Genomic DNA, 72,089 nt, shown 5'->3' with positions numbered 1-72,089 from the left:
AACTTGTCACCGTCCGCTATCTCTAATAGAAGCATGGAGCCTGCACACAGCTCTGCCCTACTGTCATAACACAGGATGCACGATCCTCTGGTATTTGCAGAGCTGCAAAAGAACTGCAACAGCAGCGCACGTGAGCTTTCTTGGGAGACAGACTGCTGTGGGACATAGGGCAAACCAATTGGTGCTGCAGCTGCAGGCAATGGAGTGTCTCTTTTGACCCCAAGAAATGAGCACTGATTGGTAGGACTGCATCACAACGTAGGTTTGGAATGACGAGTAGTGGCTGCTGAACTTTCTTGCGTCTGTGGGCCAAGCTCACCCCAGCCCTCAGCCCAGGGGCACCAGAATGAGAGCTGCACTGAGAGCTGAGAAGTGAGTATTGATCACATTGTGGAAGCTTGCAGTGCCATTTTGCTACTGGTGAATGAGAAATCATTTTGGAGTTGGAAAATCCACAGTGGGTGTCAAGTATGCAAGTATGCATCCAAGTATGCAGGGCCATTAATTATCTCCTGAGACTCAATAATGTGCAGGGCATAATGGTGGATTTGCATCAATGAGGTTCCTGAACTGCAGTGGGGCAATAAATGACATCCACGGCACTATTTTGGTACCAGCCCACCTTGCCACAGAGTACATCAACAGCAAGGGTTACTTTTCTGCGGTTATGAAAGCATTAGTGGATCACCAGGGATGCTTCATCAGCATCAATGTTGGCTGGTCAGGGACGGTGCATGACATTCGTATCTTAAGAACATCAGACTGTGCAGAAAGCTGCAAGCAGGGGCATTCTTTTCCGATTGGCAGATTACTATTGGGAATGTTGAAATGCCAATGGTGATTCTGAGACACAGCTTACCCCTTACGCCCCTGGCTGATGAAGCCATACAATGGCCATCTCGACAACACCAAGAAAAGATTCAATTAGTAGCTCAGCAGGTACAGAATGACTGTTGAATTTGAACAGCCAGACACAAGGGCTATTAGTCGAGCTAAGCGCAGCGCTATACAACTCAGGGAGGCATTGAAGGAGCACTGTAACAGTCAGCCACAATAATGCAATGTGGTGGACTGAGCTCCACCTGGCCCTTAAGTTTTGGGGGCTGCTAGGAGATTTATGGTGCTTGGTGTACATTTATAACAACATGGTTAATTCACCTATTAATTTTGCAGTGCTTGCTGTACCCTTTATAATTATTATTACACTGTTTGTCACTGATCCCATGAGGCCTGTTGCCTGTTCAAGTAGTGTGTGCTTTCAGTTGCACTAGGCATTCTGTATTATATGTTGTGATATAATAAAGACACATTATAGTCTCAAAAATAGATTTCATTGCATACCAAATCCAGGGAATAGAAACTACATGCAGTTAAGAAACAAATAAAAAAATAATTCTGAAATAAATTGAAGGAACAGAACTAAACAAAGGGAGAAACATTCATGTCCATTTCAGTCTACTTTGGCTACACATACAGCAACTCTGGCTCTTGCAGGTCAACGTATGTAAAGCTGTGATTGTCCTTACTGTCTTCCAGAGTCGAATGGCCCCTGTTGCCATGTGGAATGTTTTGGGGAAGAGTGTGGGGAGGTGCAAAAATGGAGCTCGCCGTTGACTGCAAATGGAGGCTAGTTTGGGGTTGTTGAACCTGTAGGTGCAGAAGAGTCTGCAACATCTGTGTTTGCTCCCGGAGAAACCTGAGTATGTCCTGGTGCATCTCCCTCTCCTTTCCTGCTGGGACTCCTGTCCATCCTTTCCTTCTCCATACAGTCTGAAATATTCACGCTCCAGGCCTTCTCTTCACAATCTAATGCAGCACTGGCTTGCAGGATCTTGCTGTAATCCCGAGTCATCTTCTTTCTCCACCATATCTGGCTCAGGCATTCTGCAGGTGTGGAGTATGGGGGACCTCTATGAGGCACAACAGCAATAGCTACAGAGAAAACACACAGCGTTATCACCATAAGTATAGTTTCAATAGAAAGTGAAAGTTAAGTTTCAGCACTCCCTTCCCTTGCTTCCTGAAAGTTTTAAACATGGCATGCTTACTGACACTTCAGCTTCAGAGTGCTTGTGCACAGCACCGGTTTCCAGTCACAGTCAGAGGTAGGTGGGTGTGTGTGTGTGTGTGTGTGTGTGGAGGGAGTGGGGGGTGAGGAGTAGGAGGGGGAATGAGGAGAGAATTATTTGGTTGTATGAAACAATATGAGTATAGAGCAATGGCACTGAATATGGGAACCATTTTCCACAGGTGGTGGTGATGTTAGCTGATCTCTCACTCCGGAGGCTAACAAAGGCATAGAGAGCTCAGCTACTGCGGCTGGCGTCCTGAAGCCACCTGTGCCCGTAGGCCACCGCCCTGTTAACTGCAAAGGTGCATGCCGAAGTTATTGCAGAGTGACATGGGAAAGTGTCCTGCCATAGAGGAAGAAATCAGGCAGCTATCTCTAGAAAGCTTTGGGAGAGGACTGCAGTGTACCTCCACCAGAGTTTTATCAAGATCTCTCCGGAGAATTCCAGGCACATTCCTGTGTACATAAACAAACTGCTCCACATGTCCCCCCTCCCCCGCCATCATTCCCTACAAGAGAGTGAAAAGCAGTTAACATCTCTATCACTCTTTGGTTCACTGATACCTCTTCTCATACGAGCAAATTAATTAAAAGTTGATGGCTGCTATGGTTGGGGTCAGGTGCCATCAGTCCATTTAAACACTGTAATGGGAAACACATTCACACACTTACCCGAAGTTCCTTCCCCCTGCATTGGGCTCACTTGTGCTCAAAGGCCTGGACTGAGGTGGAGTCTCAAACAGGTCCTGGCTCACAGCATGGCTGGATCCCTAGTCACATGCCCCCCATCCTACTCCTCCCCCTCCTTCTTCTCCTCCTCACTGTTCATGGCAGGGATCTGTGTGTAGGTTCCTCAGGGGTACCCGCAGTACTGCAGCGTGTTTGGTGTTGCACTACGTATGGAACATGGCACATTGTAAAAGTGGCAGGTCTGCGGCTCAGCACTGGATTGACTCCTTGGTCTTTGCTTGCATATGACGCAGCTGCTGATCACCGTTGTGCCCCTTCACCTGGATCCCCCATGCAATCTGCTTGTAGATGTTGATGTCTCTACAACTGCTTTGCAGCTGTGCTTGCACAGCCTCTTCTCTACCCAGGCCTAAGTGATCCAATACTTCCTGTCAACTCCAGGCAGGAGTCTGCCTGAAGCCTGCATTGAGCACAACTGCCCGACTGACAAAGGAGAGCTGCTAGATATACTCACCAAGGAGGGCAATCAGGAAAAGGCATTTCAAAAATTTGCAGTGGAGCTCACAATTATGATCAAAGCAGTCAGTGTTAGGCATTATGGAACAGCTGCTGGAGGACTGTTAGGGTTGACATAGGTCATTTAGTGTCTACGTTTGCCATGAGTCGACCTCAGTACATTGACCATGACTCAACAATGTGTGGGGAGGTGGTGTAATTGCCTCATCATATCAGGGTCTTACATTGGCAGGAGACAAATTTAAGCATAGACACGTGCACAACTAGGTTGATACAAGGCAGGTTACGTCGACTTAACTTTGTAGTGTACACATGAAATCAGTGGCCATGTTTGAAAATATTATCTTTAGTTGTTGAGGGTTTTTATAATGCAGATTTAATATTCACAATAGTTCATGTAACAGTTTATGTGAGAAAAAAAAAAACCAACCCTCAGCTGATGGGCTCTTTGCAAACTTTTCATTTCTCCTATCACTGGGCTTTATTTGTGCGGTGTGATTGGTCACTCAAGTCTCATGGCTTTGTTTCTCTTCCCAATTGATTGATCAGCTTTTAAAACAGAACAATGAGTGAATATTAGAGAAACAGCAGATCCTTTCATTCATGCCTGGATACCCTTCTACTCATTTAACTAGGGGTACAATCATCACTATACAAATATTCGTGAGAACAAAATGTGTGATCATGAGAATATTCAAACACAACAATGTTCACAAATATTCTTCAGGCAGTATTTCTATCCTGATAGATGCCATCAAGGTGAGATTAGGATCTTGCTTCAGTCAGCCAATCAAACAATCTAAAGACATGATCTGAAAAATATTTTAGACAATCTTTCTGAAAAATGGTGCAATTTATTGTTATTTGTCTGCTTGTCTATTGCACTGTTTTAAGATCAAAGAAGAAAGGTTAATATTAAAATGTACTACTTACTATACCCAAACAGATAAACTCTCATTTCACTTCTCTAGTTTTGAAAGAAGAAAGAAAACTCTTTATCAACAAGCAGGTAGTTTTAAGCCCATTACAATTCAGAGAACAAGAACAGCTTTATCTACATTTGAAGTAGCCACCTTCAGGTAACTGATATAATTTATGGACGGCTGTAGCTCTAGAAGTGTCTATGACAGCCACAGAATTCCATTATTGTAATGAAGTTAACTATGGGTATTTAAAATGTCACTACATAATCTAAAACTGAATAAAACCCCATAATTCCTATTATAAGTATTTACACATTTTGAGATGAAGTGACTATACAATGGGAATTCTAAAAGTAATTATTTCCCATACATTTATATTCAAGGCCAAACAGCTGGTACCTGCTGGTTTGCTTTCTCGACAGAGAATTACTTGAAAGTTTTTGCATTCTCTCCCAGGGGTGAAATACAATAGGAGTCCATGCAGAACATCAATTTTCTTTGCTTTTGTAATGTTTACAACTTCCCTGTAGTATTTATCAAGAAATATACAACTCCCTATAGTTAGACTCATGAAGGCTAACAGTAGGAATTCTTGCTGTTGATGGAGCTATTGATCATACAAACATTAAAATTATGTCTTCTGTAGTAAATGCCAATGAAAGAGAGGTACATTAATCAGGAAATCAATATGCTTGTCAATAGAAAGGCTAAGTTTGACAATGTAATGCAGTTGGCAGAGCTAGTGGATGGTGGACCAGGAGGTATGAAACCCAGGTAGTGACCTATTTGTTTGACTTCTGGCTGTGTTATAGTACTGTAAAAAGAAACAGAATGTGGAGAGAAAAAAACCCAGGAAGCTAAGGAGTTAGTGTTTCATTTGTTCCACAAGAGCAATCTCTGGATTATTGCTGCAGTGACCTTTAGTTGAGCAATTTAAAAAAAAAATGCCATGAACTTCTGGCTTGTGTTTCCTAATACAACTTTGTTAATTGCCCTGAATGAAGGGGAACTGATGGTGGAAACAAGAAATCTAAAGTATTTGCATGCTTTTAAAAAATTTTACTTCCACTTTTATTTTTTCATCTTTAAAAAACCCCTCCAGATATTATACATTTATTTTTTTGGTAAGCTAGCTACAGATGGTTTGTATTTTGTAATGTGCTTTCAAGTGTTGAATTGTTTATGTATGTAGAAGGCAAGTGCATGCTTGAGTTTTTGCATTGTTTGTGACTTGATTGAAATATCTGGCACCTGTATCTAAATATACAGGTGGTGTTTCTTAAAAAAACAAAACAAAACAAAAAAAAAATACTTCTTATGTATTGCAAGGTTAAATAGTGGAGTCTATCTGTCTGAATCCTTTCTGGAGAAAGTTAGATTCTATTTCAATTATACATAGGGAAATGTAGACTTTGTTTTGTTTCAAAAGCTGTTTTTGCTAGCTGCTATGATGTCTATGAATTTGCAATACTAAGCATAAGGATCTCTCTCTCTCTTTCACTTGCACACAACACTCCACATTTTCCAGAGAATAATTTCTAATGCCTCAGAGGCATTCTGGTATGGGATATTTTCAGTAGGAAGTGATGTGGAAATTCTGGAACTCTCGTTCCACTAGCACATCTGCACACACTTATAATAAAAATAAATACAGTTAGCATGTATATGTCACAGCTTGCCAATATTTTTTTTTTAAATCATGACAGAGTTGAATGACATCAAGGAGGAGTTGTCACTTCATCCTGCACCTCCACTAAATGAACTGATAAAATAAGACCAAAAGCTGACTAGAATTAAGAACTAGCAGCTGGTGTGACTGCTTCTGCCCATCCAATTCCAGATCAATCACTAATCTTCTACTAGAAGATTGTTCATTCTTTGTGGGAGGAGGGAAGGGGGAGGAGAAAAAGACTGCTCATTGATTAGTTATCTAGCATTAGCTACTATATATGTGAGAAAGGCATATATGTACATGTGCCACATGAAGCATCTGCTGTGCATACCACATGTCATGTGTCTGAAGAGAAAGGGACATTAAAGAAAAAAATCTTCAGACCAATTAAGACATGTATAATCAAATCATGCGAATTAATGGAAGAATGCACTATGTACATTACGGGCAGCTTAATATTTTTCATTTTTAAATATGCTGAGGTGGTGCAATACTTCTGTCCAATACAGACATATAGTAGCATCAGTTTAAAAGTATGTCAAATACACTTAACAAGTTACTTATTTTTTAAATATATCTTGTTAAAGTGTGAGAGACTCCAGCAAGGAACAATTTTTAATTGTTTAAGGGTTTTGTTTCTAAATGGAAACTGAGCAGCAAAATGGCAACAGTGAAAAGAGTTCTTGCTAATGCTGCTCTACATTTAAAAAGTGTGGATCAATTTTTCATTAATTATGCGCATAAGCTTTAATTACACACACAGTTGTATTTGTAAGTGGACACTTCACAAATCTGACTGCCCATTTTATGCAGGTCCCCACTTGCTTGCATGCATTTGTGATTTTGTATGCACAAATAGATAGTTAGTCAAAATAAAAAAATATAGAGAGTCCAATTCCAGACACCCTTTCAGATGTCCTTTGAAAACTTGGTCCTTTATGTTCAATTCATAATGCCCATTTCAGTTAAATAGGCAGTTTGAACTAAACACAGAGATTTGATATTATACAAATGGCTATGAGATACTCCTATATAGGATGAATCCAGTACATTGTTGGAAACTGATGTGTGGTAACGGGGCACGGATTTCACAAAGCCTATAAGTCTGCAATGCTTCTTAAAATGATAAGATAATAATTCCAGTGATGTGCTATCCTATCAACAAAGTGATGAAGCCATTTTCTTCTTCTCTCTAAATCAATTAAAAGAGACATAGTTTTTCACTCACTATTCTGATTTTATCTCCTTCCCGGTCTCTGTTCTCTCTGTGCGTTATAGCATGGTGCTAAACATTAATGAAGCAATAATTGGTGAAAGCTCAGGCAGCTATTTTTAGGGCAATTTTGTTCAATTATTTATGAGCTTATAAAAACATCCGTAAGTACCAAAAATACATTGCTTTAATGTTATGATACTCACAAATTATTTTGGAGAGAAGTCTGGAGAGGATTCAGACAATCCCACTAAAACAATAACTTCAAAGTCAAACACTTGATTCAGCAATAAACTATGACCTTGTAAAAGAAATAACATTTGGCGAGTTTTCTCTTTTGGGTGCAAATAGTCTTCAGCACAAAAGAGATTGACCTTGTAGCCTGATTTGATTAGCAAGTCATGCTGGTGATCTCCACTGTTCTGCTGGAATACAAAACACCATTCAATGGCACAAGAAATGTATCTTTTAACAAAGATTAATGTTGACCATTGTGATGACTGCTCTTCAGTTTTATTTACTTTTCAGCACTGGAACATGGGGACATGAAGCTGTTCTAAGCCTCACTGTTCCATTCTTCCTGATCAAGTGCCTCCACTTTTACTTTTGGTCGCTTTCCTCGGTTTTAAAATACTTTTTCACTCATAACATGGAAGATGCTATCATTTCGTACACCTCTGGAAGATGAGAGACAATGAGTAATGTGACTGGAAACCAGTTGCAAACTATGGATCGTATTATAAATCAATGCTCATGTCAGTCATTTCCTGGGGGCATCTCAGGCTTCCCCCAAGCCACTTCCGAAGCTACCCACTGGCTTGTTAATCTGTACTTGGGTATTTGAACATTGCTAATCACATTCTTGCCCCATAAGAGAAGGTGACTCATCATACTCCAGCATAAAAGTTATTTTAATGTCTATCTCAGGAATTTATAGAGTAGCATTCACAACAGTATCTAGGTACTGAGAAATATACATTGATATGTTGGAAGCCAGTTCAGAGATTGACAGTCTGAGAACTTTCCTCTTTTAATAATTATTAGGTTATTATAAGTCTACTGGGCCCCTCTCACTGTGGTATTTGGGCACATTATAAGGATTAAGTTGAGACTTTCAGGTTCACAGTGAGACCAAGCACTCTCCTGCAGTGCAGCTTTAACTGTCAGCTTGGAAACCAGGATTTCATCTGTTGCGAAGGGTTGGTCGAGAGATGAGTCCTACCACTCTTTTTGTACAAATTGCCAAGTTAACACAAATCATATTTGCACAGAAAGCAAATTTCAGAGATGCAGACCTTCTACTAAGAAATCATTGCCACCAATATCCAATGACTTCACTAAAGCATTTGCCTTAAAGAAAAAAGCCATCCTTGATCTTTGTAGACTATTAGCTATATAGTTGCCACAATGAAGTAGTCAGTATTTACCAACACATACCACACCAGAATGACCATAATTTTGAGCAGGAGTAAACATAATACCCACTCTTTCAAAGTCAGTGGGAGTTAGAAACTGAATTATTATTTGTGCCTTTAAGAGTCTCTGTTCATGGTGTTTTACCAACTACAACCTGAAGAAGGCAAAATTGCAAGCAACACTGCTATCACAATCTCATTGCACGTATAGAAGCCACCTGGAGGAACAGACAATGTTGCTTACAGTGCAAAGCAGACAAATGGGGTGTATAGCAGCTGACGTCATTAGTGGAATGGAAGGGAATGGGGACAGTGTAAATAAGACAAGGGCAGATAAGTAGAGAGAGACAGAGTTATGCAGGCCTACAAGGAAGAGATGCTTGATTTAGTGGAGATGGGGGAGCCACTGGAATTTTTTTGTAAAACTGATGGTATGATTAAATCAATGGGTGATGATATTGACAGCAGTATTTTATGTGGATGAGAAGGAGCAATGTAGGTGTCAGGTAGGACAGAGAAAAGGTGCTTACAATAATAAAAATAGGGAGTGAATTATGTGACTCATCTTGAAGTCTTGATACAGTTCTTCTCAGGCAAACTCACATAAACAGTGAATAAGATTCAGAATTTCATCCCAGGACAGCAAATAATACATTTGTTACTTTTTCTGGTATACTATTTATTATTTTTGATTATTAATTACTTTCACTACTGTACAGCCTAGGAGCCCCAGTTACGGACCAGGACCCCATTGTGCTAGGTGCTGTGCAAATATACAACAAAGAAGGTCCCCTGCCCCAAAGAGCTTTCAATCCAAATATAAAAAAAGACAACAGATGGATACAGAGTGATGGGGGAGTACAAGAAAACAAGGAGAGATTACTGGTTGTCATGACATACAGTGGTCTCAGCACATCAGCAGCCTAACCATTATGAAGTTTTTTGTTAGCATCATGGAAAAAGAAGTTTTAAAGAGGGATTTGAATTACTTTTGTTTTTATACTTAATGATCAAGTCTGAAGACACCTGTAAAACTAAAGTTTCTGATTCAGACAAGTTCTTTTATCAATACAATCTTATGTCAATGGAAAGGAAATTTTAATTTCTGACAGTTTCTGGACTCACTTTTTTCCTAGTCAAAAGATGTCTGTTTCTTAGTGATAGATGCTACCAAATGTATAATAGCAGCGATTTTTAACTAGTGGCTTGATAATTATTCAAAGAGGAGAAAGAAAATAAGGACCAAAGTCTGCTAATATAGAGAAATAGATTTTTCTTCCTGCATCTTCATTCTTGAAAGCTTTTAGAGTTCACAGCGGTCCCCTTTCACAAATTAGGCAGTTTGTCACATTGCAGTATCGTTGACACTATGTATAGTAATTACTTGCATAGCATCCACAACTTACAGAAGAAAATCTTGACTGCTAACAATTGTAATTTCTATTTATTTTTTTCTTATGAAATAGGTTTAAAATCAGTGTAAACCACAGAAATATTCAAATTACTCTAATCACTGAATGTCTGTCAACAGTGAGCTGGAATGCATGTCAACATATGGCACCTCTCCTGTTATTTGCCCATGGAAAGATTTGGGTCATGACATTATTTTACATATTTTTTGGTTACAGATTGAATTATCACAAGAAAGAGGGGTTTGCTGGGTGGATTTTTTTTCTTTTCTTTTTTTCTTGAATTGTGTTAAGTGGTTGGGCTGAAACTCACATGTACAAACCCTTTCACACCATTTGCCAAGGAACATATTTCTTATATTTGTGGCTGCATTATGCAAATGTGGCAAAGCATTTTTTAAATATATATTTGTAGTTCTACCAGTGGACAACAGATAATTTTTAACAATAAGTCATTTACCCTCTGATCTAAAATCCATTGAAGTTAATCGGATTCTTTCTGTTGACTTCTGTTATTAAATAATTGTTCTATGTAGTACTAAGACTGGAGGTCCATTTTGCTAGATAGGCTGTCCAAACACATGGAAGAGACAGAACTGCACCAAGGTTTACAATCTAAATAGAGAAGACAGAGTGAGGGAGAAAAGAAAAAAACGGTGGAACTGAGGCACAGAGGAAATTAAAAAGAGCATTTTCAAAAGTGCCCAAGTAATTTAGGAGCCTAAATCATATTTTCAAATGTGACTTAGACACTAGGAGTCCCTTTTTTAAAATGAGACTTGAACATTCCTGAAAATGTTACCCTACAATTTGAGCTGGAGGTGCAATTTCCAGCTCCAGGAGAAATACCCTTGCTGGTTCTGATTGGGTGTTAAAAATAGAAGCAAGGCTGCTGCAGCGTGAGTTGGGGGAGGAGCTAGGCTCCCTGAGCACATATATAGTGTACATACCTTGTTCTTGGGGCAGCTAGACCCTCCTCTCGCCGCTCACACAACTGTGGTTACACATCTATTTTTAGCATGCTATTTTGATGAGACCTAGCACAGGTATGAGTCCCCGAGTGGCCAGCTCCAGCATAGACATATCCTAAGTGATTTGCCCAAGGTTACACAGGAAGTCTACAGCAAATGTAATAAGTGAAACTAGGTCTCTTTAGTTCCCTGCCTTAACTACAGGATCAACCTTCCTCTTTAATAGCTAGGGGGTTCAGGTATTAGAACGCAGGAACTAAATTGGACAACTCTTCACTGTTGAAGTTGAAGGCTTTCAGGTTCTCTTTTCATATTAATATGAAATATATTAAATATGTGTGGAGAGTATCATGATCAATGTGAGGCACAATTTTACCTCACCTGCAAATATGCCATTGTGTACAAGAGGGGTTACATTTTAATTTTTTATGGTCATGGCGCACATTAATTTTCATAGCTATTAACATGTTTATTTATTTCTAAGCCCAGTAGGGTCCATCCAATATCCGTGTATCATATATATCATCCGTGAACATCCGTAATATCAATGGATGTCATATATTACCATAAATTACTACAAATAAAGATTTCTAGATTGCTTTTATTTACCTATTTCAGTGCATTTGCCTACCAATCAATTTGAGTAATATTTGACTGAGCCCTGAAGTACTTTTCATGCAACCATCCTTCTACTTACAGCTGGTTTTTTTACATTCAGGGCTCTACAGTTTTCTCCAAGTTTAACCTGCGGCAGAAGTGTCTGCAGATTCTATGTGCATCATTAAGTAGAAATACCAATAACTCTATACTCAAGAATGTTTTCGGTTTCATTTAGCTGAATGCTATTTAGACTTTTACTAGCAAATACCTTTATAAATTGCTAGTGTGAGTGCTTATTGTTTGTGCGATGATACCATCATTCATAAATGACCCCTTTCAAAGACAATTTAGATTTGAGGAATGGGATAATCAACACTGTGCAATTCACCATTTCATACTTACTGGGACACCACCCAGGACTGTCTTCCATACTATTTTAAAAACAGAGTTGGTAATGGTAATAATTTTTGTATTACATTTTGGTATTTCATTAAAATCCAGCATCGAAGATCTCCAGAGAGAACTATCTATTGGAGATGAACCTGACCTAAGATGTTCAGATCTGAAGCCAAACTTTCCCAAGGTTGTTTGAATAAATGATTCTGGTTCAAAGCATTATCTACATAGGTCCGAGATGTGAAATTTAGATCTTTATTAAAATCAGAACCTTCCCAAACTTTGATGTGGGGGAACCTGGGTTGCACGATGCACGCAGTGATTCCAGTTTGAACCCTTCTTTGCAGTGCATGTACTGTTCTGGACCCTTAAAATTCTACTAACTGTTTCTAAAGAAATCAACAGAAGTGATCTCCTTAAGTGATAGGTAACCCCCTTTGGGACAAGAAGAAATGTAAGGCTCCCCGTCTGTACCTCTCTTTGAAATGGACAGAGACTGGCTCATCCAAATTCTAATGGCCAACCTGAAAGATAGCCAAATAATTAAACGTGATCAATTTTGTGATCAAATAAGTGAAGTTTTGGCTGTTTCAATACCAAAGCTATTACCTGTGAATAACTGACTTAGTTTTCACTGAGTTTTGTCTCATCACCATTCAGCATCATATCTGCAGCCTGACAGGGAAAGAAAACACAAGAGGAAAAGGAGAACAGGAGATAAAGGGATACTAGAGAGTAGAAAGACACTATTGCTTCTCTGTGACACAGACTCTCTTTTCCCAACAGATGCCCTCCCTCCAGATCCATGAATCGTGTTTAGCAGATGGATTAGCTGAGGCAGAAGTATAGTAGTTCTATCTATAATCAGTCAAAACAAGTAGCTGAGTTTGTTCTTAATTAGCTAACTAGATGACACTTTTATGGTAAAATTGAGGATTCCCCAATAATTATTGCACAGAACAAATATCATGTTAAACAATTTTTTTCCATACCAGATGCTAGCATGCTAGATCCACTTCTCTTACTTTGCCCACATTGACTCCAAGTAACTAACAGATTCTAACCAGCTTGCAGAGACTGCACTAGCATTTAATGACTTAACAAGCCATGGACATTAGCAGGATTCAAATGAGAATTAGACATTTATGGATAAGAGTTACATAAAATAGGATAAAGTGTAAGAGAGATCTAAACACATGCTTCAGATAATAAACTGGCCACTAGCTGCCTGGATTTGGAAGAAATTTTCCTTAAGGGCAGGTTATTCCATGATTGTCCACCATTGGTTTTTTAGCACCTCTCTTTGAAGCAACTGGCTGTGGCCACTGTCAGAGACAGAACACCAGACTACCTCTGATCCTGCCTGGGAATTTGTATGATTCTAATCTAAATCCGTCCTTAGTTAAATTTGGGAAGGTGGAAGAATGACACCCTCCCCCATCCCAGAAGATGCTTCCATTAAGTTATGTTTAGGCTTGTACTGGAGAGGCCTCAATTGGCCAGAAAGGAACTTTAGGCCTAGTTCGGACTAAGAGTTGCTTCAACAAGGTTTTCTTAAAATGGGAGCGGGGTCACCATGGAAGCTTTTCTTTTTTTGCTTCAGGCTGGTGAGTCCCTCAGAGCCTGCCAATGAGATCCATACCTTGCATAATTTTCATTCAGGCCAGGGGAGGTGTGTTCAAACTGTATTCATATGCAAATTATAGACCCCCCCCCCCCCCAATCAGAAACAAATACTGCCTTCCATGTACATAACTATTTTGCATCTTTGCAGAAAAGAGGACACCAATAACATTTTACAGTCATTACTACTAGAACTGATGGCCCCCAGTTCAGAACATTTTAATCTAGGTTCCGGTGATGTTGTAGATCATCTCCAATGTAGTGAATGTTCAGATCTGAAATTCACATTCAAGCCTATTTGTAATTGCTCTTTGTTGATATTCACACGAATACTTTCCTTAATTTTTTAACTTACGTTTTGCCCCTTACACCTTCATTCAACCACTCCGTCTCAATCAGCCAGATGTAGTTGCTGCAAAGGGCATCTTTCTTCAGCTGCTTCCATGGAGAAAAGATCAGCAAAAAAAAAAAAGATTTTAATAGGGCAGAAGCTTTTTTCCCCACTAAATATGGCTGTATACCTGGAGCATTTCTAGCAAAAGCTTGCCGTCAAAGACAAACAGAGATTGCAATTTAAGTCAGACAGGGCTTCTCAACTTAGTGCAAATGTTTCTGTTTTCCGTAAGTGCTGTTTCAGATGAATGGCCTACTCAAAATGTGCCCATGGGCAACTAGTGATTCTCAAAAGAATCAAAGGTTCAGTTTGGCGCAGCATCCAAATATTTGTAGGATTACGTGAAGACTGCCCAAGCCCTTTTATGCTGAAAATTACATGGTCCAATTTCACATGAGATTTCACAAATTTTCTAGTTTTACCAGGGATGAAAGTAACATAAGATCAACCTTCATGTTACACGGGTATAACTGGGGTTGAAATCTGACACACGGATTTTAAATTTATTTCCACTGCATCATCTTGACTAGGTTTTTTTTTTTTTTAATTTCCCAACTCTTGCTCCTTAAAATCATATCTTTTTGTACTAGGGAACCTATCTACAAAGGCAAGTAACTCATGGTCACAAAAAGGAAGCTTCCTCCTGCTACTGGAGCTGTGCAAGCCTCATTAGTTTCACTTCAAAGAAACTTCTTCCCCTGTCACTGTTCCTTCTGTAGTTCTCCTCAGTTCACACCTTTTAAGGTTCAAGTGAACACTGAACACAAAGCAAAACAATACATATTGCTTGCCATCTTTTCCCTGATCTGTGGTCTGTGTGGTTAGAACCAGCCAACCAAACACCTACCACACAATTTTCCATGCTTTAAACCAGTAAATCAACCAAAATCCTGTTGAAATTCAGCTCCCTTTGATCAAAGGTTCACAAATTTGAGACAGTCATTCAGAGAACCTGATCTCTGAGCTCTGCTCAAAAATTCTGCATAGCTCTGCCTACTACCAAACTACTTTTTAGTAGGGCTGACCAGCGGGACAATTCCACTGAGGCCCTGAGCTCATGTGAACCCAGAAACATCTGTAATGTCTCTGTAAATAAAGTGAAATGGGAGGGGGCCTAAGTAAACATGATGTATTGGGGCCTCAAATTTCTCTCAAAGACCAACTTGTTATTCTACCTACTTGGAATTAACTAAACTTTTCCTCTTCCAGTTTAGAACTGGATAAACGGAGAAATGAGTCCATGTATATTATGGGAGCATAAAGGAGCTTGTTTGCTGGAGTCTAATTCTCTGATGAACAGCTCACTGCAGTTCTAACCCTTAGCTTTCCTCAACATGTTCCTATAAAGCAATATTTAATTCTACCAAATGCTCCTGATATAAGTGCTGAAAAATATTTGTGGTCTTGCCTTTGCTTTTTCCTCTTTGAGTTCTGCTCTCCAGATCTTTTATGGCAGCTTTTTAAACCATGAGCTCTAAAAGAACTTCTAACACATCTAAATATACCTTCTAAATAAAAAAAATCTTATAAATTTTTCTAAGGTTTTCCAAAGAGCTGCTGCTCACCTCAGATTTCTCTCTTTTACCCAAACATGGAGAGAAACTACTGCGTACAATTTATCTTATATTTCCTCAGTTCTTCTCATGATTAATTATAAGGATTTAACATCCTTTAGCCCCTCTGTTACTCTCTGTCCTCCACCCCCGCTTATAGACATGTACAAATTCCCATATGCCATATCTGATGTGAATCTGAGAGATTCCTATGGTAGTGTCTCCATTCAACTTTGCAATATTCATATGCAAATATTTCTCAAAACAAATGGGTAACACATAAATTCTGCTTTTTCACATCTTATTTATTTTAAAAGCCACATTTTCCTAATGTTTTAGTATATTAAGATAAACTTATGTGCAAATTGAGTGACAATATTAATACATATTACTCTCCGGTCAATTCTATCTGATGATTTACTTGCAAAAAATGACAACTAAATTATCAATGGAAGATCTGCTTTGCTGAACATCTGCTAGTGATTCAGCTATCAAATTAGCAACATTGTCATAGATTTGGCTCAATATTATCATTGCTAGCAATTTTATAACTAAATTTTAAAAGGGCAATTACTTCACAGCTGTTGATTGATATTAAACTAACACCATCCTTGTACAGTTTAAATACTGCAAGCGCTGCACCTGTTTCTCTTGTGAATTATTAATGTAATTGTCTATTACTGTTACCTTTATATTATTTTTTTCTTAGCCCAATGTAAGAGATGACAGAGAAGCATCCCAACTCCTATGTCTTTATATCTTGGAGATTGAAATTAAAGTTTACTTTTCTTAATAGTTTTGGGCCAAAGATGAAGGATTGGACTGATTTTGAAATTAAAAAACCTTCCTTTTGCTCCTCTGTTCCTCCCACAATATAAGATACTCTATGACATATCTGTCAGTGTCCTACCTGAATTTGCACACATTTTTTTAGTAGCAGATGGCTTCCTGCAGGCTACTGTCTCTGTCATAGTCCATTGGAGTTCTGGTCCAATATGTGCTGTCTTACTAAACACAAAACCTATAGTTCGTAAGCTAACCTACAGAATAATGTGTAGTACATGGTGTTGGACAGAACATAGCCATCTCTAATTAAACTGTAATCATTGAAATTCTAATGTCAGAGGATTAACTCAGATTAAAGCAGACATGAAGAATGAATATGATAGAGAAGATAAATAGCATGTTCGTATTTGCCACTCATTATAAAAACCACATGGGACAGAAACTGAAAGGCAACAGGATTAATTTATACACAAAATACTTTTTACGTTACACATAACTAGCTTGTAGAACTCAATACCCAGGAGATATGAGGCCAAGATCTTGCTGGATTCAAGGATTGGATGTTTATATAGATAGAAGCTGGACAAAAACACAGGATAGAATCAAAAGATATAAGGAAAATAAGCACTTATGTTCCTGGGTATAAGACAACTGTTTAGGGTTAGGGAGAACATTCGTCTGTAGGGAATTGTCTGTTATGGAGTATCTTGCACCTTCCTCTATAGCATTTGTTATTGGCCACTGTCAGACAGGATACAGGAGTAGATGGACAACGGCTTGAGCTAGTAAGGCTGTTCTCACTGTGTACTCCTAATTAAAGTTGCATTACTGTGACCTACTGGTTTCAGTTTACTTCAGTTTACTTTCAAATCACAGCATTTTATCCCTTCAGCATTCATGCTACATATTTTCAAGCCAACATTTTTGGCAAGTATAGTTTATAAATAGTAAACCATTCCCTAGTAATATCATAAATAATTCACTTTAAAAAAAAAAAAAAAAAAAAAAGGGTTGGGATTGTAAAGGTGCCTGTAAAGACAAAAGACCAGTTCTGGTGAGTATATTCTTTACAGGAAGAACCCCTTTATCTTTCAGTCAGGGCTTTTTAACTTTTCCAATGTACTGAAATATATTAAATAGATACTGCCTTTGTGACTAATTTGCATTATCAGGCTGTTGCTTTGGTACTGAAATGACTTTAGTTCTATTTTCTAGTTCAGAAAATTACACACGTTTCAACAATAAAAATACAGTAATCTCTATACTTCCTAGTATTAGGCTAAAATTCATATGAGGTTATGCAGGGGTTTAATTTTATTAAATAACTCTGTACCTTAGGTTGAATAAAGGTGTCACAATTAATTATATTTTGACCTATTAGCAAGTGACTTAATTAAATTGTTGCTTAAAAAATTGGTATTGTTCCAACATGTTACCTAATCAAGACCACAGGTACTACTAATTTGTTCAAATAGCACTGTACATTTTTCTCATTAATTAGGTTGTTCGTATTATCTTAATCTGTACCAATGAAAGTGGTGGATGTGTCAGTCTCTCTGGCTGTTCATGCAAGAGCCCTATAATCTAGTGACTTTTTCTACTAATGGATAGGTGCATTTCAAATCTCAAGAGTAGCCAAGTTAATTCCACTGTAAAACAGCCAGTGTTGTAAATTTGACTTTTACTGCATTCTAATTCTCAGTACCAATTAGCACATTTTATGACTCCATTTGGAAAGGCTCCAAGTTTACATCCATATCACTGTTCTTCATAATTACTTTATTTAAACAGGCGTAGACCCTTGCTACTTTAAGGTGATCTGCTATCAAGTTCTGGAAATATTGCATATATATATTACAGAGTCAACACTACATATTTTTAATTAGTGGCTCTGGCTTTGTAACATCAAGTTCCTGAATACAAGAATCATTTGGTGCAAGATATACATGATATCATTCAAATTAGACAAGAGGGGCAAAGGCTTCATACTCTGGTTTGAATGGCATAGCTACAAGACTCTACAGGAGAATTTTGGACACAAAATTAAAAAGCCTTAGGGTCAACAGGTTTACCTCAGGGTTGAATGTGACCGTTAGCTTTTAGTGGACAGAAATTCTGAGGAGTTTCCTCAATGCTTCCCTCCACCCTGGCTTTGTAACTTGCAATCAAGTGCAATCAACATCCCCATAACATCAATATCCTCTTTCTGTCTAAGTGCCATGTTGTGTGGAAGGAGGAGTGGAAAGTACTCTGTTGTACTGAGTCTTGACTGAGAGATACATGCTGCCTACTGCATTAAGCTTAAGGAAATCACTGCTGATTCCCACAAAACCATATACTCTTTGGGGCATCTTTCAGCCCCAGCGGGTGTGTCAAAACTGCAGCTGGGAGGTGTGATTCCCAGCCTGGGTAGACAGACTTGCATGAGCTCAGCTCAAGCTAGTACACTCAACATAGCAGTGTGGATGTTGCCGCACACGTGGCAGCTTGCTAACTGCCTGATGGTGGACACAGCAGCTCGCCGAGGTCACAGCCAGTGCCACAATGCGCTCTTGAGCTCGGGCTGAGCTAACATTGAGTCTGCCTGCCTGAGCTGGAATCCCATCATCCAGATGCAATGTAGACATATCCAGAGTTAAAGGGGTTTAGTAAAGCAATGGCAGTAGAGTGATCGAGCTCTGAATGCTGAACAAGTGTTGGAACAGGAAGGCCTGCCACAAAGAGAAGACATCAGTCAATTTTCAGAGTAGAGTGCTGCCCACTCAAAAGCAGATGGCCTGGTTAAAGACAAAGGCCTCCTCCCAGAAGATCAATCAGGTAAAGAAAGGGAGCCAAGCCTGTGGGGAAGGGAAACAGTGGCTGGGCAAAAAAAAAATGAAACCAAAAATAGGCAAAGGACAGCTGCTTTGGGGTTTCAGGGCTAGCATGAAAGTTTCTGAGGTTCAAAGAACCAATGGGAATTTTTTTTTACGAACACTGAAGATTTGTAGCTGTCTAACAATTCAATGCTAGGTGATTTTGGCCTGTTTCAGATTGCATATTGGAAGACTTGCTTAATCTCTTAATAGATCTTAATGGATATATTTTGGTGAACTGAAATGATCCAAACAAACTTTAAACATAAGTTATCTTCCATGCAATCAAACGTTTCTTTGTGTTTTTAATTTTAAAAAAATATAAAGCGACTTTGTTGTACACAAATTCTAGTCTTATTTTCTTCCTTACAAAATATGTACTTATGCCCGTTTGTGACTACATTTTATTGACAAAAAGATCTATACACAGGACAAACACTTGTATATGATCTGTAGATGTTTATAGGAGAGCATCAGAATTTAGAGTTAAAAAACCTGGGGGAGGGGCAAAGGGACAAAACATGAACAGAAACAGAAGTAAAGTGGTCACCATTAAAATCTTTTAAAATATGTATTGTCAATTATTTTTATTCCTAGTTTTACTAAGAAATTCCAAGAATAGAATGGTAATGTTAATTAATTACTTTCAAATGAAAATTATGAAAATTCCAAAAGCAACCAATATTCAAAATTATCAGCACTAGCAGAACATCAGTTTGATTTTGTTCTCCACAAAACATGAAATCAAGGTAAATAACACTATTATTTTAAACCAAATAACAATAAAACTAACAGTTAGGAAAATCATAACTAGGCTACATGAATTATTCAAGCCTGGATAGCATTTAAAAATGCAGAAGAAAAAAATGAACTCAGAGATCATCTAATGGCAACAGTTACACGTGCTTCCTAAAAAGTGCATTGTATATTTGTAATCTGATGACTGAATAAAATTTGCAGTGAAAGTGAGCTAAGTGCATCTTCAGACTTCATTCTGCTTATTAAGAGACAGTGATTCAAATGGACACTTATAGAACCTTCCCCCACCTAAAACTTAAACCCAGTTATTTCACATTTGTCATTATTCAAAGTTTAAGCCTAATGCCAATATTTTCCTGATTGGTGTTGTGACCATTTGCAATAAACAAACAATCTGTAAATAACAGGATGATAATTAATGAACTCTCGGGACATATACAGTAATCTTTGTGCATTTAAACTCCTTGCCAACTGAAATAATTTGGACAAATATAATGTGTCTGTTTTGCATAGCAATGCGTTTAATTAGGTGAACTCTAAAGGATGGGCTGATCTGATTTGGTTTTAATGTTTTTGGACACTCATTTTGAACTACTATAGTTTAAAAAGTCAGAAAACTGTTTAGTGTGCTACACGCAGCTACATAATTCAACCTAAACACGAGTCCAATTTTGTAACACTATAAGTATGCAACATATCCTTCATCATATATGCCAGACCTGTCTTTATTTTAAATAGATAAGACAAATTTCTTGAAATACAAACTACGGTACACTTAATATTTTCTGCCAGGTAAATGGGAAAGTATAAAAAGTAGAAAAAAATCAGGTCAACTGTAATTTTTCGGTTGAAGGAGATGTAATGTAAAATTGGTGAGGCAGCCTTGGGAAAAGCTATGGGGGGATTTAGGAACTAGGCCACTGACAAGGCACATGTACGTCCTTTAGATGGTAAAAGGGTCAGGTAGCATATAAAGTGGGTATAAAAAGATCAAACGGTAAAAAGCAATTAACCCCCTGGCACTGGGAATTGGGATTTCCTGACACCCACTGCTAATGCTGGCCTTAAGGGGTTATAAGATCAAATAATAATAAGCCAAGTCCTGAAATAAAGACTGATCATTTTAGGCAGTGAGGGAAAGAATTTCAAGTACACACTGGGCTGCAGGACTAATATGTTGAAGGGGAGAAAGAAAGATCCTTTACAGGTAAAATAAGAAGAAAAATTGTAACCACGATTTCCCAAATTTCTGCTCTCTTTTTATATATTCCTACTAACCAAGCTTTCCTTTCATTTGATAATAGTGTTTTCCTGTCCCTTAATTCTTTTCTTCTTTGAGGCAGAACAAGATTTATCCCTCCTTTTTCAGAACAAGCCCTTGCAGAGTCTGAACACTGCCTTTATATGCCAGGAGTCGCCTATTTATAGTGGCTCTCAAAATTTTGAAGTTCCTTTACTTTTGTGCCACACAAAAATCTCAGGAAAGGGGAAAGTACCTTAAATCAAGCAGCAACCTCCAGCTAAAGTAACCAACGTGCCTTAGATTTGGTATGGACTATAGAAGCCACTTTGATATCTCTACAAGCCTAATAATGGAATAATGTTTAGAGTAGTAAGCGGTCTTTCCAAGAGCAAATTACCTAAAATAGCACATATTTGTTCCATGCTATTCTATTATTTTTCCATCTTTCTTCTTCTTCTTTTTTTTTTAATGTCTTTCCCAGCTAGCATTGTTGTATTTGTCTACAGTCAGGGTTCGGCTTCAGAGTTGAATTACTGCTTTGGATCCAGCCCTATACAAGCATCATGTATTTCATTATTCTCCCTGGGCATTTTACAGTTTACACTCGCATAGTAACATCAGTACTAAAATGTGAAAAACAAAAACAAAACCCAGAAACCCTTCTCTGTGGATTTTGTTTTTTTTCCTAACTAATTCTCACTCCAACAGAGGAGTTTATGAGATCATTTCATGTGAAAGTGGCTGAAATATGAATATCCAAAGGCTTTAAAAGACTATTTATTTCTCAGTAAGTCATAGGTTATCGCTTCCTAAAACAGAAAGGTAACCAGTCCACTAAAAAGTTGTAAAGTGATTTGACCAAACTGTGTTCTATGATCTTCAATTTAGGTGTAGCAGAAAATCACCCCAGGATAGTAACACTGAGCAATACTGCCCATGTTGCTGAATTTCAGATTTTCCACACTGAAAAAGAAATATTCCTGCACTGATATGGTTTCATGCCATTTGTTGGTTCCTAGAATTGAGATTGGATGTGGTATGAAACATAGTGCAAATTTAGGGGATTTAGTGGCTGTTACACAAATGCTGATATCAGCATATCACCTCCGCTGGTGTCATTCCTCTATTCAAATGAATGAAACTACACAGATTTATACCAGCTGAAGACCTAACCCATTGGGTCCAAATATAAAGAGATTTGCATAATTTTGTACAACTTAATTTGTCACCATCTGAAAAGCTATGAGAAGAATAACCCTGTGCTTAAACTTTATACTTTTGTTTAAAGTTTTCTCTATAAATAATGCACAGGTCTTTTTCCTTTTGTAAATATCAATATTCACAAATGTTATTTTTTTAAAGTAATGTAGATATCTAACAGAAATTAAGAAAGAAATCCAACTCCATTGATTAAGAGTTAAATTGTGAGTCCAAGAGCCAGAGATGCCATAGGGCTGTCGATGCATGGTAGCAGTATTCTGCAATGGCAGACACAAAGCCTCAGAAGGCTCTGACGCAGCTCAACTGGAGCAACTACTGCACCTTTAAAACGATGCAGAATGCAGTCTGCTAGCACTAGCTTCCAAATGTGAATGAGTACAAAATGGTGCATGTGCCTCAGCTATGTCCCCAGTTATGTCCCCTTTGCATTGTTGAGTACTATTGGCCCTATTAGCCAGACCACATTAGACCATAAGAACGGCCATACTGGGTCAGACCATTGGTCCATCTAGCCCAGTATCTTGTCTTCCAACAGTGACCAATGCCAGGTGCTTCAGAGGGAATGAACAGAACAGGCAATCATCAAGGGATCCATTCTCAGCTTCTGGAAAATAGCAATCCCTGCCCTTCCTGGCTAATAGCCATTGATGGATCTGTCCTCCATGAACTTATCTAGTTCTTTTTTTTAACCCTGTTATAGTATTGGCCTTCACAACATCATCTGGCAAGAAGTTCCACAGGTTGACTGTGCGTTGTGAGAAGAAATAATTCCTTTTGTTTATTTTAAAGCTGCTGCCTATTAATTTCATTTGGTGACCCCATGATATGTGCTACTGTCCACTAAATAGGGCATCACAGTAGAGAAATTAAATGTAGGGGATGCCATGCAGTAGCTACTGGAAAGGCCTAAAGCAATTGTCCACTAGAGCTGGCTAGGAATTTTTTTGAATACATTTTTTTTTCCAGTCAGAAATGCTAATTTCTGAAGTTTTTCAGAGAAGTATATGGGTTTTGATGAAATTTTCATCATGAAGGTTTCTCAGGTCCAAAACAGAATTTCTGTGGCGGAGGGAGAATGAGACAGAGACCCACCCCAGAACAGCCTGGGGTTAGGACTCACACCTGGGATGTTGGAGAACCAGGATCAAGTTCCTGCTCTGAGTCAGGTGAGTGCCCTAACTACGGGGCCATACAGTTGGTCTGTCTCTCTGGTCCAATTAATATTTCATTATTTATACAAAGTGGAACAGCTCCATCAAGAGAGAGATTGACAGACTGACTCTATGATCCAATGGTTAGGGAACTTGCATGGAATGTTGGAGACTGAGGTTCATGGCCCTCTTATGAATCAGGCAGAGAGTCACCTGCATCCAAGGTGAGTATCCTAACAACTGGGCAATTCTAGGGTTGGTCTCATGTTTTTTTCACGCAAAAGGTCTCATTTTCATTCTTATGCAGAATGAAAACAAATTTCCAAACCTCCACATTTCTCCCAAAACAGAAATCTTGTTTTCTGGCCAGTCCTGTTTTCTACCCTCTTCATATTATTATGGTGTAAGGCCTGATCCAATGCTCATTGAATTCAATGGAAAGATTCTCATAAACTTCAAGAAAAGCTCTCTAAGTATTGTCAAAGAGGAGACGAATCACTGAAAAATCCCAGTGGGGGTAAGGGCAATAGACAGAATAAAGGAACTGCAGAAAGACCTGATATAAAAGGAAGAAACAGAGAAAAAAGAACAGGGACACTAAAGGATCTTGCAGTGATATAGTATTACGTGAGTGACAATCTGAAAATGATACAAGACTCCTATCACATGTAAATATGAAATTGCTGCTCTGCAAAAACAGTGTTGCTGCAAACACACTATCCGTATAAGACATGCAGTCTGAAACAAGCATGGTTTATAATGAGTGGGGGATAGAGGTCAACACACAGCCATGTGCTTTAAAAAACAAACCCCAAAACACTGGCAAGGAAACAGTTTTAGCCTGAAAATATAACCAACATTGTTGCTGAATAATGTAGGATTTGTTCCCCGTAGACCAAGAGGATAACAGTGATGCAGTCTGCTCTTACTCGACAGGTGTCAGAGGGAAGGAGGATACACACACACAGAAGGAATTGTTCATAAAAGAAGCTACTTGAAAAATAACCAGATGTTAGTTTTGGGGAATAGGGAGAGGGACATCTCATTCTCAGTAACACTGGTGTAACTGAGGGCAGAATTTGGCTCAGAAAGTACAGATGAGTAAACCACTGACAGTTCAGCAGAGGAAGAGGTGAGACGAGCGGGAAGGATCTAAGTATTATTTTCTTCTTCTCATCAATACTGTTGTATGGATTTAGAAAGGCAGTAAATGAAGAATGTCTGCTCATCATAGAAGTCACATGCCTGGTAAACCAGAGTCCTCTGGCACAGCAGAGCAGCTCACACACTGATACAGAGTGGAAGAGCACTAAAAAGTAACAGCTTGAGCCAATACCAGAAAACAATTATTAACTATTAATTCATCCATTTTTATTGAGCCACTCCCTAGAGGCTAGATCCCTCTCCTGTAGAAAAACCCATGGGGAGGGACCAGAAAACAGGAAATCTTTATGAATTTTTTTCAGAGTATTTCTATTGGGGAACTAAGATTTTCCCCATAACCCAAAGGATGAGCAGTAGACTCAGCTCCTAGACCCGTGAAGATCCTTTGTCTCTCTACTGGCCTCTCCGATTCCTAGGCAGCAATGGCATACTCTGGTGGCCACAGTCTCGTGAGCTCACTTTGAAGAGGAATTCCGCTGGATGAAGGGACCCTGGGATTATGCATGTACTGGTACCTATACCTGGTCCAGGTTAATTCCCTCTTGCTCCTTCTCCGGTGCGGGACCCAAGGAAAGAGGGATGGTTCTGTAGAACCCCTCCCCGCTCATGCCCACAGAAGCAAAAAGAGCCACATATGCATGGATGGCAATGATTGGACCTAGGATCTTAAATATCCCTAAATTCTGATGTCCTGCTCAGAGCTCAGTGTAACAACATAAGCTTTCTTTCATTGATCTCTTCAAAAAGGCCCTTGTAGCAGGCTAGGTTCAGCTTTAGTCACACAATCTTTTAGCCAGAAACCAAAAATCGCCTGTATCTCATTGTCCGATAAAAAACACACACTTCATGTAAAAGTAATTTGAAGCACCACTAATATATATGAGTCTGTGGTAACAGAATACCAGCTCTGACAACATCGGCTCCACTTTTAATGTATGTTAGTGAGTCAAAGGGGTATATCCTCCTTGTCTTTTAATCAAGACTGAAGATTGAAAGATAGCATATCAGCTTTTATCTCATGGGGTATGGCCAAGCCTAGAACACACTACAGAACATTCCTACAAGTAAAACTGCCAAAGACATATCAGTGAAGATGAGCAAGATCTGTTGGAGAAACTCCCTCACCTTATATTTGGGGACAAGCAGAAGTTTGTACGGTCCCACTTATACATAGGTGTCTAGTATGTGTAGGTTAGATAGACTGTTATTTGCATACTAAACTAACAGAATTCATACAAACAAAATCCTCAGTTGCACGCAAACTAGCTGCAGATTGACAATGTGTTGGTATGATTTACCAAGCAATCCCACAACAATCTAGTATGAGTGTGAAATGTTCACTTCAAAAGTGCTGTACGTTGTACAAAGGTGTCAACAGACTTTCATATAATCCATGAAAAACAGGTGTTTTTAAGAATTTAATTCTCCTTCAATTCATCAGAGATCTACTAACAAGGCCCACAAAGGACCAGAATTCAGTGTCATTTGCAGGAACTTCAAATAAGCTTTTATACATCCACTTCAAACGCTTCTTTCCCTTGGTAGTTAACAAAACTTCCATTGTTCCCTCCTCTACCTGATAAGCTCTAATCATCCCATCCCCGAACTTAGAGTAGAAGGGTAAATGTAAAACAACCCACTGGTGGAAATTTCCTTCTACCTCTACCTCATTCCCTTCATTGGGCATGAAAGACATCATTTGAAGCATTATCTGCCTACAAGAAGCCAACAAGCTCTCCTAGCTCCCAGAGTGGAATTCTGTAGTAACTTCTCTGCATGCATAGGTTTTGAACTGTGATCAGTTTCCTTTTTGACTCTGAAAGATCCAGTGTGTCTCTTTCAAATCTTTATTTTAAAATGCTGTGTAATAACAAGCGAAGGCTTTCCCATTGGATCCCAGCTTCCATTGTAAGTATGTTTTAAAAAATTCTAATCCTATTTTTCAACACAAACTTCCCAAATGTAAGGTGAGAGAGTTTACCTTGCTGATGAAACTGCTCAAGAACCTCAATCACTGTTATATTTTCAAATAGGGTGTATACAATCTGCAGTTCTATTAATGATGAAAAGTTGGTTAAATACTTCTTTCCCTACTCTTCCTCTTTGCCCCCCAAATAATTCAGCCTTTTCCTTCAAAATGGCTCAAAGACATCTTAATTTTTTCAGCTTTTAGCAAGCTACTGCTCCTCAGTCTATTCGGAACTGGTGATGGTGGGAACTCATGCCATCCCTGAAAAATATTTATCATGTGTATTCTTAAATATATAATCATAAGATAAAGACAAATGTGCTATTATTAAAGCCTCTGAAAACTTTTTCTTTTTAGTAACTTTTTTTTTCTCTAGAATGAATACATCTGTAATTGCACAGTGTAATTTGGCATTGCACTTCATTTGGCAGCGATCAATTAGGCAACATTACATGAATATTTATTATCCTTTTTGCAATTGCATATAATGTTCACCAAATCATGTTGATATTTTCACAGATGATCCAAAGCAAGTATACACACAGATATGATTCACAGCATTACATTGTTGATAGCAAATATTCTCTAGCTTAAAGGCCCGTCCCCCCCCCCCCAAAAAAAAAAAAAAAAAAAAAGCCCTGATCCCTGACAATTTGGTAATATGACAGCCATAATTAGTTGGGATAATCCTACTCCACTTTACTAAAGGACTGAAATTAGCAGCAAGATAGGTCCAAGCTTAAAGAGAGCCAGCATTGGCCCAAAAACCATTTGAAAGCATTAAAAGTCAGGTATCTTGCAACTGGAGATTTGTCTTTAACCACACAGAATATTGCACAATGGCTCATATACATGCAAAACAACTGTGATAAACAGGGAGAGTGGTTTCCTCAATTTATCTCCCATTAACTATCTGACCCAGTATTGGCAGGATGTATCTCAAACATAAGCAGCCTCTCTGACAGTGCGTAAAAACCATTCAAGGTATTTTGAAGAAAAAAGGAGCAAAACAAAATGTATAATAAAAGTCAGATAAACTCTAAGGAGAAAATGTGCTATAGAGTCAGTCCTCCAGGAAGTGAAGAGATGCAACAACACATATACACTCTAAATAAAGTCTTTAGTTTCCTGCAATACTTCCTGCTGGGGGCAGAAACAAAGAAGCCCAGGATAGGGCAGTTGTAGGCTGCAGCTACAATGAGCAGTAGAAAGTTGTATTACCTCATTTCTGTACACAGTTCTGTACATAATAAAGGATTTTCTCTGACACTGGTTTGCTTGTCAGTGAGATAATACATGGTGCCAGCAGTGGAACACACAGTGGGCTTTAAGACCTAGTAAGAAAGATAACATTGAATTAGCTGCAGGTAACTCCCCAACCAGGCCTGAGACTCAGGGGAAATGCTAGATGTGCTTGGAAAAGGCTCAAGCAGCAATTTGAACTGTATACTGTAAGCCACTGAGGCAAATAAACTGGAGGATGAGCAAAACATTACTTTGCACTCCATGGCAGGCACAAGAGCCCTAGATATATACAGTGAATTCCATGCAGATGATGGTGGGGAAAGAAAGGAAAGCTTTACAGAAATAATAAAAGCGTGGAGAGTCATTGTGTCCCTAGAAAAATGTTATTTTTGAAAGATATATGTTCAGGATGGGAACACAGAAGGAAGGGGAAACAATAGAGGAGTCTGTCACAGACCTAAAACTAAAAAGTCAGTCCTGTGATTATGGAATATTAAAAGATTTTCTCATTAAAGACCAGATTGCCCTGGGATGTAACAATAAAAAAAATATGAATAGTTATTTAAGGAGATGGATCTGACACTAGAAAGAACAAAATGTATATGCTAAGCAGCAGAAACACAAATAAAAAGCCTAGAGAAATACACAGAGTATGTGACTGTAAGTAGGATAGCTAAACCAGCAAGGGAAAAGTACACAAATTAAATTTGCGAGGGTCAGACAAATAGAAAGCAGGAAACAATGCCAATGAAGTGCAACCAGCATGGAATATAGGAAATTCCCACTATTAAGGCAAATATATACAAATTATAACAAGCCCAATCATTATGCTAAAATGTGCAGAGAAAGCAGGTAAGTGCATGTGTAAAGTGAAAAATATGATTCCTCTAATGAAGAGGAAGAGCTGTTCTTAAGAACAGTAATTAAAGAGGCTGAAAACTCAAAAGGCTGGCTAATTAAATGTGCACAAATGACACCTGTGACATACAAGATGGACGCTGAGCACAGATAAATATAATAACAGAAACTGAAACAGAGAGATGTAAGGAGTACATGAAAATGGACGTCAAAAGTATCTGTGAAAGACTATATTGGAAGAACAATTTCAGTGCTGGTAGACTGCACACTGACACTTAAATACAAAGGCAAAATGATAAAACAAGAGTTTGTGGTGGTAACACAGAGGCAAGCTACCGGTCTTGGATCTATACACATGAATTGCTTGGTTTTGTTGGAATTGTTTGGATGTATGTCATAGAGAGACAGAAAGATGACAAGAACCAGATATGAAAGTATTAATATCATATGAAGATGTATTCATATGAAATGGTTGCCTCTCAGTAACATACAAGATAGGGTTAAGAAAAACTGCATTACCTGTGGTACATGCTACATGAAAAGTGATTGAGTTTACTTCTTAGTAATTCTAGAGGAAAAAGGAATGAGACTATAGCTGTGTATGGACCCTACACATCTGAACATGGAAAGAGAACACTTTCACTTGCCCACAAGAAGTGAACTATTGTCAGATGGCAGGAGTCAAATTATTCACCAAACTAAATGTCTGGGCAGGATTTTGACATACACCCTTGGAAACTGATAGCTCCAAGATTTTCAATGTATCACTTGGCAGATACTGCCTCCAAAGACTGCCTTTTGGAATATGTTCAGCTCCGGAAGTAATTCAACATACAATGAGCCAGATGACGGAGGGTCTAGCAGGCATTGAAGCATACATTGATAACGACATAATTCGGGGCAGCATTGTCATTGAACATCAAGATTGAGGAATACTGGAAACTGCAAGAGCTAATAACCTTAAATTGAATAATGTCGATTGTCAATTTCAAACAACAGAAATAACATATTTGGGAGACAGACTAACCTCAAAGGTCAAAGGGAATCTTGCCTGATGAATCAAGGTTTCAGGCAATATTGCACATGCTGAGGCCAAAGATAAAAAAGCAATTGAAAGGCTGCTAAGGGAATTATGTCAGCAAATTCATACCTAACATTACAGCTCACACAATTCACCTAAGACATCACTTCTATGAGGTCATCAAATAGGCATGGATGCCAGAGCATGAAAGAGAGTTCAATGAGTTAAAGCATATTCTGGCATCAGCTCCAGAGCTGCAATTTTTTGACCTATTGAAAGACATCAAATTCTCAACAGCTGGCTCAAAAGGAGGGCTGAGAATGGTACTATAACAGCTATAGAACTGATTAATTGCTACTTGCACCTAGGGCAATTTCATTTGCACCTAGGGCAATGATAGCCACAGAGATGATGCATGCACAAACAGAAGAAGAGACACTAGGTCTGGTGTGTGGATGTACAAGATTTCATAACTTTCTCTGTGGACGTAGCTTTAAAGCAAAAACTGATCACACACCACTGACTGCAATTCACAAAAAGGGACTTGGAGAAGATCACACTGACTACTTTTGAAAATATAGACGTATGATGTGACCGTGGAGTTCCAGTTTGGCCAGCACTTAGTTATGGCAGACACACTTTTTGCAGCATATGCTCCTTCTGACAATACACATCCGGATTATCTGAAACAAGCAATAAACATGTGTGTGAACATGAAAAAAGTGTCATGTGCTGTATCGCCAGGCATATGGGATGACTAGGAATCAGAAACAACTAAAGATGAAATGCTGCAAGCAACGAGACAAGTGATAAATGAAGGAGGGGAGAAAATTAACACTTCCAACTATAAAAATAAGTTTGATATCAGGAGGGCTCTTGAAAGGGACAGAAATCATTATTTCCACAATGATGAGAAGGAAACTATTGGAACAAATATTGAAGGGCACCTGGGAATGACCAATTCAAAAAGGAGAGCTAAAGAAGTTGTATTCTGGCCACACATGAACAGTGACATTGAAGAAATGGTGAGCAGGTGTGGAATACATTAGCAGTACCAAGACTCCTAGCAGAGAGAACCAATGATATTGTATGAACAACTTGCAATTCCATGGGACAAAGTCAGAACTGGCATGTTCAATGTGGGAAGGTAAAATTACCTGGTTATAATGGACTGCTTTACCAATTTCTCAGAAGAAGTCATACCTGAAGATACCACAGAAGCTACAGTTGTCAGTTACATTAAATCTGTATTTGCACATCATTGAATTCCAAGAACAAGGACCTCAGTTCAAGAATATAGAATTCCTGGACTTTGATAAAATGTACAACTTTCATCATGAGACATCTAGTCCCAGTTATCCTCAAACCTATGGAATAGTTGAATGTAGAGTAGATCATAGTGAAGAACTTGCTCAAAAAAGCAATGGAGGCAAGAGAAGATCCATATTTATTACTACTCAACTGTAGTCACCGCTGTTCAACTGTACTCACAGCCACAATGTACAAAGTCACCTACTGAACACCATAACAGATATATAAATACTTGATTACCAGATATGGAACAAAAACAAAGGTGACTAAAGAGTCTGTGGTAGGAGGAAAAGACTGGGAAAGTACAATCAGACAAATTATTATAATAAAGGATCATGACCTCTTCCACAGTTAAAAAACAAAGACTCATTGAGAATTTGGCAAGATGGACACTGGCCAGTTTTAAAGCTATAATGATCAAAGAAGTGTCAAGTGTCTCAGATTCAATGATCACAGACACAGGTAAAATCTTACAAAAGATGTGTAAGCATCTGCTCAAGATACTGACAACTTGGCTGAAAAGTGAAGAGACTGCAGATGTACAAGTAGAAAACAATTCACAACTGACTCTGCTATTGACCATGATCAGTCTGTTACAGACAAGGATTTGGCCAAAGAGTATTGGTTTGCAAAACAGAAGGTCAGGAAGGTTGCTAAAACATCCTAAGAGACTGATCAAGACATGGTAGGGTTGTGTTTAAGCAACTTGAAGAGTTAAGTCAGTTATTGTATTTAGTTCAGTCAGAAAATTTATAAACAGATGTAAAAAAGTGAAGCTGTGCTATTGAGCAAATTGTCCAGGGTATTTAGTGATGCCACACTTCCAGTACACTCTAGATGCAGTCTCTGGTTTCCTGGGACACTTTCTGCCAGGACAGACGCAAAGAAGCCCAGTACTGGGTAGTTGCAGGGTGCAGTGACACAAAATAGAGCGTTTTGGTACCTCATTTCTGTACATAGTTCCTGTTCACAATAAAGACTTAATCTTGAAATCAGTCTGTTCATCAGTAAAATACTACATAAAGAAACCTACCACATATCAAACTTTTAAACACTCTCCCCTCCCACCCCCATTTTAAGCAGCCTGCTTTCTACATAAAGGAACCATGAGGACAAAGTCCCAATACATTTTCTTTTTAATTCTTTTAAAAAGCTGTTTGAAAAGCTATACAATTTTTACAAAGAGGCTTCCTGCAGCCCTTTGAGAAGACAAACAGCACTTTTAAGTGCTACATTTTTATTCTTTTCAACTCCGTGTCTGATGAAGAATGTCCCCCACATGCAGCATATTGTTTTGAAAGAGACTGGGAAGCAGTGAAGCAAAATCTCTCTCACCAATAGCATTATGAGTGCTAGTGTTAAATGAAAAGTTATGGACAGGGAAAGACAAAATGTCATTTGGAATCTCAACACAGTAAACTAATCACTAATGTAATAATAATAATTAATAAAGTAAATGGCAGGTCTACTGAAATGAGAGTAATCCCAGGTGCTAAAGAGAATGGTGGTAGGACCATTATTGCAGCTCATTGCAAAGGCAGGATAATCACATAGGAGAGCACTTAATCACATGCTTATGAAGTCAGTGGGACTTAAATACATGCTCAAGTGCTTTCCTTAATAGGGATGCTTTCCTTAATCAGGACTAGATGTGAAATCCTTACTTCAGTGAGGTCAATGGAGGTTTTGCCATTTACTTAAATGTGGCCAGGGTTTCACCCCTGATCTGTCTCTGCGTAGTTAGACATGACTGCAGGATCTGGGCCTTACAGCATGATCCAACTCCCGTTGAAGTCAGTGGAAATACTCCCACTTACTTTAATGATAACTGGATTGGGTCCTACATTTTCTGCAACTCTGACAATTAGAGGAACATCTAAGCTCCCAGGTGTTACAAAATGTGGTTCTCCTCTTTGTCTACTATGACAATCCCCTTCTCTCCTACCGTCCACCTAGTAATATTTTAGAAGCAAAATGAAAATCAGGCATCCAAGAGAGTTCAAGCCTCTGGGCAAAAGAAATGAGTAACAGGTATTTTAAAACTCTATGGAAAACTCAAATATAATTAATGGAATTTTGAATAAGCATAAAGTTTGCTGGAACTATTCACACTGGCAAAATCAGAACACAGACAATTTGCCATATCTGATAGGGCCAAATTCTCCCCTGATTTACAGTCCACTCATTTAAAAAAGGTTGCACATGGTGAAAGATGGACAAATGCTACTGATAAGGCAAGTTATGCTCTTTTAGAACCCAGCTGTATTAAATAGGGTTGCCAGGGTAAGTGAATGCAGAATTTGGCCAATAGGGTTAATGATAGGAAAGATGCATTTACGTTACTATATGCCAAGTTAACATATGTAATAATTAATCTGTATATCAGGGTATGAACAGCTGTTAATGGTGGCAATAGTGTCTGTCTTGGATACAAATATGGGCAAATAAAAATACCAGCAACACTCTCACTGCCAAGCTAAGAAAAGTGTACAATACCTGGGTATGGAATTAGGCATATAGAAAAACCCACTGTTGAAAAGGATGGCATGGAGTGTTTGCATTATCCCAGAGTCCTATCCTTAGTTGTGCAGCATTTGCAACTGTCACTTCAAAAAGTTCTATATATGTAAAAAAGGAGAGTTTTGCAAATTTATTGAAAATCTGTGCAAAATTTTGTCATTTCTGCCAGCCAATATGGTTTTCACAATTAAAATACTTATTAATTAAGAACTGTCCTGAAATCATTTTGCATTGGCCACCCAATAACTATCAAGTGGAAATGACTTTCCATTTACAGACCTAGGATGAATACAAACTGATTACTAAGGCCCAGAATCTCAAAGACACTTGTAGACACTTGTAGACACTTTGCTCCCATTGATTTCAGTGGGATTTCGGTGCCTAAATACCTTTGAGGATCTGGGCCTAAGGCCCTGATTCAGCAAGGCACTTAAACCTGTGGTTAACTTTAAACGTGTGAGTAATCCCATCGCTGTTCAGCCAAGCACTTAAGTCCCACTGACTTCAATGGCTTTAGGCACATTCATATATTAAATTGAATTGTGGATTTAGACCTGAAGTCCTGCTATTCACTAACACATGGGTGCCTGTGAAAAGCCACACTGAAGTTAATCCATTGATCAGCATGTGTGTTTCATGTGAGCACACACATATGCACACACAGAGCTTCTTGTTGAAATAATATAGACATTTAAATTTGATAACATATATAGTCCCAGAATATTGAAACTCTTTCTGTCCTCTGGGTGAATTCCATTGACTAACACTGAGTTCCTGTTAGAAGTTCACTCCTTTGTTATAGGACATGTGAAGTTATAAGTTTACAAGAGTACAATTTGTTCGTACATGCAAGGAAAGATACTACAAAACCATACTGCATGAAATCTGATGGGAAAACAGCACGTCGTCTTCCTAGAGTTGGGTGATTAACCAATTCTTTGGTTTGCTGGCAAAAAATCATTTCTGGTAAAAGTGAATTTTTTTCCCTAAATTTCTGGAGAATCAAGTTCCATTTTGACTCAGAATTAATTTTTACATTTTTTTTGGAATTAAAAAAAAAAAAAACCTACCAAAACAATTTGGCAAAATTGACACAAATGCACAAAATGTTGTTGAATTGGCATTTTATGCCATAAAAAAGTTTCAGGTGAAAAATGTCACCAGCTCTACCTCTGCCATTGGTGTTTATGTTATCTCACCACAATCACTTGTGTGGGGGAAAACAGAGAACAACAGTAATGGATGGTAAACAGTTTTAACATTTATTTTAGTTTGAGGCCAATGTCCTAAAAAGGTCACTGAAGTTAATATTTGATAGTGGCAAATAACTATTTTGCAAAAACAGAGCTTTATTATTCACATATGAGTAAGATTATATCAAATGAAGGGATAGCTCTGATGTTTTAACATTATTATTCAGCTGTATTTCAGGCTGTGTAATGTAAATCAAGTCAAAGCCCTATTCACCCACTATCTGCACAATCGCCAAGATCCAGTTTGAGTATGAATATGATGAAGGCATTTCTAAGAACATTTTTGTAACTTGTTATGTAAGATAAATATGATGTAGAGTATTAATTTAACAAGATATGGAACTGGCTATATCCCTTTAGGCATGCAGCAAATTAAAGTCTGACTCCAAGTTTAATGTCAAAAAGACATACAGGTTGAAACATATATGAAACTCACTTCAGAGAGGCTGAAATTTAGCTATTCAGCTGGATTAGAGCATATGAAATGAGTCATTGGTCAATTATAAATATCTTAAAATGAGAAATCTACCAACATAACTGAAGTTTCTCAGTCAGGAATAGTTCCGCTGAGATTCTGTTCTATGTCTGGTGTGTGATCTCTATTTAAAATGAAAATACTTATATGATTCCCTAAAAGCGCAGGCATCATTCTTATAAAAACATTTACTTGTGAGAAATCTTAATAATATTCATACTGTTATTTAGAACCATCTGGAGTTAATCCTGCAGATTAATTTAAAATGGAATAAATCTATAAATGTATTTTGATCTCTAATAAGGATGCTCCATGAAGATTTGGTAGGGTGAAGGGAATTATCTTTCATGCAACACTCCTTGCATATTTTGAATTTTAAAAACCTAGTACTAAGCCTGGAACAGTTTCAGAAAATCTAAATCCCCCTGACAGTGGCAGTGATATTTAATATGTCTGTAAACTCATGCTGTACTATAAATATATATGTATGTGTGTACGTATGCATGTTTGCTGTTACAAATGAAGAACACAATTTAAAACTAAACTTCCTTTTAACGTTTTCTGTTCACTTTCTCATCACCACTTTGTGAAAAACTCTCCTTTTGGACTTGTTTTTAGCCAACAATGTCAAGTTTTTTCCCTGCCAGAAAATTATAAGGAAAATCTGTTCAGTGATTTTCAAATTATAGCTTAAACAAAATGACATATGTATATACATGTAGTCATCGTTAAAACAATACCTAGCTAGTGTATAGAGCTTTCATCAACATACTTCATACAAGACGTCAATATCGTTATCCCCATTTTAAACTGGGGAAACTGAGGCACAGACAGGGAAAGTGATTTGCCCAGGGTCACCCAGCAGGCCACTTCCTGAGCCTAGAACTCAGGTCTCCTGACTTCCAAGTCCATGTGAAAATAGCTTTTTGATAACCAACAACTAAAAAAATGGCCCAATATAAAAAGTAACATGCTGCTAGACTTCAATGAAAAAGAGATGAATTTGAGAAAAGAAATGAAAAAAAAAAATTCTGAGTATTTAACATTTATTACTGAACATGGTCTCTAGCAGATTCCTAAAGATCCAATCAATCAATCAGAAAAACCTCTTCCACTTCTTTAAATGATGACTTGAGTCAATTTGGTTCAGGGAGAATTGATTGTTCCTGCCTAGCCAGGAGGCCTGAGTACATGACATTGTTGACTGAGGGAGGGGGAAAGAGGCAAAAGTGTGAGAATTTGAATTTCCTGCCTGAGGGATGGGTGGCAGGTATTCTTAGAGAGAGAAAGGTGATACCTCACTCAAGAAAACAACACTAGATTAGAACTGAATCTCCAGTTTGGAGGTAAGATTCTTAAAATGATGGTAGCAAAGCAACTATGAGACTATTAACAAACTTCATATCTCCTTGGCCCTTGTTATCTGGGTTTAAATCTGGGTTTGAGTATTATTCACAGTGAGCCTGTAGCAAACCCAAGACCAGAATTCAGGTGTTCCTGACTCTTACTCCTATGCTTAAATCACCAGACCACACTTTTGCCTAATGGGGGACTATTTAACATAGACTGATATATATGCTTTTCTTCATACAGTACTTCACATCTTGCATTATAATGGCAATTGAACCACTCACTGAAAGGAGTTTCAATAAATGTGTCAAGTGAGCCCAAAATACCCATTGACCCTGAAAGCAAGAAAATGGAAACAGTCACTTCAAATGATGTAATTTGTATTCTCCAGTATCCTTAAAATGAATACTGTCCAGCTAATCTGTAAAACTCTTTTATGCCATTATAATTTACTTTATGAGACTGCTTCATTTCAGATGAAGAATTTGTGAGACTGAAGAGCAGTGTGTAGTCTGCTTTTATAAAATAGTCAAAAGATTTCTGAGATGCTCTCAAACACAAATTCCAATAAAATTCCCGAGAAAAGATACAGCGTACCACTGTATATGCACCTGAAGACACTCATTGAAACGGATTAGTAGGAAACTTAAGAATGATGCCTTAAAAGTGTATAATAAATCTGAGGAATTCCGTACCACAAAAAATTATTAAACCTGTCAATTTAGAGGAATTTAAAAGAGGTCTGGGTAAAAGCCAGTGCGATGGAAGATCTAGGATCTGTCAGTACTTAATAAAAGAAACCTAAAATGGGTCACACCCAAACTATCTCTTTGTTCAGAAGAGATGGAGAGGAGGGGTCTATGCAACTGGTGAGGGGTAAACCACCCATGGAAAAGAACAAAGATACAGATCAAAAGCTATCATCACACTTCAGTCTAAAGAAATTAAATCACCAGTGCTTTTGACACATCAGCCTTGGAATCAGGAAGGCAGGGGGAAACTCCTGGAGATAATTAAGAGACAAAAGTTATGTGGCCATCCCTCCCAAATAGGACTGTGGATCAAATATTCTGTTGGATAAATATTAATGAAACCTCACCTTGATATATTTAAAACCTCTAAAAACTTAGACACATTGGACAGCCAGGAGGGGCCTGTTTGAACATGCAAGCTGATTTAGTAGCATGGACTTGAAAAGTGGGCCCTGGATACAGGAAGGAAATCAGTGTTCAGTTAGCAAGTGAGTCTGACTGAAGAGTGATCAGGGAGAGGATTATTTAGCTTGTTAGAAGAGTAAATCTAGATATGTTAAGCACACAATTTCTATTATTTTAATTCCATGTTCTCTCTATTTTTAATAAATCTTGGTTTTAGTTAAGATCATTGTTATTTGGATAATTTCATGAGACGTTCCTACAGAAAAGAGAATCCTGTAACATCTGAGGAGAGGTTCTGAAGGATAGAGTTTCTGGAACCTACACTCCCTGAGTCTCAGTCAAGATGCATGGACAGAAGTGTCCTCTCTCAGTGATGTGTGCTACAAAAAGCAACGGCCGGTAGCACACAAGGGGATCTTCAAATGACCAAGCAGGAGATAAGAGTTGGTGCTAGTTTTGATCACAGCCATCGAATAAGCATAGAGAGCAAAACTAATCTGCAGATTTAATCAGAGCTAAATCACACTCATGGATTAGGAAACATACTGATCACCTGTGGGGTGAATGGTAAAGAATGATTTTCTTTTCCCTTATTATAAAGTGCTAACTTGGATAGGTGCAAAAGGGAGGCTAGTCTCATCCAAGGCCTCTTGCAGAGACTAGATTCTGGACCATGTTTATATTCCAATAGGGTAACTCTTATGTTCATGTCTCTTTTCTTCTAACAATGTAGGCGAAGATTAGTAATATGTTTTCTGAAAAGAGGTAAACAAATAAAAATTTCTACTGACAAAACGGCTAGAACAGTTTTATGGTTCTTTTGTTTCCAAAGTCTCCAAAATAGCAGTTCTCAAAATTTTAACCATCACACTCTACTATTATAAAGCAAATGCAGTAGTAATAAAACACACTCTACTACTATAAATCGCACCTTCAAGTGTGCTGGAAACAGTATTCCTATATCCCCTATATTAATAAAATACTATAACAATTTGCATTCTCTCATTTTCAAGACCATAAAAAAAAAAAAAAGACAAAAGTTCCAGGCCCTAACCAGACAGCATCCAAGTTCTATCAGTGAGGCCAGGTCCCTAGTTTGGGATAGCCTGCTTGATCCCACAGAGGAGCTGTGGCCTTTCTGCTAAACACGAGATCTGGTTTCCCTGGAAAACTTTTTTGCATGCTCTTGGTTTCCCCATAAGTTACCCTGGTTGTACACTATTGTGTAGTCAGCATTGCCTAACTGTAATGACTGACTACTTCAGATCTATGAGCTTCAGCTAAAAGAATCATCTAAAGGTTCTTTTATCTGTAACCATTTTATGTTCAGCTCAGAGTAACCTGCTGCAGGAGGAATACAATTAGGGAAGGAGTGGGGAGGGAGAGGTACTATAATTCTGTCAGCTCATGCACTTACTGGATGTAAGACCATTGAGGCATAGCGGAGAGAGAATGGCTAACCAGCCACTGAGGGATCCCAGGGGGCAGTAATATAGCTCCAAACTTCTATACAGAAATCTCCCTCTTTCGGTTTGTTCCCTTCTCCACTCCCTAAATTAGAGTCTGTTGTATATGGCACTCCAATCAGGATAAAGAGCTGATTTCCTCCTCTTCTACATGAGCAGAGGAGAATCCCACCCATAGAGCATAATGTCACACAAAGCAGATGTTACGGCCTTGGATATTTAATCTGAAACTATATTCATCAGGGGTGTCCATTCAACTACATCCTATAAAGAAAATGATGATAGTAATTTAAGGGGTCTGTCCTCCAATGGGCTGAGGAACTCCTGGAGCTGCAGAGCATCAGGATCCTGGGGTTTAATGCCTCTAAGAGCACTTAGAGAAAGTATCTTTCAAAATCAAGCCCTAGAGCACTGAGGGGTTAAGTTTTTGCAAGGTTACCCGTTGCTATCAGACCAATTGTTCAGACAATTAGTAACTGCAGTGCATGTAAAATTATGGGCCTGATTGTTAAATCACTTCACAGAAGACACACAATTTCCTACTACAACAGTAAACAACATTTAACATAATTACTGTGAGGAACGTTCATAAATGATAGCATAGCTAAACTAATTGCTGACCTGACATTCACCCCAGCATAAATATAGGGATTATGGTTAGTTACCTCATGGAGTCTCCTAAAGCATGTATTTAAGGACCCAGTCACCTTTACACAACAATGTCACTCTCATGAGTGATGGAAACACTATTTAGCTTTTAAAATCATTTACAACAAAGCTGGCCTGTGAGCTGGCTTGGCAGCTCTCCTAGCATATATCTAGACTGCATTTAGCAGTGAGCCTCCCACCCTGGATAGCCAGACTCACACTAGTGGGGGCTAGAGCACTAAAAATAGCCGTGTGGATGTTGTGAGTCCGGCAAAGACTTGGGCTAGCCACCCAAGCTCAGACCCACCTGACCCCCTAGGCGTAAACTCAGTTCTCTAGCCCCAGTCTCCACTGGCGCCGCAGCATCAACACAACTATTTATAGCGTGCTAGCTCAATCCCTACTAGTGCAAGTCTGTCTACCGGGGCTGGGTGGGCCTCTCCTAGCTGTAGCATATACATGCCCAGTTGGGTTGCATGTGTTATGTACGTCAGAGCTACTCAGACACAATTTACATTGAGGGGAACGCTCTGATCAAGTTTAAGAGAAATCCATAAAGTGAAGCACATACTATCAGAAACATTTTCTACTTTAATTACTGTTGGCCCATGTGCTGAGCCCCCTGGGCTCCTCTGCCTCCTCACTGAACTCCCGTCCCCCTGGCTGTAGCAGGGAAACCACACACGTCCTGTAGCCCTGTGCTCTCCCTGGGTCCCTAGGCAGTGGCTCCCTTCTCCATCCAGGGGAATGGGAAATCTGGTTCCAGCAGGGACCCCAGTGCCTACGGACCCAGGCGGAGTGCTGATTTCCCATCCCCTTGGCTGTAGCAGGGAACGTGCACCAGTCTTGTACCCCCGGAGCAACGTGCTCCGCCTGGGTCCTTAGGCAGCGGCTCCTTTCTGCAGCCAGCAGGAGGGGAGCGGTGGGCCACTTTGAAAAACCCCGTGGGCCACTTTTGGCCCATGGGCTACAGGTTGGGAACACTGGTCTATAGGCGGAGCTCACTGCATACATCAGGGGCTCCTTGCATCCTTCCACCCCCAGCCTGCCCCCAGGGAGCTCCCTATGTGCTGCCCTCCCACCCTCCATCTATTTTAAGGACTCTCTGTAACCTCCCACACCATCCCTCAGGCCAGACACTCTGTGTGTCCTCACATTTCCACCTCTGCCATAGGGGTGTCCCCCATTTTCCCCTTCTCCCCATTTCCCCATTTCATATCATGCCAGAGGCTGTGTGTGTCCCCAGTTTTCCCCATCTCCCATGTCAGAAACCCCATTGCCCCCATGCCAGGGCTCTTTGCTCCCCCTCATTCCTCTTCGCCTTCCATGTTTTTTCATTCAAGGTGTCAACATTTTAAACTCTATTGAAAGGACAGCCAGAGTTGGGGGGGGGAGGGAGAGGGTATTATTTTGCTGAAAGGTTTCAATGGCTGCCATTAATGGTTCTCTGAGCTATAGATTATTTCAGGTTGTTAAAAGACAATGTGCCTGCTAACCAAAAGGCAAAGGGGTCCACTTGTCTCCTGTTTTCCCCTTCTGGTTTTCATCAAAATCATTGGGTTCTAGAACATTTTAGAATGGGCCTAGAACATTCCCTGAAATTGTGGAATTGATTGGGTGAAGTGTTCAAAAGTTTCTGCATTATTTATAGACGAACAGAGAAATAACATCACATTGAGTATAGGGCTTTGCAAGTTCAACCAATGATGTTTTAGTTATTGTTGATTAGGACTGTATTTTAATTGTTTGTAGAATGCCTGAGTACCTTGGGCATGTTTGGACCACTTAAAGAATAAAGTCTGGTTGGCTATTCTAAGCTCCTGGATATTTCATGTAAACAGTAACTAATCTGGGTGTTTATAAGAAAAGAAGATTGGGAATGGAATCACAGGTGGTCAAAGATATGCAGGTAAGAGAGACACACTTGCTGTTTCACACCACTCCAGCAATACTAGACAGCCACAAACAACAAACTATGTGGAGAGTACTGCAGAATCTAGCCCAAACATATTTTATAATTCCACAACACTGGCCCTGATAAAGCCCATGGAAAGGTCCCATCTACTTCACTGGGCTTTAGCTCAGGCTCAAAGGCCTAACAATGAGAGGTATTGAGCATCATAAGTTTCCATTAAGTTAAGGGCATTCCGTTATTATCAGGATTGGACACTCACTGATCTTATTATCTTGTACTTATCCATTATAAAAATAAAATGACAATTAAAGCAGAGATTTCTCTTTCTCTTAAACTGAAAACTATAGTTTATCTTTCCCAACAACTATTTCTTTTTTAATTTTGTAGCCAGGACACAGCATTGGGATGAGTTTCCCAATGGGACATAGCACTTACTTCAAGCTCTGGAAGGTGCCAAATAGGTTTTAAAGTATTATATTTATATGCATCAAAGAGCTATTTTGTGTTGCTTTTAGATGTTAGCATAGTTCCCTGAGAACCCTGAACAGTTGGTCAACTAGTGAAGCATCTGGTTTTAGAGGTGAATGGATACAAGTCATAGTCTTAATAATCATAATAATTTTCTTTAAAATGCTCTAAAACCTTCCTGAACTAGTTTCTCTGTCAAATCTCTATATGGCAAATACAGAATACATGGCGCATTACAATAGTTTTACTGGGACTCATTTGAAAGGACAGGAATAACTAAATTATGGCTTCAACTAAGTAATATAGTCATCCCAAACTCATGTCAGCAAAATTTTATACCACTCCACATTATGTATTCTTTCCATAGGTATTGTTATAGTCAAAGCATATATTAACATTTGCAATTGTTATCACATTGATGTCTGAGGAAATATTGCCTTTCTTTAGTAATTGGAAATGTTTACAGAAGAGCAAAGCTATTTGTACATAGCTAAAATTCTCATGCTATTGACGTATAGGAAATGATTGTTCCAAAGAAGTGGCTAGTGCTGGAGTGTAGTAAAACACTTTAAAAGAAATGATGGCAGACACAAAGTGCTTCATAAAAAGATACATGGTGTTTGTTAGCAGCACTGTGAACTGCAAAGCATACAACAAAATGGAACAAAATACCTAAGGTCTATATACAGCAGTAAAGCAATTTAATTTAACAAGTTAAAATACATCAAGAAATGTATGCAGTTCTACTCCCTCGCTTTACAAGAAGCCACAGTGCTTTACTTTGTGTTATCTCAGCAGTACTACAGCTGTAAAACAAAGTAATAGCATCAAAGTGTGCCAAACATTTAATATTTGTGAAAATCCACAGGATACAACTTTTCAGCCCACGTTCTCCTGGGATTTAAAAGCACCAGTGGCTTCCTGTCTTGAGACTGTGAGAAAACTAAACAGTGTTTGCAGCACTAGGTCTTCTGTGATTTAAAAGCCCTTCTAGATTTCCATCTGAGTCTTTTAAGAAATCTTTAGGAGGCCCATAAGGCAACTTAGCTTGTCTTCTGGGATCTTATGTGTTATATACACCTATCATCTGTCTACAGTGTGTGTAAGCTTTTTGGGGCAGGGACCTATTTGTTCTGTGTTTGTACAGCACCTAGTACAACAGGGTCCATCATTAGAATTCCTCGGTGCTCTAGCAACACAAATTGTATGCCGGTGTGGGGGTGTATATTTGAGCCAATCAAAAAATAGAATTTATATTCGATGAGAAATTCTGACATTTTGAAATTAATTTTCTTTCCAAAGAAAAGCTGAAATTTAGAAATTTCCTACAAAATTAAAAATAAATAGATTCAGACACATCAGATTTTTTTTTCTGTCTCGAATAATTTTGATTCAATATCATCAATATCTGTTTCAATAAGGTGAAAATTTTCATTCAGATCATATTGAAACAGCACAATATTAAATATAATATCATATAGAATTTATTGTACTATTAATACAATATAAAACTAAAAACAAAATTAAATGTAATCAGAAAGTTGAAATAAAACATTCCTTATCAAAACAAAATTGTTCATTTTTCCTATTGAATGTTTGTCAGAATTGATACATTCTTCTGAAACATTTAGATTTTGATAAAATTACATTTTCTCATGGATAACTGTTATTTTATTTTTCATTGATAAAAAGGTGCTTGCAGCTTAGCTGGAAAGACAAGCTTCTCAGGTTTCTCAACATGTACTCAGTCTTATATTTCTTCAGTTAGGTAAAGATCCAGAGTTCTGAAGATTTACTGTACATGAAAACTTATCAGCTGAAAGATTAGCCATTTAAAAGATAATTTATTCTTAAAGGCATCTGTGTAACTGTAACTAAAATCAGTGAGACTGCATGTCCCTTGATATGTTGTGGTAAGCATGAAATACTCCTAAAAGATAAAATCTATCCCTGAAAAGAGGGCCAGAACTAGGCCAATATATCATCTACATCCCCTTAAAGCCTTCAAAATGGGCTTATGTGACGCAGAGATTTTCTGTTGGCTCTGCACAGCGGCAAATTTCACTCAAAATGAGACTCAAAAGCAATGGACATTATTTCAACATCACCCTGGGATGGACTATTTAAACCGGTTTCCATTCTCCATTGCATTCAGCTTTTAAACTGAATTTTACAAGTTTGGATAATGTACACTGCAAAGGCACCTGGGAATACAGATGAAAATGTAGCTTTTTTCTCTCAGTTTATCACTTTGTCTGTTTCTGGTATGTTGCACAGTACATCTTTCACACACAGATCTACTGCTAACCCTCAAATAAGCCTGGATCTCTAAATAGTGGCCTATATTTTTTTTAAAAGAAGTTATATTGTAGATAAATTCCAGAGGGGTAGCCACGTTAGTCTGTTTTTAGCAAAACAGCGTCGGTTTCTGCCCATGAAAGCTTATGCCCAAATAAATTTGTTAGTCTTTAAAGTGCCACAGAACTCTCGCTGTATTGTAGATAAAGGATATATTAATAAATACTCTCCTGAATCTTTGGTCACAAAACACTGATGAAGAATCAATTTTCCATGTACTCCAGACAGAAAAATATTATTCCCCGTCAATATTAATAATCCAATTTTTTCCCACATACCAGGGATGGACCTAGGCCCACATCACAAACACTAACACAAAGGTTCATGGTTTTTGGGCACAGAGTACTGGTATGACTCACTGTTAGTGACTGGGATGTGGGTGGTTGTTTCCTAGTGGTTAGAGCACGAGCTGGTAAACAGGAATCAGAGCCCAGAGTCAAAGTGAGACCAGACTAAGGCAAAGCTGGGAATGAGCAGGCACAGAAACTATCACAGCCATGGGCCTATGCTTTCAGCAGGCACTTCAGTGGGGCTGCTGAGCTTAAGAGCCGGTCTGCTGACTCTTCCCACCAATCAGGCAGTGTAGACAACGATGCAGCCCACTACAGGCCAGCTGTGCTCGTTCGGTTGCCCAGAGACTAGATCTGCTGCAGGCCCTGCTCCCTGACTGCTAGTAAATACGAAGATCTAATTTTCCAGAATATCAGCAAGCAGCTGTAGCCAGATTCTCATTGACCTCTCTGGCAATGCAAATGGGCTTCAAGTGGGTAAAAGAAAGGAGGTCTAATGTGGGAGTGATGTAATTTACTCCCCCTTTCAGGGCCCTTTACACTGCCAGGTTAGTATAAATAAGAATCTGGCCTTATATTTTGCCTCACAACATTGGTTCTCAAAGCACTTTATAAAGATTAGTAATTTTGCCTTCCCACCATGTCATGTTGGAAGAGAAATATACCCATTTTACAGATGAGAAGAGTGGAACCCAGAAAAAAAAAGTAACTTCAGCAAGGTCACAAACATGGGAGGAGAACATGTAAATCCTGACTCTCATTTCCCTTCCATAGCTACCATGACTGGATCACAGTAGTTAACATGACAAACTTGTGTCATCATTACAAGTTCCTATGGTATTACAGCCCAGATATTTTGCTTTGCATTCACCACAGCAATGGTTTGCAGTGGAAACCGTGGTTTATGGTGCAACAATGAAGTATGAAATTATGAAGTAACTATTAAATGAATTCCTGTCACTACTTGACCAACATATACTACAACATATACTTGACCAAAATACTAGCAGGAAACTTGCTAACTAGACAATTGTGGTGTTTGATATCAAAACATTGCAACAAGATATCTATTGCTTTTCACCTTGCTTAGCCATCTGCACCTCTGAAAAGTGGGTACAAAAAACTTCTAGTCTAATCTGAACATAAGTAAATAACTACCTCGAAGCAGAAGAACCAATGCCACTATAATCATTAAAAAAAACCAAAAACAAATAAAAAACCACTCACTGAAAAGAATTAGAACATCTGTTGTGATCAATAAGTAATCAATTTACAATATTATATTATAAATTAAATTTGTATCATTAATCTGCACTCAAATGGTTTTGCTTTTCCTTTTTTCATTTGCTGAAATTATGTATCTTGGATACTCAATGCAATTAGTATCAGATCATGGGGGCATTATTCTTGCGATTGCTATCAGTGAAAACTATTATCCAAAAGGGATGTAGAAGACAAGCTAGTGAATTGAATGGAAACATTTACCTTGTGTGGCGTACTCAAAATTGAAAAAAATAAACAAGACAGTAAAACATGAAATGCCACTTTGGAAAAAATGTTGTTTGTAAATACTTGTATGTAATAGTATACAGTAGATAATATTTATATTATCTATTTCTGAGAGAGTTTGTATAGTATATCCTGGATGCTGCTGCTCTACCACAGAAATTGTTTGCATACATATTTTTACTTTTACTCATTTGAAATTAAAGCAACCACCTCAGACTCTGATTCATTCTACCCCTTGAAAGTAATGTTTTTATCTGAAAGACATAAGAACACGAAAGTATTCTGTTGTTTTGAGGAGGAAGGTATTTTAATTCACATTGACAGAAATTAGGAGTATGATATTTTTTCTAGAAAAACTAAATCATCATTTTATTTTCCTACCACAAATCATTTATTCTCGCTCTGATGCTGACATTCAATACTCCCCATTGATTTCTAGTCTCACACTGAGTAGAATGTGATTACAAATCAATGTGAGTGTTGCCTGAGAAAGTAACAGCAGGATTGGGCTCTGAGCATTAGCAGTGGAGTATTTCCAGAAAGCTAATCTGGGGTGGTGACTTCCTCTGGCCCCATAGTAAACCCCTCAGTTCAAAATCGAAAGGCTCAAGATTTTGTGATTATATAAGAAGATTAATGCTGTTTCCCAGAATCATGCCTACTCAAATAAATATCAATTTTCTTTAATTGCCTCCAAACCAGCTAATAATTTTTGGCTGATTTTTTGTAGACATCACAGCAGAAGTGGGACTCAAAAAGGCATCTGACAGAGTAGCCTAATGGATACTTCACTTCAGTAAGAATGTTCCATATGTAAGGGACAGGTCAAAAGGTATCATTTATTGGGTTCTTCAAAGCATGTAACTCCTTTACTTGGTAAATGTTACTCATGCAAAGTCAGCCAGTTTTTAATGTCTAACAGACAGGTTTTCCATGCCCATTGCATCTTGTAAGTAGAACGCAACAGATTATGAAAGAACAGACGAACCACAAACTACTAGACACCCAGGTTCACTGGTTTCTCTTTGGCACCTTTTCCTAGCCTCTGGACTACCTCAGCACAGTGGTGATATGCACCAACCTCCTCATTATTAACAGTATTAAACACCACCGTGGGCCCAATCAGTCACAAACCTCCTACTGATTTCATTCATACAGGTTTGAGTTCCGTGATTAATAATGACACAGTGGCTTCCAGTTCAGGCGGAAACATGACATCGACAAACACACTCTACCATGTGGGGAAGTTATGCATGCTATGGCTGCTGTCAAACTCTCATTCTTACAACCATGTCTCCACTGAATATCAAATAAGAAAGTAAAAAAGGGCCACCTCTGAATTAAAAAAAACCCCCTCTCTCCTTGACAGTGTGTATTCACGAAATCTTTTAGCAAGCCCAGAGATCCACTGACACAAAACTGTCAGAACTTTCATAGGGACACTCCACTTAAAATGAAGCCTGTCACTACTAAATTGATAGCATGTCTCATTACTTTAATTTTGATCTCTTTTGTGTTAGGTCACAAGGAAGTTTGTTGAGGTTTCCCCTGTGATGACATTTTCATGTGACCCATCTTTGATCCTGCCAAAAGCCTTCATATTCTCTTGCTTGAGAATAAGGCATGGTATGTATTTCCAATCAGAGCCCTACCATTGTTGACTTCATGGTGAAGAAAGAGGTGAGCGTCCATAACTGTCTGTTCAAATTTATGCACTGCCACAGCTCTTAAAGACCACTCACATTTTCCACAGCTCTAAACTAAAAATAAAACATTAATTGACTTTGAATTGTCAAGTAAAATAATTCTCTAAGAATCTGCTTGTGGGGTACACAATGCCTTAAAATCGATGAGAAACACACTGAAGTCACATTTAAATGCATGTTATTAAACACTTTGGTCTTTGATCCTCCACTGCCTTGCACCTTTTGTGATCACCTATGCCTATGCAAAGTCAGTTCAAAGCCCCATCAAACCAGAATGGTAGCATTTTACACCCCTTTTGCATGGGGGTAAATGACCACACAAAAAGTGCAAGGCAGTGAAGAATTAGCTATAATAATCAATATGAAATCATAACTTTAATGCTTCATTTTTATCTTCTAAACCAGCCATTTCTCTTTACTGCAGTCTTCTGTGGGACTAGATTAGGGTGACCAAATGTCCTGATTTTATAGGGACAGTCCCAATATTCTGTCCTGCTTTTTCTTATATTATGCCCCACCCTCAGTCCTGATTTTTCACACCCTAGACTAGATCCTATTATTGAAGTCAATGGGACCAAGTTTTCACCCTTAATATCTCTGTACCTTGCTGTGTAGAAAGGAAATGACTCCCCACACAGGGATGTTGTAAGGATTAATTCATTTATGTTCATAAAGAGCTCTGAGACTCACTGATGGAAAGCCCTTAAGGATATAGGTGCAAAGAATTATTTTTAGAGTAGAATATTAGAGGTTTGTGAATTTTTTTTTATATTAAATAAAAATAACTTGTCTAGATAATTTGCAAAGGACCTTTGTGTATCTAGTCAATGGTTTCATTTATGAATGCTTTCTAATTTTAACAACCCAAATACTAAGGAACTTGACAAAAGATTGCTAGATTTTCCAGAATGGCCTTTTCAGGAGACGATCACAGTATGTACCAAATAGCAATCTAACAGCTGGATACTCACACTATCTCAGGCTTCTTTTAGGTTATTCATGGGGTGAGACAGAAAGATAAACATAAGTGTAATTTTTTTTTAAAAATGGAAAAAATGTCACATTTAAATTTAAGACACAATTTAATTTCACTGTGCCTTGACAATATTTCGGTAATCAGTTCAAAGTTAATGAGCCTGGCCTGTGCAGATGGTATGCACGGCTAAGTTAGATACGTAAATCTGAATTCTGAACTTGACCTTGACACAGCTAGCCAGGGATATCAGGGAGTACTGTGGAGGCAGTAGTCTTAGAATTCAGAGGAAGGCCAAATCTTGTGTTGCTCCGATAGACAGCCTAATGGTAGCTCTATTAGTGATACTGATGATCTTTGAAGCACGTGTAGTCCAGATTTCCTGATCAAGGAACAGGTGCAATGAAGTTTAAAAGGAACAGATAGGCTCATATGGGATTGATTAAGCAGGCCGTTCAAAGAGGGATACATCTCAATTTCTTGATGTATGTTTATATCATCAATAATAAAACTTAATTTATTTTTTGTAAAAGATCATTTCTAAATTCTGAATGAGAATAGCTAAGTATCAGTTCTTCTTGTCCTACGTGCTCTCTGCATCATTTTTATATTTAATCTTAAATAAATCTTTGATACATTTCTTATTCCTTTTAATCATACATGTATCTTTGAAGTTCTTTCCCCCTCCCCAATTCTAGCCCTAGGAGACCAAGCTAAGAAGTCTGAAGACCCTCACCCCTTTAGTATTAATTAAATTTATAAAAAATGTAAGAAAATAAATGAAGCTCTGGGTAAACATCTTGAAGACTTTAAACAGAATATAAAATGGGGAAAAATGGGCATTCTTCATTAACTTTACCATGGTAAAGAATGTTTATTTTTTTCCTCTTATAACAAGAATATATGACTTCTCACCATCACTGTTTGTCATATATATATTGTACGGAGAGTTCCTGGAAATACCCTTTTACACTTTACTGTATCTGATAACCTTATATGGCCTCAGTGACTGAGATGGCAGTCATGAGAAGTAAACAGCTCCGTACAAGGTTGACACAATTAGATCAAAGAAGGGAAAAAATTAATCAAGGAACGCTGCCTGCAACAATCTCACAAACATGATCAGGAAAGCATTTTAAGCACTGCCAGAATAATACATAATGGTAACACTGAAACGAACACAGGGTGAAATCTGGGCCCCTGTGAAGTCATTGGGAGTTTTACCATCAACGTCAGTGAGGTCAGGATTAAAACCCAGAGCATGTATCCTTCCTTATCTCAGTCTACCTACCCTAAAATAGGAAAGGGGTGGCAACGCTTCAGGAGTAAAATGTAACGGCAGCTGTGCTTTATCCTGATAAACTGCTTCATCGTAGATGACACTGAGATTACCTGCTTTGGAATTCTGACTTCTCTTTTTAATTGCCAGAGAGGATATAGTAGAAAAATGCACACAATTGCTTCCAGAGTTTCAGAAGAGCAATGATTGCCATCCCTCGGCTTTTCCTTGGATTTTGACCACCTGTTTATAAACGTGAATTAGCTGATACTGGTTTCCTGGGTTATGATATTGGGAAATATGTGCAGTGATTTGAAACACAGAAACTGGAGGCACTTTTAATTAATAATAATATCCATATAGTGTTCCAAATAGTTTAAATTAAACATGCTGCATTTTTTAAATTACGGATTTGTTTGTATGTTTTAAATTGCTAAGTTTGTGCTGCTGCATTGTAACACACAGACATATCTGTTCGACTGACTGAAGAACAGTGAGCATAAACTTTTCAGAACAGAAGAGGTTTTTTCCAGAGATTGATATAACTCAGCTGAGATAATTGCGGGGGCAAACAATGTAAGACATTTAAAACAGTACGAATTTTTGAGCAATAGTATCTGCAACAAACTTAGGCCTCAGTCCTGCAATTGGCTCCACCAGACCCCATTTCCCTACACAGAATATCTTTTATTGCAGTGGAGCAGAGACCTAAGATCTGATTGCAGGATTGTAAATCTGTAAATCAAAATATGTAAAATTCTAGAACAAAATTGCTAGGGGAGCAAGCTCTCCCATGTGAGGAAAGTTTAATCAAGCTTATGAACAAAGTTCTGTAAATTTAAATTCATTAAAATTGCATCTTCTGCACCCTTGTTGATGTTGTGGATATAACCCAGGCAGATTTTCAAGTGATCCAACTTCAAAACATTTTTAAAAAGTATTTTGATATTTAGCATTTTCAAAAACATATTAAATTACAAATTGTTAAAATAAAATAAAATAAAAAGTATTCAGAATATTTCTAAACAAGTTTGGCTTGTCACAATTCATGTGAAACTAAATATATATATATATATATCATTGGAAGTAAACAAAAAATCTAAACCCTGAATGTGCAAACGATCATCCATGTATTCAGTTCCCACAAGCACTTACTATTATCTATCATTCGTATTACAGTAGCTCTTGGAAGTCCCAGTCAGAGACCAGGCCCCACAGGGCACAGTACAGACACAGAACAAAAAGAGTCTGAACTCAGTGGGATTACTCATCCTAAGCATTAAAATCCCAACAGAACAAGCTATATAGGCATGTGCCCAATTTCAAGCACATGAATACTTCTACTGACTTCATTGGGACTGCTCATGCTTAAAGGCAGGCATGTGTTTAAGAACCTTGCTGATTAAGGGCCTAATGCTGCTCCTCGGTATGGCTTTTAATTTAGTCACCAATATGTGTCACAATAGAGTGCTTTGTGATGGATAGCAGGAAAAGCCATCCCTGGGCCAAATTTGAGCCAAATAGATTGTCACACAGTCCTAATAAAGCTCCCCTCCCTGGCTGGATACACAGCAGGCTACTGTGTTTGGGGCACACCTAACTGGGCCATATGCTCTTTAAGCCTCCCAAGTCAGAACAGAGTCCAGGCACTGCCCCTGGCTGGGGTCTCTAGGCACACTCTCAGGGTGCTGATTCTCTGTCTAGCACATCCTTCTGAAAGCTGAGACCCTGTGGTCCAAGTGCTTAGCCCCTCGGACCAAGTGCTGACCCCTTAGATTCTGTCATAGCTTAAACACTCTGAAGAATTCCAGCCATGTGGGCACGCTGGGTTTACAGTTCACTTCTTCAGGGTCACACAACAGTGAAAGCGAACAGACACACAGATTCTAAACACAGTTACTCTTTCCTTATAAGAGATACACAGATCTAGCCAAAATAATAAACACACACACACTTATTTCCCTCCTGTAGTTTTCTCTCCAGTCTGGAGATTACTTTGGCACTTGGGCAGAGTCTTCCGGGGTGCCAGAAACTTTTCCTGCAGCTCATAGCTTCTCTTGAAACTCATGGAGCCTCTGTCCCACTGTAGGTCACCTAGCCTTCCCTGACCTTGGCAGGTCCCACAAATGAAGGGGGCACCCCCAACTTAAAAAAGAAATCATGCCCTTCTCTCCTGCCCAAAGCTTCTTGTGTGTCCTCAAGTTTATAAGTCCCTACCAACATCTGTTTTTTTTGTTCTGCTGCTGTTTGTTCAGCCTCCTTGCAGAGAAGGTGGCGGGACTAGCTTCTCAGTCTTTCAGCCACCCTATAGTCCCTATGTGTTTCCACCTGAATAGGCAACCATTAAGGTTTAACAACCAACTATAGTCACTAGTCTGGCAAAGATGTGCCACAGCCCCTTATCAGCAAATGGTCACATGAATTAATGGAAGTGAACTTAAAACCTAAAACATGTAGGCTTGGAAGATCTTGTTTGCTAGAATCTAAATCACTAGCAAGCAGTTTATTACAGCTTTAATAATAAATGAATGGAAAATATTAAAAGGTGAGTTTTTAGGGATGGATTAAAACTGCAGCTAAAACAGAAAAAAATATTGAAGTGGGAAAATAGGAATGACACGTCTTTTTCCTGTCATAATTCTTAGTTCCAAAGTTTCTTAAACTTAAAACTGTACTTTTCCATGTTTTATTTTCATTATAACTTTATAAATTACCTGACATAGCAGTGGAAGCAATGTATGGAAAAAGTGATTGTTTCAGAGTCTATTTCATTGTAGTATTGATAGAGAAATATACAGATTTGTGAGTTTCTAGCCAAAACATTTTCTCAGTGCTGGCTATGTGATAAGAAGTTCCATGAAGGCACAAGACATACAGTAACCACTCTGGAGTTTTATTTCCCTTATGGCCTGTCTTTTCTACCCATTAAAGAAGTAAGAAGGCTCTCTTTGGCTGTCCAATTAACTGATGTTCAAACAGGTCCATATAACAAATTTGAGGCTATGAGTGCATGAGCAAGAATTTTTAGATGGATCTGATAACCCTACGTTTCAAGAAAACCTTTAGACAGACATTGCAAGATTGAATAAGACTTCTACTATATTCAGACTATTATATTTTTAATATACTATTATATTTTTAGCAAGGCAGACTCCTTTTTTGTGAACCTATGACCCCTATTCAGCAAAGCACATAAACATATGCTTAACTTTAAGAACACCGGTAGTCCCACTGACTTCAGAAGAGCTATGCTGGTAACTGGAGAAACACAGTGACTAGAGTGCTAAATGAGAGAGATAGGGGTGTCTGTCTGTACCCATGCTTGAAGATCCACCAGAAAAAATATTTGAGATTTCTTTTAGAAAGTTCTTCACATGGGGGCAAAGGCATTTACTATTGTCTCAGGATTACCTTCAGTCCTACACTGTAGATGGATGCACCTACCCTTTTAATTTATTTTATTTTAAATAAATTATACATTCCTTCCTTTAAATATATTTCTGTTTTCAATAAGTTAATGGATTTGTATGCAAGAATTGCTATCCCTTTTGTTTTCTTTCAGAGACAAAAAGAACTTCAATTTCCTCTGACCCAATTATGTTTCAGTTTCCTGTGGTTTTGCAGAAACATGCATTCCTCGTAAACATGCCAGAGTAAATCGTCTTCCTCTTTAAATAAAAAATAATTTTCTGTTTCTTCGTAGAATTGTTAATGTCATTTACATTAAATGATGCTATCTTGAGGAAAGACATTGTTCAGGAGCATAAAAACAGTGTAAAATGGGAAGAAAACCTAAGGAAAAGTGGACAAAGAAAGGCAGGGTGAGAGGGAGAGAGGGAGAAGAAGGAAAATAATTTTTCCCACATCCCTTCCCTTCAGTTCTGTCTCTTAAGTACTAACCTGTGCTATTATATCTTCACATGAATGCTATTACGAAAAAAAATTATACAGAGGGACAGAATCTCAGCTGATGGAAGGGGGAATTCCTGGGTTCACCCGCTACTTTGTATCAGAAACATACCTGACAATTGGGTCATATATTTTTGCTTCATAATTATTTTTAATTGGAGAAAATACTGCCTTCTTCTTCTGCACTTTCAGGCAGAGAACTCAGTGAAAAAAGATTTGTCATCTCCTTTATAAGAGTTACTACTTTTATGAACTTTACTCAGAACACCTTTCTCTTAGTAAAGCAATAATTTGACAGTTATGGCCAGCAGACTGTCAACATCAGGGAGCCGTGATAATCAGGTCAAATATGCTCTTTAAATTTCCTGTATAGACAATCCAGAATAAAGAGTAGACAAGGAGAGATGTCATGCCTTGACATCCCAATAACTTGTAGGTTGAAACTACAAGCTCCGGAGGGACCCAGAGAATATCTTATCAAGAATCCAGAATTGCTTGGCCACTACCTGTCTGATAGTCTGAGCCTTGTCATCTGCCTTGATCTATCAGGCAGGTTTCAAGCAGCATCATTTTCTGATTACCTTTGAGAGCTGCAGTGTTAGATTGAACATGCTTAGCCTCATTGCTACTAAGCCTGTGGTCTGCTCTGCCCTGGAGTGCAATGAGCACTTCTGGTATACTCTAATACCGCTTCTGGGGTGGCTGAACGACCATGGTTCTCCCATGTTTCTGTCTGACTGCATACCTTAACCACAATCAAAAACAGCCCTCCAAACCAAAACACAAAGACCTATCAAAAAAGCTTTGGGACTGAAATTAACAGCATGCAGAGAAACCAGAGCTCACCTGCCGCATGCTTACATGGAAGATGCTTCTATGGAGATTCGAGTTGCTGCAATACTAGTACCTCCCTCCTGTATGGTACTTTTCATCTGTAGATCTCAAAACACTTTACAAAGGGAGGAAACTAAGGCACAAGGAGGGGAAATGACTTTGGCCAAGATCATCCTGCAGGCCAGAGCAGAGTCAGAAATAGACTCCATGTGTCCTAATTCCCAGTCCAGTGCTCTAGCTGCCTGGCCATGTTGCCTACTATATATGCCGGAGTCTCTAGTATTCAATGATACCCTTTATGTAATAGATCATAGCTAAGTCCACCCAGATGGATCTGCATGGAGTTTCTCCCTTTTTAGGTCTATGGTCCTTTCTCTCCTTCTCCAACCACTTGGTTTTCAACAATTTTTAGTTATTCAGAAGAAATTTTGGTTGAAATGCCTTGCTCAAACAGATAGTACTGTTGTGTGACCTTGCAGTCTCCTTCCTCTGGGTTAGCACAGAAGTTAGAGTTCCTGGAATGGTGACACTGGCATGATCTCAGTAAGACAACATGTATTCTTTATTATCGTAAGAGGGAACAGAGACAGCTTGCCTCCAGCGGCTGCTGACTTTTGCCTCACTCAGGCAGGAAACATCCCCTCACTTGATCATCCTCCCAGGATTATTTCCTGGGTTTGGGACCTTTCTCTCTGGGGCTATCTATGGATGTGACTGACCCAGCCAGCACAGTAACGCCCATTGAAATTAATGCAAGTTAGCTGTGTAAAGGATCTGGTCCTGAGTCTTTGTCTGTTGAAAGAAGCAGAGGATGGGACAGATTAAGTTGGAATTGTTCTACTACTGGTGAGGGAATGAGAGTCAAACAGCCATCCCTTATCAGGTCAACTGCTGCTTCCTTCACCTCATCTGTATTAATAGATCAGCTCTAATGCCTGATCAGTTTATGATTATCCTGTAAATCATTTTGATGGAGTCTACTAATAGAAATACTACCTTCTATGCCTATAATTTCCAGCAGAAATAATTTAGTGCCTTATTTCTAATGGGTTTGAATTTATGAAGCAGTAATAATGCAAGGTAAATCAAATTAAGAAATAAAAAATATCACCTCCCTCTTTTCAACGCAACAAACCATGTACTGGTTTAGTGGAATAGAATGATAATACTCTTTATAGTCCTAGGTTCTCAATCTAGGTATTGAAGTCCGGGTCAACAGTTCTTAGTGAGACCTGTGAACCTGATCCAAGAAATCCTTGGTTTACGCAACTCCTGTTCTAGTCAATGGGAGTTCTGCAAGTAGTGGGTTTGCAGGACCAAGGCTCAGGTTATGTTGATGTGATACTTAATGGTCTAGATTGATATTTAATGGAGAGTGAAAATATATTAAATTTATTACTTGTCATAAAAGCCACAGTCAAGCACTATTGTCTATTGCAGTGTTTCTCAATTTTATTTCCCCCCGGAACCCTTGCGTGCCCCTGCCATACCCTCCACCGAAAAGTCGAGGAAATCTTCCTCTTTTCGGCGGCGCGGTGTAGGGTTGTTTCAGCGGCGCACTCTCTGAGCCGTTTTCGGCGGCCCCATCAGCTGTTCGACGGGCGTGCAAACAGCTGTTCGGCGGGCGCGCGGAACCCTTCAACTCAGCCCACAGAACCCTGGGTTCCGCGGAACACCATTTGAGAACCACTGGTCTATTGTAATATGGAAAGCTTATGAATTCAGAAGTTTTTAATTGCATCATTTTTCTTTAAGAGAACACAACAGATACTCTAATGATTGCTCACTAAAAGTCACTCCGATTTACCATTGATGGAATATTTTGTCTAGATCTCGCCTTCTCTGACCTGACTAAGAGCTAATGAAAGATATGCTGATAAAAATATACTAGATTTTAAGAACATATTTTATGGCAGGCTTGGGGAAAAAGGATACTGAAAAATAATTCTTTAGTTTTCATATTTCAGTAGTAGAGCTTTCCTGTATTTCTTCACTTGTTGAAAGTATTACCTCATGCATGTTTAGGGCTAGATCCTACAAATGGATCTATCTTTGTTGAGCCCCATTGTCTTCAACAGGCTCCATGTAGCCCTAGAGGTGTATCTGGGCAAACCCATTTGCATCAGCCAGCCCTTAGCATGCAATCACTGCTAGAATAAGTGGCCTTATTCCTTGGGGAATAGAGAAGGGTAACACCATCAACATGCCATTTTGTGGTTGGGTATGTCATAGCAGTCTGTCCTGTGGTGCTCTGCTTCCCCATGACCAGCTCATATTCAGTCTTACCTCTTTTGGGGGAGCAGAGAGTCCCACAAGTAAGAGTCCAATTACCTCACACAAGATCTTCAGCCTGATTCTACAATAATCCTTACGTTACTTGTGTCAGGGGCCTTTCACACCACCTTCCTCAATGGCCAGTAGGGGAAGTCAGGCCATCTCTCTATGCTGGGACCCAGTAACAAGCAGTTAAAGCCTGTTTCTTGAATCTCCTGGCTGCCTCTCTGGACCACTTCCTTGGTCTGTCTCTAGGCCATTTTCCCCAGCCCCTTCCCAGACTCCACTGATTCTTAGCTCTCTCTCCTGGACTCTGCAGAGTTCTTTCGGTCTCTTCTACTGTGTAACACATCTTCTAGATTCATAGATTCCAAGGCCAGAAGGAACCATTGTGATCATCTAGTCTGACCTCCTGCATAGCACAGGCCATGGAACTTCTCTAAAATAATTCCTCAAGTATATCTTTTAGAAAAAATTCTAGTCTTGATTTAAAAATGGTCAGTAATGGAAAATCCACCACAATCCTTGGTAAATTGTTCCACTGGTTAATTACTGTCACTGTTCAATATTTACATTTCAGAGTCACTGCTTCCCAGGATAGCATCCCCATCATGTAAATATGGCCTACATTCTTTGCTTCTAAATGTATACATTTAAGTTTAGCCATATTAAAATGCATATTGTTTGCTTGTGCCAGGTTATCAAGCAATCTAGATCACTGTGTATCAGTGACCTGTTCTCGTCCTTATTTACCACACCCCCAATTTTTGTGTCATCTGCAACCTTTATCAGTTATTTCTTTCAGGTAATTAATAAAAATGTTAAATAACACAGGGCTAAGAAATGATCCCTGCAGGTCCCCAAAGAAACATACCAGTTCAATGATTCTCTGTTTAGAATTCAATTTTGAGACCTATCAGTTAGCCCTATTTTAATCCATTTAATATGTGCCATGTTAATTTTGTTAATATTGTTCTGTCTTTTTAATCAAAACATCATGAGGTGCCAAGTCAAATACTTTACAGAAGTCTAAATATATTTGATCAACACTATTATCTCTAAAAATCAAACTTGTAATCTCATCAAAAAAGATATCAAGTTAGTTAAATGGGATCTATTTTCCAAAAACCCATGTTGATTTGTATTAATTACATTATCCTTGTTTAATTCTTTATTAATTGAGTCCCATATCAGCCAGTCCATTATCTTACCCAGGATTGATGTCACACTGAAAGGCCTATAATTATCTGGGCCATCCCACTTAACATTTTTTAATATTGGCACAATATTAGTTCTCTTCCAGTCTTCTGGAACTTCCAAAGTGTTCCAAGACTTATTGAAAATCAACATTAACAATCTAGGAAGCTCCTCATCCAGCTCTTTTAAAACTCTTGGATGCAGTTTAAACAGACCTGCTGATTAAGAAGTGGCTGACTTTAGTAGCTGCTGTTTAACAACATCCTGAAACATTAGCTCTCAGAGCGTTCTCCCTGGTCCAACTCCTTATCTGCCTCTCACCAGGTTTTCCCTATCAGTATCTCAAACAACCGTCCCCCCTTTTGCTTCATGAGGGTCTTTTCCTTTTGTCAAAACTCACCACAGGACCTTGATCCATACCCTTGTAGCTTCCTATTGTCTCCCTTTGCTGAACTCCCTTCTCAGGAATGGATCCGAAAGCTTACTCTCCCTGCTGGGCTACCTGCTTCCTTCTGTCCCCAAACCCTTCCTTTACATTAGTCACCCAGTTCCTCCCCAGCTAGGTCTGATCCTTAATTGACATGTCATGTACTTGCCACCAGGTATCCTAAATGAGCCCGCCATCTCCCCTTAGCCCCTTCAGTGCCACAGTTTGGGGACCACTGCAGTAAATGGTCATTTTAATACCTTGCTGCATGGTGTAAATAAGTATATTTTTTTAAATGCAAAACAAATGCTATTTCAAAAAGTACTGACATTTGACATTGGCTCAGTTTCATGATTTTTCTAAGGTGCTTGGAGCTGATATGGAGCTTTTTAAGTATGTTTTGCCATTTCAGAACAGCAAAAAAAGGTAAAAAATGCTACCTAAAATATAGCTTTACTAAAGCTGAAACATTCCCATGATGCAGAATACAAGAAGTTCATGTGAAAAGTACATGCCTTTTAAACAAAGATAAAGAAAGGTAATGAAGGACATTATGACCAAGCAGCAAGCATAGCATATTCTGCAAAGGCAGTCCTTGACCTCTGCCCTGTTCTGTCAGTTGCCAGATGGGTAGGGATTTGAACTTCAGTGTGATAGCACAGGAGAAGGGCCAATACGGAATAAAAGGTTAGAGCAATTACAGCAAGATATATGTGCCATTGACCCAAATTAGCAAAAAGCACTTGTAACCAGCAAAATAATGATCTGCAGTATCCAGCAAAAGCCTGAGCAAAAATGTTTAAATTGTTTCTCTTTTTATCATCTCATTTCTCTAAAGGCTTTATGATACACTCACATAGATCTGAAGCTAAATGACTATTTTAATTATGATAGTTTGTTTTACAGCGATATAGATATACTCTCTCACCAGACTGATTTCTTAGAAATTTCCATTTATTATTTTATTACTATTGGTCCCTCAAGGTAGCAATATTGAATTTTCCTAGTCTCTGAAGTAATGAATATTATAATTAAATCTTGGTTAGAGGTAGTTCACGACCAAATGTTGTTGAATTCTTTCAAGCATCTGGCTGCCAATACAAGTTTTATATTGTAGACTTTGAGAATTCTTTGACCCTGATCACACAACTTTTCAGTTAATGACTAATTGCATGAGAAGGCAGGTGGGGGAAGGGGGAATGCATAGTAAAAGAAAATGTGGCACTAAAATCCTGAATTGTCCTCTTCACAGAGGCACTATATCCTGAACACTGTATATTGTTCACCTTCATGATAATCACAAGGACAAAGAGGTGAAAACAATAGGTGGACTCAGTTAAAAACAAAGCTGTTCACTGCACCAGAGGGACTACAAGTTACATGAAGCAGCTGATCCTGAAGTCTCTAAGCCCATGAAAGTCAACTGTAGTTCTGATGAATTAGTGAAGAAGCAGGCCCTAAAGGATACATATATGCAAAAAGGGGGAAAGATAAGTTAGAATATATATCAGTAGACTTAACTAAAATCAATAAAGCTGCAGCTGGGTGAAGTACTTTCCTTGTGTCATTTGAACTTGTGCCACGCAGTGATTTTCAGTTTCCATGCGGTGTTTACTCTTAGATTTAATTCCAAAACAAAAGCTATTACACCTTAGCAATACACCAGGAGGGCAGAAGGACTGACCTAACCTTCTTTCTATGGTCAGAGCCCAGATAGCATAATTTTTCTTATTGCTCATTGGTTTCAGTGACATGACTGTTCAACAGTCAAGATCAGATAACACTCCAATGTCTTATGACAATGGCTCTCAGTCTGTTGAATATTTCTTGCTGGTCCACCAGATAAAACATTTGGAGAACCAAGCACAAACTGGAGAGTTGGGAGGTGGAAGCGGTCTATGAAAACAACTCTCACACTTATGAAGGGTTTTTAAGAATGAACCAGGCATTATCAAACAGCAATATCACATTGAACAGGTCACATTAAAAAGTTCAAATCTGCATTCAGATCTCCACTGATTAGAAGTAAGAGGAGGAATTGGATGTGATATCTCTATTAATATTAAAGAAAAAAAACAACGAGAGTCCTGTAGCACCTTAAAGACTAACACATTTCTGTGGGCATAAGCTTTCGTGGGCTGCAACCCACTTTGTCAGATGCATGAAATGGAAATCATAGATAGAAGGTATATATATATACATCCAAGGGTAAGAAACAACAATGGGGAAGGCTAGTGCTGACAAAGTCAATTCAGTTAGGGTAGGTGCAGCCTATTCACAACCATTGATTAGAAGGTGAGAATGTGTGAACAGTGACAATTACTTCTTGTAATGAGATAACCATTCCAAGTCCCTATTCAGACCCAGTCTGATTGTGTCAAGTTTGCATATGAGTTGCAGCTCTGCAGTTTCTCCCTGAAGTCTGGTGTTGAAGATTTTTGGAGAATATGCCAACTTTCAAGTCAGCTACAGAGTGTCCTGGGAGATTGAAGTGCTCTCCTACTGGTTTATGGATGTCACCATTTTTTATCTCTGATTTGTGTCCATTTATTCTTTTGCGTAGTGACAGTATGGTTTGGCCAATGTACATGGCAGAGGGGCATTGCTGGCACATGATGGCATATATTACATTAGTAGATATGCAGGTGAATGAGCTCCTGATGGTGTGGCTGATGTGGTTAGGACCTGTGATGGCGTCACTAGAGTCGATGTGCGGGTAAAGTTAGCAATGGGGCTTGTTGCAAGGATAGGTTCCTGGGTTAGAGTTCTTGTTGTATGGTATACGGTTGCTGGTGAATATTTGCTTCAGGTTTGGGGGCTGTCTGTAAACAAGGATAGGCCTGCCTCCCACAGCTTGAGCGAGTGAGGGGTCATCTTCTAGGATAGGTTGGAGATCCTTAATGATGTGTTGGAGAGATTTTAGCTGGGGCCTGTAGGTGATGGCCAGTGGTGTTCTGTTTTCTTTGTTGAGTCTGTCCTGTAGTAGGTGACCTCTGGGTATCTGTCTGGCTCTGTCAATTTGTTTCTTCACCTCCCCAGGTGGGTACTGTAGTTTTAAGAATGTTTTATGGAGTTCCTGTACGTGTTTGTCTTTGTCTGAAGGATCGGAGCAAATCTGGTTGTATCTTAGGGCTTGGTTGTAGACAGTGGATCGTGTAATGTGTCCAAGATGGCAGCTGGAGGCATGAAGGTATGTATTGTGGTCAGTTGGTTTTCGGTATAGGATGGTATTAATGTGACCATCCCTAATAATATTACATTTTAGCAATTGCTAAGAAAGCTAAGAGAGGCAATATGATGGTCAGAAGCTGAAAGACTTTCATAAAGTCTATCATTCAAAGTGTATCATTCATGTTCACCCTTAAGGTGTACTGTGAATCGTCTGCTGCAAAGCATGTCATGTAAGGTGTTTTCGAAATACTCATGACGTACTGAACATCATTGTTATGGTAGTGTGTTTCCTGCAATGTCGTACGTATGTACAGATATTAAACGCTACTATGTCATATCCCTAAATGTATGTCTCGCATGGCTTGAATAGATGCAGACAAAGACAAAGCTGAGGTTTCACGCCTCGCCAAGCATCTGATAAGGCAACGCTCATTTGACTCAAGTGAGGAAAATCATGCCCATTGCTAGACATGCCTGATCACCTGACCCAGGGGGTGTTCAAAGAGAGAGGCATCTTTGTCACTGGAGTGCTCCTTGGGAATCCATCTAGAATGCAATGTCAAGGACACACTGAGAAACTGCCCACGTGGGGGTGGGGTCTGGCTGCAAGAGTCATCTCTGCCAGCTTGTGGGTAAGCTAACGTCAAGGATTGAAAAGCTACTGAAATATTAAGTTTAGTTTAGGATGCAAGTTACCTTTTAGTTAATTGTGGTCCAATCATTGATTCATATTAATCTTACTTATAATCATTTAAAATTTTGCTGTATTCAATAAACTTATTTGTTTGTTTTATCTAAAACAGTGCATGTGGATTGAGTGTGTGTAGAGACTTCACTTAGCATGACAGCACTGGTGCATATCAATTTATTTGCTAAATTGATGGACAAATGCACATGAGCTTGCAGGATGCAGTGTACAGCATTGAGCCCCGTAAAATGGCAGTTTGTGGGGTTGCATCTGGGACTGCGGGTGTTTGCGGAGGGTCAATTCCATAAGTGGCTGGCCAGAAGTGCTCCTTCACTGGGCCAGGGACTGGTTACTCACAGGAGGCTGGGCGTGGGCCAATGCAGGAGTGGGTGGTCCACACAGCAAAACAGAGTAAATCAGTGCCCAGGAGTGCGCGATTGGGGTGACACAGCTACACACCAGTCCAGATTGCAGGGGGAGTCACAACTATACTTTTTCAGTTTTAGTTACTGATTTCTCTTTTTATATGCAAATATTTTCTGCTTTTCCCTTGAAGAATTTTATGCCAGATTAACCCAATATTCTCAAAATATATTGCACTTAAAAGTCTTTTTAACAAATACTGTCAGAATTCAACTCAACTAAATGTAAATTTTGCTTCCGGGTGTCACTTCCTCTGGTCAGGCCTACTGATGTCTCTAAACCAAATAAATTAAATAAAATAAACCAAATAAACCAAATAAAATATACATAGGATCAGATTAATATGCTATTATTTTGCTCCTAGATACCAGAGTTTAATTATACATGAGGCTGCTAGAACTGCCTATTATTAAGGTTGCCCTACATTTCCCATTGTAAGGCCTTCTTTTCAGTTGCTTATAATAGTCCAAACTTTAACTATTCGTGCTGATATTGTCCATGCTGCATATCTACCTCAGGCAGAATTTCAGCCAAAACAATTCAGCTGTTCCCAAGAATGAGGAGAGTAAAAAAAAAAAAAATGTTGTTTTGCCATGTTAAAAAATTCTGGCAATCGTTTCTTTGAAAAGCGCAAGTACCCCAAGCTTCAGAACAGGAACTTGAAAGTTGGCAGGGAGATGTGTCTTTTTGCAATCCCTGTGAAAATTGCCCAGACTGGGCCATATTATGAGCCAATCTCGGTATATACATAGTCAGTATAGGCTTGCTACAGTTCTGCAGCTAACTCTTCAAAGATTCCGTCTGCAATGAGCATAGTACAGCCTGAAGGTGCAGGGAGCTGAGCAGGACTTTCCTTGCAATTGCATCTCTGGGCTGCTGTGGACCATGTCAGGGCCAGGCATCTGATCTGAAAGCAGGAAGGCTTGTGCCCTCAATGACCCCTACTGCTGACGCGAGGAAGCCGCATGATTGGCAGATTCTAATGCCAGAAGGGACCATTATGAGCATTTAGACTCTCTCTCACACAGGTCATAGAACTTCCTTGGATTAACTGATGTTTGAAATGGAGCAACAGTTTTAGAAAAGCATCCATCTCTCCCAGCTCCTCAGGGCTACTTCTGATGTTCTGAATTCCAGGGGGAATAGTGGGACTAGCTGGGCAAGAAGACTGGAACCAGGGACCACAAAAGAAAAACTGGGAGTGTTTGGCAAGGAGATTGGAACTGTGGACTGGCTGGAGGCGGACTGGGAGCTGAGAGCCAGAGGGGACACAGATTCACAGAATTTAATGTGAAGGGGCCATTAGATCATCTAATCTGACCTCAAAGAAGACTGGAATTGGCTGGGCAAGCAGACTGGGACTGACAGAAAGAGAGAGTTGTGCGGGGAGTGGGGGAGACTGAAATCAGATGAGGAGCTGGCAGGGAAGACTGGGACCCAATGCAGTAGGAGGAAGGAGATTAAGGGAGGAGAGACAGATCTAGTGAAAAGCCTGGGTGCAGGGGGGAGAAATAGGAATGGCTGGGCAAAGATCCGGAGGCAGGGAAAGGAGGAGGGAGAGGAGATTGGATGAGGAGCCAAGGAAGGAGACTGGAGGCCAGGTGATGGTGGGAAGGAGAGACAGATATGGATGAAGAGCAGGGGCAGGAACTAGATGGGTAAGGAGACAGACTGGGATTGGGGAAAGACTGGGAATGGGAGTGAGGGGGAACAGGTTGAAGGGAAAGGAGTAGATGAATTCGTGCCTGCTAAAGCAGTCTCCTCCAGAGCCAAGAATGGAACCCGTGATTTCTGAGTCTCACCATCCCTCTACTGCCAGAAAATACCCATGAAACTCATCGGCAATGTGTTTCATCCCCCTCTAGGGCCGGCCCATATACAGGAGGACAAACCACTACTGCTGTAAGTTACTCCACTAGCTCACGCGGCAGAGGTCTGTGCTGTTGATCTAAAAATTCCAACTTGTTGATGGCCCACGTGAGTGCCAATATGATGCCAATGGGATGGAATTTCTGAATTTTCAGATTCCTTTTTTAATTAACCCAAAAAACATGTTATTTGACACAAAGTACTTTGAGAAATCAGGCCCCAGACATCTCAAATAGGCCACCCAAAATTAGTGGTCACTTTTGATTGAGGTGGTGGAACCAGAGGGATCCAGGGACTAGCACCCCTGTAGTGAAAGTATGTGCGGGGGGAGGGGGATAGAGACAGGAACAGGACCTGCAGGAATGACTGGAGCAGTCACCATCAGTCACCAGTTGAGCTGGTCACTGGGGAGCAGGTAGGAGCTCTCCTCTCCCTGCCTTCCTGAAGCTGCAGCTCCTGGCAGACACACTTGGTCCAGGGGACAGGGCAGGAGCATGTGTGCCAGGGTGGGGTGGGGGACAGAGCTTCGGCACCTAGGTGAGGGACAGAATGGTACCGATGCACAGGGCCCCAGTTGCCAAGGAGGAAGGAGAGAGAACAGGGCAGGGCACCAGCCACTACGGAACTGCCTTAGGAAAAGCTATGATGCCCCTTCCCAGCCTGGAGCCGGCTTTCCTTGTTCTTCCTCCTCTGTTGATGTTCATTCACAGAGAACTTCTACCACACCCCCTTTTTGATCTTAATCTCTCTGCCTCAGGTCCCCATCTGTGAAATGGGGATAATACCTCTCACTTTACAGGGGTGTTGTGAAAATGCCTTAACTGATGTTTCTGAAGCACTCAGACACTGTAATGATGAGCAGAAAAGCTCATGAGGAAACAAAGTTCTGTCTTCTGAGAAGGGTTTGAATAATTTGCCAGAAATAAAGCCTGGGGACACACATTAAACAATGAGCAGAAACAAAATATTGACTAGCCGCTTATTAAGTGAACACTATCCATTCGGTGCACTGAATGAGGCAGTGTCCTGTTGAAAAAAAAGTACATGGTTATGTAGTTAAAAACTGCATTATAAATTGCACACACACAAGGAGGCTGAATTAAGGTTGCTCAGACAACCTGAATTCTGGCATTTCCTAGCTTTTCAGTGCTTGACTTTGCAACCTTAATAATGTTCTTTCAATGTAGTTTTGTGTGTGTGATACAGATTAATTGGTAAGTAGATAAAAGGGTGATGCCACATAGACAGCACAGTCATACGTTGTATATACACTGCAGAAATAATTATATATTTTCTTCTTTCCCTAAGCAATACATGATTACACTTTGGAATAATTTTAAAACATACTAGTCACAGTTAGGTAGAATGTTTATTGCCATAACAGTATTAAGAAATCACATATGAAAATATGCTTAGAGTAAAAAAAATCTCAAAAGAAAATTCGGCATTTGACCACCATAAATATCCATATGTTTAATTAAACAGAATTGTAACCTTTTACTGTAAACAAATGTATGATTTCTTCAAACATATTGGACACCTAAAATGTCATCTTTGTTAATTTCCTTATAAGAAAACAGTAATGGCAACTAACTGTGCCTTACGAGGTCCCTCAACTGTGCACTTAATTTCTCTGCCTTATTGCTATGTATCAGATGCTGTCAGTACTTGGGTATGTTATGAGAAAAGAAGAATTTGCCTTTTGTGGTCTTACTTTTGAATGCTAGCGTAATGAGTCCCATGAGCTCCATCCCTGACTGTAGGGCGTCCTTCCAAGTTAGATAATTTTTAAGGGGTACAGTCATCACACCCAAAGAGCTGGCCAACTGGATATTTACTCTCTTGAACTTATTACATAGAATTTTATATCTGAAAAGGCAAGGCAAGTGAGGTGAAGGCAAAAAAAGTAGCCTACACTGAACTCCCCATCCTCTCTGTGACAATGGAGACCACTGTTACTATTAACTTACATAATACAACTGACTCTACTGTAACTTTGTCTTTCCTCTCCCATCGCCTCCATTATCTGTTTATTCACTGATGCATGTTGTCTAAATCCTAGACTGGGATCTCTTGGGGGCGCGTTATTCTGTCCGCGTTATTTGTTTCTACAGTACCTAGTACAATGAATCTGTAATCTCTGCTTGAAGTCTTTAGATGCTGATGCAATACAAATAATACATAAATTAATAACAACAACACTGGTAGAAAGGGATAAAGCATGTACTCCCTTGCTGCAGACTCAACCAGACTACTGCATGCCCTAACTCCTCTCCCTTAAACTGATCATAACATTTCAAAAATAGCAATAATACTTTATTTATAGCACTTTTTATCTATAGGTCTCCAAATGGGCAAATGAGATCAGTATCATTATCCCAGCTTTACATATGGGGAAACTGTGCCATAGAGAAGTGAAATGATCTGCCCCAGGTCACACTGTAGGCCACTAGCAGAATGGTGAATAGAATTGAGATTTCCTGAAGCTTGCTTTTGTAATCTATCCACCAGGCCATGTTGCTTTTCAACAAATTCTATTTTGTAATAACCATCCCCGCATCCCATTATGCATCATCAGCAGGATTTGAACACTGAACATCTAGCACTACAGAATGCTACCATTTGAACTACAGGATTATCTAATAAAACCAAAAGCAAAATTTGGTAGGAAGAAGAATATGAACTGATGAAGATGGAAACAAATACATTAAACAAAGAATGGATTCTTGGTGCATACAGGGTCTTTGGCAAGAATTAAAGAGATCCCACTAATTGAAAAACCAGTGTAACCATGTAGCTTGTTATTTTTTACTACCACTTATACAAAAAGGTTAACATGTGAAGGCACAAGGACCCTGGAGTAACCAAACCCATGGGGAAGTGGGAGGTAGGACCTGGATGGAACTGGGAGGAAGGATGTTGAGAAGACCGAGCAGGGAGGAAATATTGAGGACAGTGTCCTCCAACATTCCCTTTCACAAACCAATAAAATAGAAAGAAGCTCATCACAGGTCTAGATCTGACCCAAAACCAAACACTGCCAGTTTCAGTCTTCATCCTGACAGATCCCAAAGCCCTAATAATCCTCACCAAAAGTTAAGGGGCAGTTCAAATTATTTGGGGAGTTAGTGATGGCTCATTGGTCCTCTAAGGGGTTTAGCATCTGAGCAGTTTTCAGTGGTCAAATCTGCCTTTTGCTTAAGATGGATTTGCCTTCAATGCATCACAACCATCAATGTGTATTATTTTTAGATACTGCCAAAAAAAACCCATAACATGGGTGTATATCTTATTTGGAAAAAGCATTGGGAAATTTCTAACAATCTGAGCTATGTGCAGTACTACGGTGTCTGAAAGCAATATACCTTTTGAAAGTAGGCACCGTATGCACCAAGGCAAAACCAGGGACATCACTCATTCTTTTTCCCAGCATCAGCAATACAGTTGTTGTCTCTTGAGTTTTCCCAATTGGCTGTGGAACAGTGGCAATTAAAGACATGGGAATTATACAAACTATCTATACATCCAAACATGAAAGTCTTTTAGAGAGGATTTTCCTGTGAGGTTTTTGTAGTTCAAACAAATTAAGGTTTGGATGCTATGGTTTCAACCCTTGGAGGAGATACATTCCTGGCAGTGGGACACTTGCTACAAGCCCAAGGCTTGCTGCTTCACTAATCCTATTAGTTAAATAATCATGCTGGCATGTGGCACTGTCTCATAAATGGCACAGTACCAACATTTCCTATTACATTTCATTACTGGCAGAGCAAGCTATGTAAGCACATTATACCCTGTCCAAGCTTGCAAGACTCTCTCTTCCTTTGCAAAAGAGCATGGTGGCTTTCATGCAGCCAAGCAGAGTATTAGTTCTATAAATTCACGTGGGCTTGTTAAGGAGCAAATGACTATCTAGACATGAAAAGAAGAAAAGACAATTATTGACTAAAATCACAGAGCTAAAATTGAAGTATGCTACATTATTTAGTGAAAAATGGACTCCTCAGAATAATGTTCTATTCCACAAAGCTCTGTAGCAACTGAAAGTTTGTGATAGTTAATTAGTCATTGAAGCAGGTCAGAACTATGAGCAAATGAATAATTCCTGGAAACTTATTGAAGCAGCCTTTTGGTTTGAAAATCTTTGCAATAGGAATAGCATAAGAAATAATATTAACATAATATACAATTCATCATGTATAATTAATGCATGTGATCATTTAGTATTCACATCTCTCTACTTCATTTGCTTCATTAAGACTATACATTCCAACTGCAGCTTTATCTAGTGTATGAATGTCATGTTTTTAAAATTATTTATTATTCAGTATAATTTATTCTGCTTTTTAATACTTGTGTACCCCAATACAGTGGGATGGGCCAGTGTCATGTGACCAAAAATACTTTTACATTGTTCATCGCGTGGCCATGTTATTGACCTCTGGGTCACATGCCAAAGAGTCAATAGTTTCTGAGCTCTTCATATGAAGTGAAAATAGAGAGCTCATATAAGGTCTTCCACATCACTTAGCCCTTCTGTTTTGTTTTAGAGGGCGGTTAAAATGAGTCTTGGGCAGATGCACTGCATTGGGGTGAAATTTCATCCTGAGTTGGCAATTGGCTTAATCCTTCCATGCTAGCAGGTCTCACCCAACTGCAGTGTGTTTGGCAACACAAATACAGGAACCACTGTAAGTTCTTCTACTCTTTTTTTTCCAAAGTCACAATTCCTGGAGAAAGTTAAGGACATCTTCTCCATCCTCATTCTTCTTGGTTTGTTTACTGCCCCCAACACAAATGGATCACAAACTTAACTGACCACTGCTGATGCCATTACTTCTCCTCAGTCTTGCATCTCAAGCTGTCTTTAAAATATCTCAACCACAATGTCCCACCACCAACTCAAACTTAACATGAGCAAAACAGAGCTACTCCTTTTAGACCAGAGTCTTCCCTAAAGCTGAACTCCGCTAAGCACAGGGAAGAGGCAGGAGAAGCTACATCTCCCTGATTCTGCTCTGGCCCAGTCCCAGCATGAGATGGAGCAGTTTAGTTAGGATTTCATTTCTAACTTCTCACCGAATTGCTCCTTTCATGCCACCAATGCATCTACATTTACTCTTTCCAGACATCTTTCCATACTGCCCCTTATTCCTGAAACTCCTTCTTCCACTTATGCAACCACCAAGGTTGGGTAGCCTGCCAGATCATTTACTAGTTTCTACATTACAACATGAAGTAGATTGGAGCTTTCTTTGATAGTGCAGGGGACTCATTAAAATGGAATAGAAACACTTCCCAGAAATGTGAAAGCCTGACAGCCCTGGCTCTGTTGAGTTAATGTTCTAGTCCAAAATGGCAGGCTTAGCCAGATTTATAGTGATAAATTATTTACTTATACATCACCGTGACTGTGATGAGAACTGGTAGCTGAACCAGCACTCTGCTCACTGCAAGTCTATTTAGCTTCTCCAGGGAAGGGCCTGAATGAGGGAAGCTGGGGCAAATTACAGTCTTAACTGGGAAGAGTTAAGGAGCTAGGTAGCCCATTAACTGGAAGAGTAGAAAGGCACACAGGAGGGAAGTGCAAAGAGAGGGAGGAAGGGGTTAACAAGGCAAGGGCAAAGGGAGATCTCTGAGTTGAGATCTCTCTGGCAAAAAGGGATGATGTTTATATGTCACAGTAAACAGAGTTGCTGCAAAGGACTGTAAAGGGATAATGGTAGAGAGGTGAGCACCGACGTGCAGTTTAACTGTGATCGGGGGGCATGGTCATCACCTACAGCGGCAGTCTCCCCTAATGAGTGCGGTCCAGGGGAGGCAACACCACCTATTGGTTATGGCTCTCAGGGCAGCAGTCCTGCCTAATGAATACAGTACAAGGTGGAATAGGGGAACCTGGGCCGTCCCAGTCCACCGAGTTCTGACCCAGAGCTCTGGGCGGTTGGTTCAACGGCTCACCTGTCAATATGTGGAGTCAGCTTCCCTGGGTCACTTCCTACCTCAGTCTGCATCCCATCTGGCTGCTGCCCATCTGTGGGGAACATCCCCTTGTGGGCTTCCAGCTCTAGACTATTTCTGGGTGCTGTGGTACCTCTGCTCCCCAGCTCAGTTCAGTCTCCGCTCCTGTCCTCTCCTGGAGCACATCCTCCTCCCTGGCTTGCCAGCACCTGCCTGCCTGGCTTTTAAACCCCACCTCCAACCCAAGCATGCTGGGCATTGGTGGAGCCTCCATAAGGTAGAACCTTAGACTAGAGATGCTCCTTAACCCCATCCTGTCCAGTGAGAAGTTTATACCCCACATCACAACAACTCAGAGTTGTTAGAGCCATTTATTCAAGAAGACAGGAGTGGAGGGGAGATGTTCCCTGTCACAATTACACATACACATTGCAATGATAGAGCAGTTGAGTTTTCAAAGAACAATATGAAAGATATGGCTCTCTTCTGGTACAGCTGTTGGCTGTCTTCTATTAAGATTTAATTAGAACAAATTCCACCCAATACCAGTCCAAGTGGAAAATTCAATTACCTTCTCAACTTTATGACAATAATATGATTATTGAACCAGACAACTTCTAAAAGCTCTCTGTTCTCTCTTTGTCAAAATTCATAAAACAAAAGAAAACAAGTGGTTTTTACTTGGAATGTAGGATGCTCTCAAAAATATCATGAGAACACCACCTATAAGATAAATCTATAATGCTAGAAATAAGCCTTAGGAGAATCTCTTTTGCACATCACAGCAGCAATATCTTAATATATTCATAGACTTTAAGATCAGAAGGGACCATCATAATAATCTAGTCTGACCTCCTGCACATTCCAGGCCACAGAACCTCACCCACCCACACTCCTGTAATAGAACCCTAACCTCTGGCTGAGTTACTGAAATCTTCAA

Source organism: Emydura macquarii, unplaced genomic scaffold, assembly GCF_026122565.2.
Source record: "Emydura macquarii macquarii isolate MOO-44397 ecotype Brisbane River unplaced genomic scaffold, CSIRO-AGI_Emac_v2 contig_480, whole genome shotgun sequence".
NCBI classification, from domain to species: domain Eukaryota; kingdom Metazoa; phylum Chordata; order Testudines; family Chelidae; genus Emydura; species Emydura macquarii.
Note: the sequence above shows the minus strand (reverse complement) of the source record.